We start from the raw sequence: 72,089 nt of genomic DNA on the forward strand, positions 1-72,089 counted from the left end.
TAAAGAGGTTCAAGCTCTCCCAACGTGTCTGATAAGGAAGCCCAGATCAGCTGATGAAAGACGACAACTAACTAAGGGCTCCTCTCCTTGGCACTGAGCAGAATTTGAGGGGCTGCCTGTCATCTTTGCAGCCCAGGCCTACTTTGGGCAGTTCAATTCAGTTGCAAGAGGCTGCTTGCTGGACACCAGAGGACACAACAGAACTGGCTCTGCTCAACACCCCACAAAGGTCACGACCACAAAGCATTTGAGGAAAACCCAGATGTCAGTGGTCAAAGAAGACCAGGGAGTCACTTGCTAAGGCAGCGCCCCTGCTTTTATCCAACATAATCTATGTTTATTATAGAAAATAAACAGGCTGACACTTTGAAAAGCAAAAGCACCCATATCTTCACTGTCCATAAATAACCATTTTTGCAAGCTTATATATGCCCTTGTAGAATTCATTCCCACAGAAATATATAAGCAAACTTGCATTTTATAAAAATAGGATTATATTATATGTATAGACTGTGCTACACTTCTTTTTCGGATTTAGTAATACACAACAGTCTATACTTTTTAAAACATCAAATCCCCTACTTGGCACATTTAAGATGCTTCCAACATTTCTCTGTTAAAATGTGAGACACGCAGATTTGCATAATATTTAATTCGCTAAAGGATATGTATTTTTTAAATTATACTATGATAAACATCTTTTAACATGTATGTTTTCAATGAATATCCTTTTGCTGATTTTTTTTTCTTTAAAGTATTCCAAGAGGGAGAATCACGGATACTGAATCTATGCACGTTTTTAAAGCTACTGAGACTTCTCCCTAAAGTGTAGCACATTTTTCTTCAAGGGGAGCCCTCTGCTTAGTCAGGTGGCATGCAGGATGCCCAGGATTGGATGTTAAGTGGCATACAAATCCCAACTGCCAAGAAGCCAGTGGGAAACAAATTGGAACACTTTCTAAAGCATTAAGGTGATTACGGCTTAGTACCCAGAAATCTTTCAGCAATTTCATATAAAATATTCCTCCATGTCAGACCCATAATCACCTTTTCAAAACTGTGCCGTGGAGAGTCGTCGATATGTGTTCAGCGTGCAGGGCATAAATCTCTCAGATCCGCACTGCAACCTGCAGAGCCTCCCCTCCCACAGGAGTAGAGCTGCTCCAGGGCTGGCCGGGGCAGCTGAAAAGCATATGTTCTGGTCCTCCTTTCTCACCTCCTCTCCCACACCCTCCCCCAGCTTCCTTCTACCTCTGGGCTTGCACATTGCTCCTGTGCTTTCAGGAAAATATTTCTAAGATGCTTAACTGTGCAAATCTGTCTTTCAAAACAGTACCAACACCCAGACCTGAGTACACAAAAGTCTACATTCATTGGCCATCAAACAAGCATGACAGGATGACCAAAGAGGTGGGGATTTGATGAGAGCCAACAGAGAGCCCAGAGCCTTTCTGGCCTGAGTTATTTGTCCAGAGGAGGGGAATGCAGATGCTATGCCCTTCCATTGAAGAGCTGCACACACAAACGGGGACCCAGGAACACATGGATCAGGCACGTGTCATTTCCTACGAAGGTGGTGTGAAAGTTGACAACAGAATCTTTGTCACAGTTCTAGGGTGTTCACCATCAGGCTTGTCATGCTTTACTTCACTAAGAAAAAAATAATCCCTCTCAGCTCAGTTTCCCAAGCCCTGTGCTAAGGAGTCCAGCTTGTCCCAAAGCTGCCGAGAGTCCCATTCATGTTTCCCACTGTTCTCTGTGTGCAGGTAGGCTTGGCTGCCCTTCCTTTGACACCCAGGCTTACCCAACCCTGGCTTGTGTGCATGTAGTATTTACTAACATTCTGACACATCGAATAGCTCTGCTGACCAGGGCGGAGTGGGAGAGGGATAAACTGGGAGACTGGGATTGACATATACACACAACTATATATAACATAGATAACTACTTACAGCACAGGGTGGAGGTTTAGTCACTAAGTCATGTCTGACTCTTTGCAACCCCACAGACTGTAGCCCACCAGGCTCCCCTTACATGCAATCCTCCAGGCAAGAATACTGAAGTGGGTTGCCACTTCCTTTTCCAGGAGAAAACACACCCCTGGTGAATGAGTATCTTTCTCCAACCAGGCTCTCAGGAAGAGGTGAATGCTTTTATCTCAGCTCAGCAGCCCCAGAGTGATGACAAGTTTATCAGCCATATCCCCACACCCAGAATAGTCTCAGTCTCTAAGTACCATCTCCTGTGAGTCTCTAACTCACTGATGGGTCGACAGCAGTGATAACATCAACAATAACAGCATCTGTGATGCGTGGAGTAATACATACCACTGTACACTTCTTTGTAACTAAAACTGTACCCAGTTTTATTTAATCCTAATATCTTTGTAATCTGGGTATTATTATTCATCCCTTTATATGTAATGATCCTTGGGCTAAGAAAGGTTACATTGACTGCTCAAGTCAAACAGCCAGTAAATGGCAAAGTGGGGTTGGAATCCATATCTGTCTGACTTTGAAGCAGTGCTCTTAATCTCTGTGCTAGGTACACACCTATCCATTCACTCAGAACCATACATACACCAAGGGCGTGTACTAAGAAGACAAACACATTCACAAGTTATTCCCATTGGCATTTTACCCAGTTCATATATCCAAAAGGCTCACTGGGCCACATCATTTGAATGATGCCCCCAAACCCACACCACCACCCAATATGGTCTCAAACAAAACCATCCTCTTTCATCCAAACATTTATTCAGTTCTGACCATGGAACCACCATTATCCACATAAACAGGTGTGAAACTGCAGTCACATTTATCTAACCCTTCTTCCTTATCTCCACGCAGTCAAGTAAGTCTTGTCTTTTCTCCTTCAAAATGATTCTTCAAGTCAGATGATCGCTACATCCTTAGTCCAACTGCTTTGGAGCTGTGCTCCCTGCCTCCAGCCTCTAGCCCCTCTACTCTATTCCAAATACCAATTTCAGACTAGACTTCCTTCAGCAGTGCTTCTGCCATTTCATACTTCCCTCTACACCTACAATCTCAAGGCTAAATTCCTCTGTCTGAATACAAAGGCCCCCATGACTGGGCCCATCCTGCTTTCTGATATTCCTTAAGGACACCCTTTGTTCTGCATAATGAGATCACCTCACCTCCACCAGTCTTCTCACCAACAAGACGACCAGTCAATCTGTACCAGTCAAACCCAAACCACTGTCTAAGCCCCATTCTCTTGATTCAGTTCAGTTCAGCTACTCAGTTGTGTCCAACTCTTTGCAACTCCACGGACTGCAGCATGCCAGGCTTCCCTGTACGTCACCAACTTTCAGAGCTTCCTCTAACTCATGTCCATCGAGTCAGTGAGGCCATCCAACTATCTCATCCTCTGTTGTCCCCTTATCCTCCCCACTTCAATCTTTCCCAGCATCAGGGTCTTTTCCAAAGAGTCAGTTCTTCACATCAGGTGGCCAAACTATTGGAGCTTCAGCTTCAGCATCAGTCTTTCCAATGAATATTCAGGACTGATTTCCTTTAGGATGGACTGGCTGGATCTCCTTGCAGTCCAAGGGACTCTCAAAAGTCTTCTCCAACACCACAGTTCAAAAGCATCAATTTTTTGGTGCTCAGCTTCTTTATAGTCCAACTCTCGCATCCATACATGACTACTGGAAAAACCATAGCTTTGACCAGACGGACCTTCATTGGCAAAGTAATGTCTCTGCTTTTTAATATACTGTTTAGGTTGGTCATAGCTTTCCTTCCAAGGAGCAAGCGTCTTTTAATTTCCTGGCTGCAGTGATTTTGGAGCCCCAAAAATAAAGTCTGTCACTGTTTCTATTGTTTCCGCATCTATTTGCAAGGAAGTGATGGGACCGGATGCCATGATCTTTGTTTCCTGAATGTTCAGCTTTAAGCCAACTTTTCACTCTCCTCTTTCACTTTCATCAAGAGGCTCTTTAGTTCTTCACTTTCTGCCATAAGGGTGGTGTCATCTGCATATCTGAGGTGATTGATATTTCTCCTGGCAATCTTGATTGCAGCTTGTACTTCATCCAGCCCAGCATTTTGGATGATGTACTTTGCATATAAGTTAAATAAGCAGGCTGACAATATACAGCCTTGACAAACTCCTTTCCCAGTTTGAAACCAGTCCATTGTTCCATGTCCAGTTCTAACTGTTGCTTCCTGACCTGCATACAGATTTCTTAGGAGGCAGGTAAGGTGGTCTGGTATTCCCATCTCTTTCAGAATTTTCCACAGTTTATTGTGATCCACACAGTCAAAGGCCTTGGCATAGTCAATAAAGCAGTAGTAGATGTTTTTTTGGAACTTCCTTGCTTTTTCGATGATCCAATGGATGTTGACAATTTGATCTCTGATTCCTCTGCCTTTTCCATAACCAGCTTGAACATCTGGAAGTTAACAGTTCACGTACTGCTAAAGCCTGGCTCAGAGAATTTCAAGCATTAGTTTGCTAGAATATGAGATAAGTGCAATTGTGTACTAGTTTGAACATTCTTTGGCACTGCCTTTCTTTGGCCAAATATTTCTTAAAATATTTACTCTTTTACAATTTATTAGTATATCCACTTCTGCTTCCAATAAAGGATTTGAAGGTAAGGAGTCAAAGAAATTTATTTCTCTAGAGATTGTAAACCTCAACCTCCTCTTTGCTGGATTTCTTTCCTTCTCCAAATTCACTGCAAAACTTCAAAGCTAGTGTTGGTATCCATTTCTTCATCCTGCTTAACAGTTTTGAAGTCTATATACATTCTGACTAAATGACTGCTTCTTCTGCACTTCAGTTCAGTTCAGTTCAGTTGCTTAGTCATGTCCAACTCTTTGTGGCCCCATGAACCACAGCACACCAGGCCTCCCTGTCCATCACTAACTCCGAGAGTCCACCCAAACCCATGTCCATTGAGTCAGTGATGCCATCCAACCATCTAATCCTCTGTCGTCCCCTTCTCCTCCTGCCCTCAATCTTTCCCAGCATCAGGGGCTTTTCAAATGAGTCTGCTCTTCGCGTCAGGTGGCCAAAGTATTGGAGTTTCAGCTTCAGCATGAGTCCTTCCAATGAACACCCAGGACTGATCTCCTTTAGGATGGACTGGTTGGATCTCCTTGCAGTCCAAGGGACTCTCAAGAGTCTTATCCAACACCACAGTTCAAAAGCATCAATTCTTCTGCACTACTCAATATCTATAGAACAGTTTCCATTTCTTAAAGTCTCTGGGTTACTGTCATACTTCTCTAGGCCAAACTGTTAGAACCACTGTGCTACAAGTTGTAGGGGACATAACAGTAGCATAAGACAATGTCCACTGACTGCATGGAGCTCACCTCATCCTAGAGGAGCCAGATCTACACTCCTATGGAGTCAGAAGTTAGAATTCACAACCAAACTCTGTGACCTGACAGGTGATCTTAGAGCCCTTCCTTCATCTTGACATTGACTTTCTGCTTTGCATTTTCAGTAGAACAGCTTAGAGGAAAGATGAATATATTTCCAAGGCAATAAAAACCTTCATCAGGGATAAGCTGTGGGTACATCATACCTGTAAGTATCAATGATATGGTTGAACCTGAGCTGTCTGTGACCTTAAGTAGAGAAATGTGGAACATTTCCATTCCTGAGGGTCTCTATAAAGAGCTTACTCCAAGTCATCCAAAACTTGTGTTGTTTCTAGAAGAACTCAGAGGAAAATATTTTAATTAATGACCTGGTCTAGAAATCAACTGTGGTCTAATTAGCTTGGAATTCTGAGTTTGGAGCAGTTTGGGGTGGTCTTGATCAAGTCTGGAGCAGTCCCCATTTAGGTCAACCTGTTAGAATCTCTGTGTTTAGACTGTAACTTTGGAGGTTGGTGGGGTGGCAGGGGTTGAGGGTGAGGGAAGGTTCTTTCATGAGTTAAAGTAAAGAGCAGATCTAGGCCCTGAAACACCATGTTCAGCAAAAACTGCAGTTCAGTATATGAAGATGTAGTTCACCACTACAGGCGAAGCTGGGAAACAGAGTGGAAGGAAGCCAAGAATAAGAAGACCCAGGGACCTAGTCCCTTCATTTTGAACAACTACTAAATCAACATCTGAAAAGGTGTTAAACAGTTTATGAAACAGTATCACATGAATTATTTAATTCTCACAAGCGTCTTTTGAACTGGGATCTCTGTCTCCTATTTATAGATTGAAAAACGACAACTCAGAAGTAGAGGTAAAATGGTTTTTCCAAGATCCCACAGTTCTTAAGTGGCAGAACCAGGACCCAAACAATACTCATGGATCCAAATTCCACATCCTTTTCCTCTTCCTACTATTGCTATCTCTACTCATTGGGTGGTAGCAAAGAAGTCCAGTCAAAAATTAAAGGTGAAAAAGCAGCAGCAATTTTATGCTAAACCACCATAAGGGCCATTACAGTGTCAGCAGGCTGCAGAAATAGCCCACCTGCTCCTGACTCATGCAGTCCTCTAGGTCTGTGCCATCCCTTGCCCCAAAGCAATAAGCCCACTATTTCAAATTCACATAGGAGTGGTACATCCAGACAGTGGAGTATTATCCAGCACTAAAAAGAATGAGCTATCAAGCCATGAAAAAATGTGGAAGAGTTTTAAATGCATGTTACTAAATGAAAGAAGCCAATCTGAAAAGGCTGCATACTCTATGATTCCTTCCACGTAGCAGGAAAAGCAAAGCTAAGGAGACAGTTCCAAATAGGAAAAGGAGTAAGTCAAGGCTGTAAATTGTCACCCTGCTTATTTAACTTATATGCAAAGTACATCATGAGAAATGCTGGGCTCGAGGAAGCACAAGCTGGAATCAATATTGCTGGGAGAAATATCAATAACCTCAGATATGCAGATGATACCACCCTTATGACAGAAAGTGAAGAAGAACTAAAGAGCCTCTTGATGAAAGTGAAAGAGGAGAGTGAAAAAGTTGGCTTAAAGCTCAACAATCAGAAAACAAAGATCATGGCAGCCAGTCCCATCACTTCAAGGCAAATAAATAGAGAAACAGTGGAAACAGTGGCAGACTTTATTTTTTGGGCTCCAAAATCACTGCAGATGGTGACTGCAGCCATGAAATTAAAAGACGCTTACTCCTTGGAAGGAAAGTTATGACCAACCCAGACAGCATATTAAAAAGCAGAGACATTACTTTGCCAACAAAGGTCCATCAAGGCAAGGATGACTACTACATCCAGTAGTCATGTATGGATGTGAGAGTTGGACTGTAAAAAAAGCTGAGCGCCGAAGAATTGATGCTTTTGAACTGTGGTGTTGGAGAAGACTCTTGAGAGTCCCTTGGACTGCAAGGAGATCCAACCAGTTCATCCTAAAGGAAATCAGTCCTGAATGTTCATTGGAAGGACTGATGTTGAAGCTGAAACTCCAATACTTTAGCCACCTGATGCAAAGAAGTGACTCATTGGAAAAGACCCTGATTCTGGGAAAGATTGAAGGGGAAAGGAGAAGGGGACGACAGAGGATGAGATGGTTGGATGGCATCACGGACTCAATGGACATGAGTTTGTGTAAACTCTGGGAGTTGGTGATGGGCAGGGAGGCCTGGCGTGCTGCAGTCCATGGGGTTGCAAAGAGTCGGACTGAGCAACTGAACTGAACTGAAGGAGACAGTAAAAAAGAAAAAAAAAATCAATGGTTACCAGGGTTTGAGGTGAGGGAAAGGATAAAGAGGCAGAACAAAGGATTTTAAGGGCAGTAGACTATTCTGTATGATACAATGGTAGATGCATTTTATTACACATTTGTTAAAACCCAAGGAATATACAGCACCAAGTAGTGCAGCCTAATGTAATCTATTCACTTTGAGCGATGATGCATCAATGAAGATCGACCAGATGTGAGAAATGGACCATTTTGATGGGAGATATTGATAGTGGGAGAGAGTAAACTGTGTGGGATCAGAGGTTTTATGGGAAATCTCTTTTCCTTCTCTTCAATTTTGCTGTGAACCCAACACTCCTCTAAAAAAAAGTCTGTTTTTCTTTGAAAAAGTTCACATATCCAAGTCATTTCAAACATACTTAAAAATTCTCCAGCAACTTACTTGCTTAAGTTAGTTAAAAATAAATAAAATTTCAAATTTAAACGAAAATCCTATGGAAATCACCTCAGAACCCCATCCTCATTTTTTTTTTTTTTTTTTGGTAATTAGAGACTTCTTACAGTCCAATCTTCCAGAAGCAATACACCATTCTGAGAATCCATTACCTAGATTTGGAAAGCCTTTCCCCAGTCCAGGGGATGTACATGAATATCCTAGTGAAAGTGAGTTGTTGACAACTGGAACACTACCAAAATATGGAACCATTCAGAAATGGAAATAAGGAACCATCCATGCTCCCTCTTCACAGCATCATCCTTATTAGCAAGGGGAGTCTGTGGAGGCGTCTGATAGAAGTGGAAGCACATTGCCAGGTTGCATGAGTCATCCTAGTCCAGCTGGCATCTACTTCTCCCACCAGAATAGGGCTTCTTCTGCCCCATTCACTCCTGAAAAACACCTCCTAATGATTGTGGATGGTGCCCATGAGAGGAGGAGAAGTCACCTTCCTGACCCGACAAGCAATCTGTTCACACCTGGCAGCGTGAGCTTTGATTATCCTCAACTCAGGTTGTATAACTACAGATGTCTCTAATTTTCACAAAGCAAAGGAGCTCTTGTCTGGAATAAATGAGATAGATAAATTAGACGGGGAAGGGAAAGAGCCAAAGGTGCCCCCCTCCTCCACTTTTCATCTGTGGTGTTCTGGGCTCTCTAATCTATTGTACAAATGTCTGCACACAGCATGCCAACACTTGCTTGTAAACTCACGAGAGAAATATCACCTGGAGACAATGAATAATGTCTGCTTCATGCCGTTCTCCCCTAATATACTTTTTGTTTTGAAGGCATCATATGGATTAAGTTAGTAACACCCATCCTCACGTTTTCAAGCCGCTATCTCCCCCTAAATCATCTCTCTTTGGAACTTGACAGGTTATCACACCTTGTCTCATTTCATGCTGCAGCTTCCCATGAGCAGATTAGTCTTGCTTCACAAATCACAGGCTCCTTTCCTGAGTGAAACACCTTCAAAATTACAGCAGCCTTCCCCAAGGGGTATCAAAATTCTTTTTTCCAAGGTTTGTGGTGTTCCACTTGGGGGCTTCGTTGCTCTGAAGCACCGTGCCTTGGATCATCTCCTTGGTTGAGCGTATGATCATAAAACAGCAAGAGAAGAATTCGCCAAGCCCATGATAACTTCATCTCTGCATTTAACAGGGTGTCCTCCGGGCAGGGCTCCAGGTGGCCTCAGCCTTGTGAACCTTCAGAAGGGCAGGCAATGCCTGGAGCTGCTCTCCCAGGCCCAAGGTGTAGAGGGAGACAGGAGACAGACCATAAGCAGCATCCCAGTGGTTCCATGGTTGATGAAATACAAACACAACTGCTTGCAATTTGCAACTCATTCCAAACCATGGTAGACCAAACACAACCAGATGTGGCAGATCTATACAGACAGACACCATAGAAGCATCAAAGAACGTGCTTCCGCCAAGTACTCCTATGATATTCTTCATACTTGTAGTGGCTATCTACTGCTTCTACCCACTCAATATGCATTCCTTTTCTTGTGCTACTGGTACCTTAGTTTCTCCTGGGGAATCTTAGTTCATAAAATTTGGTGGGGCCTACCCCTTGGTCCTAGCACTCAAGGTGAACATTTTACCAGATCTAATCAATGAGAAGACTCTATTACCCTGGCCACAGTGAATGATTCAGTGACAGCTGCGTGACCCACCTTTAAGAACTTCTTCAAGAACTATTATGAAAGAAATGATCCCTTTCCACAGGAGTTGCTAAGCTGGTAAGATGTAACTGCATCTGAGAGTGACTATCTTGCAACCACAGGATGAGGGTTGGGGAGATTCTATGTGAAAATGTTGCCCTTGAAAAAGGAAGTGAGAGAAATACATGAAAACACTGTTTGACACCTGGATCCAACCATACCTGAAGTCACTGCCGCAGTCTAATCACAAGAACAAACAAATTCTCTTTCTCTCACAAGATAGTTTCAGCTGGTTTCTCACTTGAAAACAAGAGTTCTGATAAATATACTACCCCATCTCTTGAAGAAAACAAAATATATCAGCCATCCCAAATGATTCATGCATTGATTTATGGTAAAAGATAAAGTGGACATGAATGTGAGCAAATCCAGAAGATGGTGGAGCACAGAGAAGCCTGACAAGCTACAGTCATGCGGTCACAAAGAGTCAGACATGACTGATCAACTGAACAACAACTAAAGATAGAATGAACAACTGACCTACCTCAAGCTCTGTGTTTGGTATTAGGGACACAGTGACAAACAGGATACAACCCTTGCCTAAAAGGTGTTACAGTCCTTGCCTAAAAGGTGTTACATTCTAGTATCCAGTTTAGCAACAAAATCCACAATTTCAATAGCCCAAGGGAGACTAAAGATTCTTGACTTAGTTTTTATTAAGATAAAAAATAGCATGGATTAGCACAAGTATCTAGCAACTTCATATAATCCAGGTGAGTATGCCTTAGTACCTAGAACGTAACTTACTTCTATTCTTTTTTGAGAAGAGATAAATGCTTATCTAAACAATTCTGGAAAAAGAAATATGGTGGCCACAGGTTGTTTATGTTTGCAGAGAGGCCATTCCTTCTGATAATGAATTTGGGAAACCACCTCCACCACTGCTTGCAGTATGGGTGAGTCTGTCAACATCATAAGACTGTTCTTACCACAGGTCAAGTCACGGCCACAAAACATAAGTTTGTCCAATCAGTGAGACTACTCGTTTCTCAGTTCCCTTTTTAAGTACTCCCTTCCCCTGTATACCTGCCCCAGGCTCCTTCTCTGTTTCATCTGCCTTCACTCCTAAGTTGATCTCAACCAACCTCATGGCTTTAAACACCATTGACATACTGCTATCTCCTTTATTAACATCTCCATCACAGATCTCTCCCTTGCACCCCAATCACCTACTTTCAAGTCCAACTGCCTACTCTTCATGCTCCCACCTGGTCTCGCCCTTAACATGCCCCAATCACATTCCTGAGTCCTGCAGGCCAGCTCTTACTTAGTCTTTTTCATCTTAAGAACGGCTCAGGTAAAAAAAAGCCTAGGTGCTGTCATTGATTCTCCCCTTGCTTTTCACACTCCATATCGAATCTGACAGCTCTTCCTTCACAAGAGATCCAGAAACTGATCACTTCTTATCATCACTTCCACTAAGATCACTCTTGCCCAAGCCCAAATCATGTCCCCCCTGAATGACTGCAGAAGCTTTCTTATTAGGGACCATGATTCGGCTTTCAGTATATTCGGTATATTATAAACAGAGCAACCAGCATGATCCTAAGTCAACACAATTCCCTTTGCCAGGAAAGCTCATCTCCCAACATTCACTCAAAATTCCAATCTCCTTTAGGTCTTGACTCAAACATCACCCTCTAAGGTCAGGAATTTTCTGGCCACTCTATGTGACATGCTATTACCCTCCTGCTGCAAGTCCCAATAGCCATTCCCTTCTCCAGGGGATCCTCTTCACCCAGGGATTGAACCTGGGTCTCCTGCATTGCAGGCAGATTCTTTAAGTCTGAGCTACCAGGGAATCCCCTTATCCCTCTATATCCTCCTTCATTTATACTCCATAAACTTATTGCTACCTAACATACTAAATATTTTAGTAATTTTGTTTATTATCATCTCCCTTAACTTGAATGCAAGCTCCATGAGGGTAGGGCTTCTGTCTGTTTTGTTCATTGCTGTAACCATAAAACCCAGAAGAGTGCCTGGCACTCATTACATAATGAATGAATGAACAAACGAACAAACAATGAGCACAGTGTTGTCTTTAGAGGAGATCCAGTGATGGAAAACAGTGCAGGCTCATTCTGGGACAAGTGCCCAAAAGAAAGCACACTTTATTGCCTGCCACCTAGATCTTCTGAGCTGTCCTTCTATCATCACTACCATCAATCACTACAGACCAGTTCTTCTTTGATTCTATGAGCTGCTCCTATCCAACCAGTAAATTTCCCATTTTATATAAGTGAGGGTCAGTTTCTGCTGCTTGCAACTAAAGATTCCTAGTTGACTCAAGAAGCCAAATATCTAGGCTTTCACTATAACACCATTTATTGTGGTAAATATACAGCGATGTGGTGACCTGGTTCTGGGTGTCCCTCTATTCCACGATAAGTGGTAAGGCTTTACCTGAAAATGACACAAGAAGAGCTACTTATAACTTCAGTTCAGTTCAGTTCAGTCACTCAGTTGTGTCCGACTCTTTGCGACCCCATGAATCGCAGCACACCAGGCCTCCCTGTCCATCACCAACTCCTGAGTTCACTCAGATTCACGTCCATCGAGTCAGTGATGCCATCCAGCCATCTCATCCTCTGTCATCCCCTTTTCCTCCTGCCCTCAATCCCTCCCAGCATCAGAGTCTTTTCCAAAGAGTCAACTCTTCACATGACGTGGCCAAAGTCCTGGAGTTTCAGCTTCAGCATCAGTCCTTCCAAAGAACACACAGGACTGATCTCCCTATAACTTAGATTTACACAAATTATTCACTTCTGAGTCTTTTCTAAAATGACTAATCTGCTTATTTTAAGCCAGCAAGACTTCATTCCTTTATTAAGTATATCTTAGTGCTGTTATTCATGGGGTCGCAAAGACTCGGACACGACTGAGTGACTGAACTGAACTGAACTGAATAAAGCAAAAATATATGCATAAACATTCTAGAGAGGTTTTATAAGGTAATGGTGAACAGCAGATTCAAGAAGACAGCAGAGCACCTTCGCTTCCACGTTAGCGATCAGAACCCTGACAGCAGTAAATCTGAGATGATAAAACATGAAGGATATGTAAAACAGCATACAATTGAGTCCAACTTTTGTCGAAAGAGAGCTAAGAAAAGGAAATATACTGAAACAGTAGCAACGGTCCTAAGTAGAAGAATGGTGGTTATTTGTATTTTTTCATTTAACCCTTCCTGAATTTTCACAAGCTTAGTAGTTAATAAACATGATTATTATTTTTAACAAAGATATTTGTTAAATATAAAATATTTTTAACTATTTAACAAATAAATAGTATTTCTTTGGAATTTAAAAAAAATAAAAATATTTAAGAGGTAAGGGAATCTGAAAACCAGTGTACCTTTTAGCGACACCTTCCAGCTACTAACATAAAGTTACAGGAAATGAAATAAGATACTCACCTTCGGAAACTCCTTTCCTTCTACAAATCACCAGAACATTGGAGCCTATTATACAGCGTGAAGCAAGTCAGAAAGAGAATAATAAATATTATATATTAATGCATATATATGGAATCTAGAAAGATGGTACTGATGAGCCTATTTTTGCAGGGCAGCAATACAGATGCAGACATAGAGAACAGACTTATTGACAAGGGTAGGGGAGAGGAGCGAGAGGGTGAGATGAATGGAGAAAGTAGCATGGAAACATATACATTAACATATGTAAAGAGATAGCCAATGGAAATTTCCTCTATGACTCAGGGAAGTCAAACTGGGACACTGTAGAAACCAAGAAGGGTGGGAAAGGGTGGGAGGTGGGAGGCAGATTCAAGAGGGAGGGGACATATGTACATCTATGGTTAATTCATGTTGATATATGACAGAAATCAAACCAATATTGTAAAGCAATCATCAATCAATTAAAAACAAATATTTTAAAAAAGGAAGGAAAGGAAATAAGGGAACAGAACAAACTATGAATCAGTACTTCTCAAACGACACTTAGAAAACCATATGTAACAGAATCACCAGAGGATTTGTTAAAAATAGTTTCCCAACAGCCATTTCAAACCTGTTGCACCAGAACCTCTGAGGGTCATACCCAGAAATCTGCACTGAACAATCTGCCCAGTAAGTCTGACGCCTGCTCAAGTCTAAGAATCACTGGAAAGATGAAGGAAGCTACCTGAAGCTCCTTGGGGATTCACCCAGCCTCTGCTTGAATGACTTCAACTGAATAATAAAACTTAAGTCAGTAGAGAAAAAGAATTCCATCAGTCAGAATCATCACCAGGTTTCTACTTTGTTTTCTGTAGTGTAGACACAATCTATATCATATGCCAGTAGCATAACATCTGCAGGCCCAACCACTCCATAAATCCATCAGCCAGTTGCTGGATCACATAGTGGAATCTTCATTATGAAAGCATATTGACAAGTTCTGCTAATTGAGAGCTAAACTGTTTTTCCCATTAAAAAAGCTATCATCAGTGAAAGCCCAATCTAACCCAATTGGCCTCAAACGTATTTGTTAGTCCTCTTCTCAGTATTTTAAAAGAACAGCACTGTAATATTTAATCAGTTCCATAATTTGCCTGGTCTTTCCCCATATTTTCACTAGAGATTTTCCAGCCAGAATAAATAAACTCTTCAGACTGTTCTACACCTTGCTCCCTGGATATGCCACAACCATTCCCACCTCTGTGCCTCTCCCTGAATGTCCCTCCCCTTTCCACTCTGCTTTTCTGGTTCCCCTCTTTATAAACACCCTGTCATTTAGGACTTGGCTACCTAGAGTACAAACCCAATAACCATGGCTTAACCCAAGAAGCAATGGCTTTTCTTACCATTCAGGGCCAGTACAGGTGCTCAAGATGTGATCGAGGGCCCAGCCCCCTTCCCTCCTCTGTCCACCCTGCTAAGCATGTAGCTTGTATCCTCTAGGCTTTAAGATGGTTAATCCCACCCATGAACATCACATGTGTTTTACAGACAAAAAGACAGAGGCGAGGACTAAAGGCCAAGGTCTTTTAAGCTTAACTAAAAGACTGGCTCTTTTTTTCTTCAAAAAAAAGAACAAAACCAAAAACGGATCCCTGGGAACTCCACCTTGTTCATGTAATAGCCAGAAATATGCAACTTTATCATTTAAGCTGTAAGGGACTAATTTTTTTAGCTAGAGTTGACTAAAACAAAAGACTGAAAAGACAACTAGCAGTTTCTGCCACAAATATCTGTAATGAAGCTTTTGAAATACCTGATTTCTCCCACTGTAAAATTTCTTCATCATTTACTATCTGCGTTCTTCCCTTTGGACATACAACCATAATCATGAATCTAACAGTGATTTATTTACATATACAGTAGATGTAAATTTCAACCTAGAATCTTGATGCATAACATGGTAACTCCCTTTTCTTGAAGTCAGATTGACTTTGACTTTTTGGCTTTATCCCTATGGACATCAGCCATTACGTGAAATGAAGGACACTGCTAGGCCAAAGACAAGACATTTGCATGTTATCATAAATCATCCAGCCCATCACTGTTCTCACCAGCACCCTTTTGTCTGAGCCCAGTCCATTCCATTGAAGTTGGACGCTCTGAATACAAGTTACATGTGGGCTACAGGGATTCTTGGAGATAGGAGTTCTAGGACACACAGCCAGCCTCACTAAGGGTGCCATGCAGATATTTCCCTCTGACATTTCCATTGCCACAGACCTAGAGATGAGCCCCACTGTTTATTCACTCACCTCTGATTTTTTGGGTGAGACAGGGATCTCAGAAATCCCTGTCCCCTACTGTTTTCTTCAATGTCATAATATATAAAATCTTCCCCATCCACTCCAATAAGCCTGGACTAAGAAAAGTCAGGAACAGATGTGTCTTGAAGTCAGTCTATGCTTCAAAACCTATAGAGGGGATCCATGAAGGCCTAACTACCTTTGTAGATCAGGGAAGGGAGAAATACAATATGGGATGAAAATATGTCTCCTACTATGCACATGACCTGTGTCCTCATCTAGGGAGAGGCTCCCAGGCCCCTCAGAAGACACTTTGGTTTTCCATACCTAATTTTTCATGAGCATTGCATGCACAATAAATGACTTTCCTATGATAGTGAAAAAGTCACCCAAAACAAAGTTTTGCTCAGTCACTTGAGAAATAGAGTACCCACAGTGTCTAAAGATAGTATAATTAGCTACTGACTTGATGTGACTGGGTTCTTGAAGCATATTTTCTCGGACTTAGCTGTAAGTAATAGGCAATGTCCGAGGTCAGGGGCAGCAGCCGGGAGGAGATACCCCACGCCCCAAGCCCGAGGCCAGGGGCGGCGGGCCCGAGGAACTACCCCATGGCCCTAGGCCTGAGGCCAAGGACGGCGGGCGGGAGGAGATACCCCACGCCGGAGGCCAGGGGCGGTGGCCGGGAGGACCAACCTCATGTCCAAGGAGCCGTGGCTGCGTGGGCGCAGGAGGGCCTAGAGGAGCTATCCCATGTTGAAGGTCAGGAAGGGCGGCAGTGAGGAGATACCCCTCATCCAAGGTAAGGAGCAATGGCTGCGCTTTGCTGGAGCAGCCGTGAAGAGATACCCCACGCCCAAGGTAAAAGAAATGCAAGTAAGACAGTAGGTGTTGCAAGAGGGCATCAGAGGGCAAACACACTGAAACCATACTCAGAAAACTAGTCAATCTAATCACACTAGGACCACAGCCTTGTCGAACTCAATGAAACTAAGCCATGCCCTTGGGGCAACCCAAGACGGGCGGGTCATGGTGGAGAGATCTGACAGAATGTGGTCCACTGGAGAAGGGAATGGCAAACCACTTCAGTATTCTTGCCTTGAGAACCCCATGAACAGTATGAAAAGGCAAAATGATAGGATACTGAAAGAGAAACTCCCCAGGTCAGTAGGTGCCCAGTATGCTACTAGAGATCAGTGGAGAAATAACTCCAGAAAGAATGAAGGGATGGAGCCAAGGCAAAAAGGATACCCAGCTGTGGATGTGACTGGTGATAGAAGCAAGGTCCGATGCTGTAAAGAGCAATATTGCATAGGAACCTGGAATGTCAGGTCCATGAATCAAGGCAAATTGGTAGTGGTCAAACAAGAGATGGCAAGAGTGAATGTCGACATTCTAGGAATCAGCAAACTAAAATGGACTGGAATGGGTGAATTTAACTCAGATGACCATTGTATCTACTACTGTGGGCAGGAATCCCTCAGAAGAAATGGAGTGGCCATCATGGTCAACAAGAGAGTCCGAAATGCAGTACTTGGATGCAATCTCAAAAACGACAGAATGATCTCTGTTCGTTTCCAAGGCAAACCATTCAATATCACAGTAATCCTAGTCTATGCCCCAACCAGTAACGCTGAAGAAGCTGAAGTTGAATGGTTCTATGAAGACCTACAAGACCTTTTAGAACTAACATCCCAAGAAAAGATGTCCTTTTCATTATAGGGGACTGGAATGCAAAAGTAGGAAGTCAAGAAACACCTGGAGTAACAGGCAAATTTGGCCTTGGAATACGCAATGAAGCAGGGCAAAGACTAATAGAGTTTTGCCAAGAAAATGCACTGGTCATAACAAACACCCTCTTCCAACAACACAAGAGAAGACTCTACACATGGACATCACCAGATGGTCAACACTGAAATCAGATTGATTATATTCTTTGCAGCCAAAGATGGAGAAGCTCTATACAGGCAGCAAAAACAAGACCAGGAGCTGACTGTGGCTCAGACAATGAACTCCTTATTGCCAAATTCAGACTTAAATTGAAGAAAGTAGGGAAAACCACTAGACCATTCAGGTATGACCTAAATCAAATCCCTTATGATTATACAGTGGAAGTGAGAAATAGATTTAAGGGCCTAGATCTGATAGATAGAGTGCCTGATGAACTATGGAATGAGGTTCGTGACACTGTGCAGGAGACAGGGATCAAGACCATCCCCATGGAAAAGAAATGCAAAAAAGCAAAATGGCTGTCTGGGGAGGCCTTACAAATAGCTGTGAAAAGAAGAGAAGAGAAAAGCAAAGGAGAAAAGGAAAGATATAAACATCTGAATGCAGAGTTCCAAAGAATAGCAAGAAGAGATAAGAAAGCCTTCTTCAGCGATCAATCCAAAGAAATAGAGGAAAACAACACAATGGGAAAGACTAAGGATCTCTTCAAGAAAATCAGAGATACCAAAGGAACATTTCATGCAAAGATCGGCTCGATAAAGGACAGAAATGGTATGGACCTAACAGAAGCAGAAGATATTCAGAAGAGATGGCAAGAATACACAGAAGAACTGTACAAAAAAGATCTTCCCGACCCAGATAATCACGATGGTGTGATCACTGACCTAGAGCTAGACATCTTGGAATGTGAAGTCAAGTGGGCCTTAGAAAGCATCACTACGAACAAAGCTAGTGGAGGTGATGGAATTCCAGTTGAGCTATTCCAAATCCTGAAAGATGATGCTGTGAAAGTGCTGCACTCAATATGCCAGCAAATCTGGAAAACTCAGCAGTGGCCACAGGACTGGAAAAGGTCAGTTTTCATTCCAATCCCAAAGAAAGGCAATGCCAAAGAATGCTCAAACTACCGCACAATTGCACTCATCTCACACGCTAGTAAAGTAATGCTCAAAATTCTCCAAGTCAGGCTTCAGCAATATGTGAACCATGAACTTCCTGATGTTCAAGCTGGTTTTAGAAAAGGCAGAGGAACCAGAGATCAAATTGCCAACATCTGCTGGATCATGGAAAAAGCAAGAGAGTTCCAGAAAAGCATCTATTTCTGGTTTATTGACTATGCCAAAGCCTTTGGCTGTGTGGATCACAATAAACTGTGGAAAATTCTGAAAGAGATGGGAATACCAGACCACCTGACCTGCCTCTTGAGAAATTTGTATGCTGTTCAGGAAGCAACAGTTAGAACTGGACATGGAACAACAGACTGGTTCCAAATAGGAAAAGGAGTACGTCAAGGCTGTATATTGTCACCCTGCTTATTTAACTTCTATGCAGAGTACATCATGAGAAACGCTGGACTGCAAGAAACACAAGCTGGAATCAAGATTGCTGGGAGAAATATCAATCACCTCAGATATGCAGATGATACCAGCCTTATGGCAGAAAGTGAAGAGGAACTAAAAAGCCTCTTGATGAAAGTGGAAGTGGAGAGTGAAAAAGTTGGCTTAAAGCTCAACATTCAGAAAACGAAGATCATGGCATCTGGTCCCATCACTTCATGGGAAATAGATGGGGAAACCGTGGAAACAGTGGCAGACTTTATTTTTGGGGCTCCAAAATCACTGCAGATGGTGACTGAAGCCATGAAATTAAAAGATGCTTACTCCTTGGAAGGAAAGTTATGACCAACCTAGACAGCATATTCAAAAGCAGAGACATTACTTTGCCAACAAAGGTTCATCTAGTCAAGGCTATGGTTTTTCCTGTGGTCATGTATGGATGTGAGAGTTGGACTGTGAAGAAGGCTGAGTGCCGAAGAATTGATGCTTTTGAACTGTGGTGTTGGAGAAGACTCTTGAGAGTCCCTTGGACTGCAAGGAGATCCAACCAGTCCATTCTGAAGGAGATCAGCCCTGGGATTTCTTTGGAAGGAATGATGCTAAAGCTGAAACTCCAGTACTTTGGCCACCTCATGTGAAGAGTTGACTCATTGGAAAAGACTCTGATGCTGGGAGGGATTGGGGGCAAGAGGAGAAGGGGACGACAGAGGATGAGATGGCTGGATGGCATCACTGACTCAATGGACGTGAGTCTGAGTGAACTCCGGGAGTTGGTGATGGACAGGGAGGCCTGGGGTGCTGCAATTCATGGGGTCGCAAAGAGTCAGACACAACTGAGCGACTGATCTGATCTGATCTAAATAGGCAGTGTCAATAGGCGTTGAAAGTCAAACCTAGTGAGAAATTATTAAAAGACCTCTGGATGTAGAAAGGCCATTAAAACCACAACTGAGAGATAAAGACAAATTGAGGCTAAGCCAACCGTAGAGTACAGAGAAAAGCACATGGATCTCAGAGGTCTAGGAGACCTCGCTTTCAATATTACCCTGTGAATGAGTTGCTAAACCTATCTAATCCTCTCTCTCCTTACCTGTGAAGTAGGGATAAAGCCTTCCTGAGCCTTCTAACCTGTATATCCTAACCTAAATTAAAAAAAAAAAAAAAATGGTGAAGTGTCATAAAGATGAAGATGAGAAAGCATGCAAAAAACACATGGCTTATTGTCCAGGAGTTGGTAGAATCTTCAGGAAATAATGGTTTCTCCATCTTCTTTTTTTCCTCCAGCAACTCTAACCTCGGGCTCCTAAGCAGTGCAAGACACTGTCAAAACGATTGCCTTTCAGTTAATATCCCAGCTGATTAATATTTGAAGCATCAAACCCCACATACCACTGAGATGAACCTAAGAATCATCAATGATTTATTTCCTCCTACCTTTGGGCACTTTCCCTGTATATTCCAGAACCTTCATAAAACCTCCTTTTCTGAAATTAAGCTTGGCATCCTCTTTCTTCATCAAAACCCTCTCCATGGAATCCCCTGTTTCTGCTGGTCCCAGCTGAGGCACTAGTTTTGCCAGCTTTCCCTTCTCCAGATCTCTCCTAATTATCTGCTCTGTTCATTTCCTTCTGGTAACTCCTGAGTCTCAGTTCCCTTCACCTCACACCCAGAGTTGCCAAAGCTTCTCAAATGCTTTGCTTGTAATGATGCCTGAATTCGCCAGCAATCTTTTCACCATCTTTCAAGTATTTGAGACTCACCAGAATGAAGCAAAGTGTCTCTTCTGCATTAACCAAGTGCAGACACAGAAGGTATCCTCAAGAAATACTGGCTGTGTTGCACACATGTTCCTAAGCTATGCACTTCCATGGGGGAGCTGCACTTATATTAACTGGTGATTTCCCTTTGTACGACATTTGTTCCCGAAATTTTTTACTAGGTTACAATCTTACCTTCCAAAGATGCATTCTTTTAAAAGTAAGTGTACCTTCTCACTGCTATATTTTAAATGGATAATCAACAAGGACCTACTGTATAGCACATGGAACCGTGTCCAATGTCACGTGGCAGCCTGGACGGGGAGGGCAGTTTGGGGGAGAATGGATACATGTATATATATGGCTGAAACTGTTAACCTGAAACTATCACAACATTGTTTGTTAATCAGCTATACCCCAATATAAAATAAAAAGTTTTAAAAATATAAGCATTTTATATTTTATTTAACAATTCACATGAACTTTAAAAAAAAATCTCTTGGCATCTTCTTGGCAAAAGTCTGATTTAAAGGAGTCATATCTTATTTTACCCTTTGAAAATGCAATTGCAATTATATTTTCTCCCTCACAAGCATATTATTTCTCTTTGTTGGTAAGGTTTATCAATCCTATATAGGAATCAATGTGGTCAACATATTTTTTTTTCTTTAAGCATCTTAACAGGCCAATCCAACAGCCTCTATCTAAAGGTTGGGTGTTTTTAAATGCTACCAGTGGATCTTATGTTGAAGGTTCCCTTTTCCATGATCTGAAATGTGAAAATGTAATTATTATTTAAAAACTCGGTTTTCCCCAAAATATAGGCAAAGCTTCACTGTTCATCTCCCTTTCCCTCTCACTGTTGTCTGACCAACCCTGTTACCTATTTTATGTAATGTTTCAGAAAAAAACAAGATGTTTTGGGATGTTTGCTCTGTAAACAGCACTTGGTGAATAAATTTTAAAAGAGCTTAATGTCTATCCATAAACACCTCCTCTGTGATTGCAACAAGAGTCATGGTTGTAAACAGTTTATAGTCAATTACTCGATCAACAGTTGCTAAAATAAAAGGTATTCTGGGTTCTCTTGGTGCTTCTGCGTTCCACACTCCTCCCTTCCCCAGCAGAAAAAGGCCTTTAACCAACTGCAGAAGGACTTGTTCACAAGTGTTTCTAATTCAGCTAAACATCTTGATAGGAAATATCATAAATTATACATATAGGCCTGTCAGTACAATTTTCAACAGGAGTAATATGAGTTCAGTCTGAAATAAAATGAAAACTTCAGACCAATTTTTGAACTTGCTACTTTAAGTTTTAATCCAAAACCTGACTGAAGAGAAAGAGAAGGCAAAAATTCTAGACCTCTTGGATAAAAACCTACCACTGAGAAAGATACTTACAGTATCTTGAGTTTATTTTTTTATACTCTTCCGTGATCTGGAGGGAAAATATGCAAAAGCATAAAAATATTAAGGTAGAGAACCAGACCTCACAAGACCTTTGGTGCACTTAATGCCACTGCACTACCCAAGTTCATGCTCAGACTCCACAGGGAGTCTTGCGGATTTCCCCATCCTAAACAATTAGGAAAGGGCCTCCTAGGGGCAACTGTATGTGACCCTACTTGACACTAAAACTGAAGAAAAGAGCAAAGGAGAAGCTAGATTAGGGTTGACGATCCTGAATATTAATCACTTTTAATATGCACTTTTAAAAGTTTATTTGCACAGACTAACACAACATTGTCAGCATACAGGAACATCTCCCTTTGTTGTGGGATTGTCTAGAAAGAAAAAGCATATTAAGAGCTGCTTCTAAAGAGCAAGTTCAACTTACTAGAAAATCAGTGCAATATAGAAAAATATGAAATCCACATTTTTTTCTTTTCTTAGTGCAAGCACATGTGTACATGTGTATTCTGCCTCTTTTGCTTATGTATACGGTGAAAAAATTTCTTTCAATGCCCCATTCCTAGAGAATAATCCTATACTATTTGAAATAATTTTTGTTTTTAAGATATAAAGTGAAGAGAAAGGTTTAGGCTGACAGATTATGACCATAAAAGCAAATTTTCTTCTCAATTTTCACTCACAAAGAAACCTACCTTAGAAACCATTTCAGTTCAGTTCAGTCACTCAGTCGTGTCCAACTCCTTGTGACCCCATGAATCGCAACATGCCAGGCCTCCTTGTCCATCATCAACTCCCAGAGTTCACCCAAACTCATGTGCGTCAAGTCAGTGATGCCATCCAGCCATCTCATCCTCTGTTGTCCCCTTCTCTTCCTGCCCCCAATCCCTCCCAGCATCAGGGTCTTTTCCAATGAGTCAACTCTTCACATGAGGTGGCCAAAGTATTGGAGTTTCAGCTTCAGCATCAGTCCTTCCAATGAACACCCAGGACTGGTCTCCTTTAGGTTGGACTGGTTGGATCTCCTTACAGTCCAAAGGACTCGAAAGAGTCTTCTCCAGCACCACAGATCAAAAGCATCAATTCTTCAGCACTCAGCTTTCTTCACAGTCCAACTCTCACGTTCATACATGACCACTGGAAAAACCATAGCCTTGACTAGATGGACCTTTGTTGGCAAAGTAATATCTCTGCTTTTGAATATGCTATCTAGGTTGGTCATAACTTTCCTTCCAAGGAGTAAGCGTCTTTTAATTTCATGGCTGCAATCATCATCTGCAGTGATTTTGGAGCCCAAAAGAACAAAGTCTGCCACTGTTTTCACTGTTTCCCCATCTATTTCCCATGAAGTGATGGGACCAGATGCCATGATCTTCATTTTCTGAATGTTGAGCATTAAGCCAACTTTCTCACTCTCCTCTTTCACTTACATCAACAGGCTTTTTAGTTCCTCCTCACTTTCTGTCGTAAGGGTGGTGCCATCTGCGTATCTGAGGTTATTGATATTTCTCCCAGCAATCTTGATTCCAGCTTGTGCTTCTTCCAGCCCAGAGTTTCTCATGATGTACTCTGCATATAAGTTAAATAAGCAGGGTGACAATATACAGCCTTGACGTACTCCTTTTCCTATTTGAAATCAGTCTGTTGTTCCATGTACAGTTCTAACTGTTGCTCTTTGGAGGCTATTAAAAATCTAAATTTATATAACAAAAAAAAAAAATCCATCCAGGAAGATTCAGTATAATTGACACCAATATTTTCTTCCTTTCTTAGCAAAAGCATTTTATACTAGCTTCAGAAACACAATCCCACAAGTTTAGTGTATAGATATGGATAACAGTATAACAAACTTAATTCCTTGCCCAGGTAACCAAGGAAAATTAAGAGTGCACTGGCATGTAAATTTCAGTTGCAGGAACTGAAATGTACTTTAAAATGTCTATTACATCCTGTACAATTTCATTTCTGTGACATTCTTAAAAATGTAAAACTGCAGGAATAGAAAACACATCAGCCAGAGTCAAGAGACCAGGGAAGGGGACTGACCACTGAGGGGCATGATGGGACCTTTTCAGGTTATGCAACAGTTCTGTATCTTGATTGTGGTGGTGGCGAAATAATCATTTGTGTCAAAACTCAAGAACTATAAAGCTATATAATATATGAAAATTATACTTCCATGAAGCTGACTTTTAAATCTACTGAGGCTTCCTGGTGGCTCAATCGGTAAAGAAACCACCTGCAATGCAGGAGACCTGGGTTCAGTCCCTAGGTGAAGATCCCCTGAAGAAGAAAATGGCAACCCACTCCAGTATTCTTGCTTGGGAAATCCAACGGACAGAGGAGCCTGGCAGGCTACAGTCTGTGGGGTCACAAGTCAGACATGATTTAGTGACTAAACTACCACTGAGAAAACAATTTGTTGAATAGTTTGAACACAAAAATAAAATTATAAAATTTAAGTTACCCAAATTTTTCAAACAGATTTAAAATAGTGTTTGCATGTAAAGGGTATGACCCACTGAGATATCAGCATAAGGAACAAAGACTAGGCTACTGCTGATATATGCTAATAACAATGCCTTCTTCAAGAAGAACTTCTGCTGACATTGGTAATGAATCTATTTTCCCTTTGTGTACTTAACTGGAGATCATTTCAGTTTAAGGTACACTGCAATCAAGTCTCAGAGAAGGCAATGGCAACCCTCTCCAGGACTCTTGCCTGGAAAATCCCAAGGACAGAGGAGCCTGGTAGGCTGCAGTCCATGGGGTCGCTAAGAGTGGGACACGACTGAGAGACTTCACTTTCACTTTTCACTTTCATGTATTGGGGAAGGAAATGGCAACCCACTCCAGTGTTCTTGCCTGGAGAATCCCAGGGACGGGGGAGCCTGGTAGGCTGCCACCTATGGGGTCGCACAAAGTCGGATACGACTGAAGTGACTTAGCAGCAGCAGCAGCAGCAGCAGCAGCAACCAAGTCTAGCTTTTCCTCACTTGCATGAATTAGTGATGTTTTAGTCTAAGCCAGAGGCTGACCAACTTTTTCTGTAAAGGGGTTAGATGGTAAATGTTGCAAGCGACCACCAAAGCAGCTGCAGAAAACAATAAATGAATGAGTAGCTATGTTCTAAGACTTTACAGACACTGACATTTGAAATTCACACAATTTTCATGTCACCCCCAAAAATTATTCTTTCTTTGATTCTTTGCAACCATTTAAAACTATAAAACTTTCTTAATTCTGAGCTATACAAAAACAGACAGTACGTATATTAATAGTATACCAATCCCTGATCTAGGCTATTAGTTGGACTAATATAATGGCTTCTTCCTCACGTGAGTTTCTGTATACTACAAAGAAACTTGGGATGGACAGCCTTAACAGAAGACTGTCCATCCCAAGAGCCACTGTTTTAAAGTCCCAGAACTGTGCCTCTAAATATCCGAGAAGATAAAAGGTGAGGAAATAGATGGACCATGAAAAAAGAAATTCTGCCTGCTGTAAAAGGAAGCAGAAGAAAAACAATGTATCCACAGCTTTCCAACCAAGGTTTTTCAGGTATTCAGAACAAAGTGCCTAGGAAGTCAGGTCCAAGCACCTTAATTTACGCCCCACAATGTATAAGGGGTTAATGTCACCTGTTTGTGTAATAAATTGCTAGTATTAATATTTTTTCAAACAGTGGTTAGACCAACCATAACTTACGAACTTCTGTATTTTTAGATATACAGAATGACTTGACTTTTTTTTTTTTTCTGTTCTCTTCTTAGTGAGGACAGAAATGGAGCGCATTTATCTGAAACAGATTTGTATGATGGAAACATTTCCAGCTGCACAAGTGCTGTAACATCTACACCCAAATTAGCTCATGAGTCAACATATCTCGTTTGGTTATTACATTTATTGCATCAATTATCTACAAATGAAATACAGCTGCATTCTCAGTATCCCCACGTTCGAGCATCTGCTTAATGAGCTTGCAAGGTACGAAAGATCAGGAGCCCTTGCTGACAACAAATAAAGAGGAAATCCAATCCTCTTGCTCTGGACAGACACTGCCCAGCTGAAATTCCTTTCATTTATGGTCAGTAGTAGTCATATTTTAAGAGACTTTAATCAGGTATTTATCCCAAACATGAGCAGCAGTACATTCAATTTATTTACTAAATAAAAATTGGGTAAATCTGGCATCTGAATTGCAGTCACCACTTTGCCCTACAGCCCAAGGTCGCTTGGGTCACCCTGACGGGGAAGGTGGGGGGAACAAGGCAAGGGACAAGAGAGGCTTTTCCAGCAGGGCCATGCCCACTCTGACATTTTGACAGAGTTTCTCTAATGCTTTTCACATTTCTTTCTACGGAACAGGATGATGGAACCATATGCTCCCAGTTTCCCTGAAAGTTTTCTGGAATTTTTTTTTTTTTTTAAAGAGATAGGTCTGGAGGCCTGGATCTAGGTAGACTCAGAGCTGGGAATTATCTCCATATATCTACCAGTTAAAAGATTCTCCAAAGATCTCCCCAATTGCCAGTATATATTTTATAGGCACTGGGTAGACACCTGTTTTTAATCACACCTTGAGATCAGAGGAGCCCACGAGGAGTGGCCTGCAAGCTCAGGCCTGGCCCAGAGCAGAAGGAACAGTTGCCTTCCCAGGGCTGTCTTTTCTGTGTGTTTTCTAAATGATTTCTGAGCCACGTGTGGGAGAAAGGCCTGCCTGAGCTCTCGCTTATATCATGCATGTGGAACTCAAGTCTCGCCATAGGAATGCTATAGAGGAGGACATTTGTTTAAGCTGCTGGTCAGCTGGGGTCTTCCTCATTGCAAATGGATTTGGGCTCGTAAACTACAGAAGATTAGTTTTAAGCCCTCACGGTAGACCTTGCTGAGCAGATGCCAGGTGACATGAAAGGCAGAGGAGGGGCACAGCCCCTTTGTGGCCCCACACCCCCCTCCAGATGTCTGGACTCAGAAGGCAGGGTGTCGAGATGGATGTCCAGGGCAGCCAGATCATGAAGACCTGGCCAGGGCAGGTTCTAGCTAATAGCAGCCACGTGTAACACACCTTCTCCACCATGAAAAAAAAAAATTCACTGGAAAACAAGACCGTTTCAACTCGAGGTGTAGATGGGAGTGTCATTAAGGCACAAGGCTGCCTCCTCTGGAGGATCTGACCTCTAACACACAGGCTGGAAAAACTTCCCAGCCACCAAGTCCCTTAGGACCAGAACACAGGATTTAGGATATTGATTCCCTGGCTTAGTGACACTTGGGTTCAAATCTCACCTTGACCACTTTCTAGGTGTGTGAGAGGACGAGACAACTTCACGATCTGTAAACCAGCGCATGATTGGTAATTACCTACTGCAGACATTCCATGAACGTGAAGCCCTAGGGTGCAGCTGAAGCTATCACATTCCCTTTGGCCATCTGGGTCGCAGCAAAAGCTGGACTTCGGGTCCTCACATGATATGCCCCCTTGTGTGGTTACCCTCGCCTTCTTTCCACTGTCCAAGCTTTCCTGATACCAAACCCTGGACTTGACTCTCCCTGCTCCCCACAGCTAACTGTGGTTTCTCAGCCTCAGTTAGGTTAGGAAGATTCAGATAAACCAATTCTGTTCATATCTGAGAATAAATGAATAGGATGCTCATAGTAGACCAGGAAACACCTTAACCCCAGAACAGTCAGAACAAAACATAATCAAGGACTCAGTTTGAGAGTGATCAAGACAGGGAGACTTGCTAATGCTAAGAACTTGTGAACCAGACCATCTCCATCACACTCAGGCCTTCACCTTCTAATCCTTTCGGGATCTAAAGAGAGGCTGTCCAGTCAACCAATGGCAGTATCAGGCGAGGCAGTGATGGCTGTGGCTCCTGTCCTGAGATCCCAAATCCCACTGTTATCACAGCAATGACTGTCTTTCACCCTCTCTTTGCACTGCTCTTCCAGGTATTGATACTTCAGAAAACACTTTAGGCTTTGGGATGCTTCAGGCAATTTTCTTTTGCCCATCCCAACTACCTTTCCCTCATTTCTCTTCTCAATCCCACCAAAGATGAGGACCAGAGTTTGGGATGTGCCATCAACTAAATACGTGTCCAACTCCTCCAGATTCATATGCTAAAATCTAGCCCCCAGTGTGATGTGTTTAGAGGTGGGCCTTTGGGAGGTGACAACATGTCATAAAGATGGAGCCCTCGTGAATGGGATTAGTGCCCTTAAAAAAGAAGTCCCAGAGAGCTCACAGCCGTCTAATGCAGAAAGTGCAGCCTCACCAGACACTGCATCTGCAAGCACCTTGACTTCAGACTTCCTCTCCAGGACTCAGAAATACTTCTCCGTTCTTTATAAGCTACCTAGTCTATGGTATTTCTGTATCAGCAGCCTGAAAGCACAAAGACAGGCTGCAAATGGCAAGGCCACTAGCATTAGTATCTGTCACCTCTGCCCAAGAGATAATAATGCTAGTGGCCTTGCCATTTGCAGCCTGTCTTTGTGCTTTCAGGCATCTGTCACCTCTGCCCTAGGGGCTTCCCTACTAGCTCAGCTGATAAAGTATCCACTTGCAATGCAGGAGATCTGGGTTCGATCCCTAGGTTGGGAAGATCCCCTGGAGAAGGAAATGGCAACTCACACCAGTATTCTTGCAGGGAACACCAGTATTCCCACCAGGGAAATCCTGTGGACAGAGGAGCCTGGCAGGCTACAATCCATTGGGTCACAAAAGACAGATGTGACTTAGCAACTAAACCACCACTACCACCTCTGCCCAAGCTTCGCCCATATTCTTCTTTGCACAATTTCATTTTATTTTTGCAAAAGAATAAACTCTATGCCTGGAGGCTTAGTTAACTGGGCTGTAGCTCAGAGAGAAGTATGTAATTTGATTTTCATTGACACTCACGTTAAAGTGTTGGTTAATCATAGTAAAACACCCAGAGTTTACATTCCTATTCACAAAGGGTTTCAGAATGAATCCCCCAGTGTTTTCCTTCCCATTGTCATTGTTTTATAGCATGTAATTCCACTCAACTTAAAAAAAAAAAAGTTATTTTGACTCCTTTTGATGTGTCATCGTGGGGTTGTTTTCCTTCTCGCTCCCACACCAAAGTGTACAGAGTCTCTCCCTCCACCCTAATTGCATGCTCACACCCACATACACACACACACACACACACACACACACACATTCAATGTAGACCTGCCCTTCAAACACCAAAAACAACAAGATCAAAAAGTCGTAAGTGGAGCAGATGTCAAGTGGTCCCCCTGGACTCCTACTTAACCCCTTCCAGAGATCTGGCTGGAAACTGACAAGGAATTGATTTGGTGAGGAAGGCAGAAGGCTTGGTAAACATGACCTCACTCTTCTTATAAATCTCTGAAGTTAAGGACAGTGCAATGATTCCATATAACTGCCATCTGCTCCTGGAGAATGGGACGCACAACTGCTTTTCACAAAGTAACTTTAACTGTGAAAAGACTTGGCTAATTGGAGTTACTTATGATCCAACTGTAATGAAATTTGATGTTGCAAACTGGAAGTGTTTTTGCTTGTTTTGTTTCCTTAGATCTTTTCTTCCTACTCTAGAACTATCAAAAACCAGGTGTGGGAAATGTCTGAGCAGACGTCATGGGGCCCTTTTATCTACCTGACAGAGATACATGGGGAATTTTAAGACCTAGTGATTATAAATGGGCAGGAAATTAGCATGAAGGAACTTTCCCATATCTTACCCCCCAAACAGAGTTGTTGTTGTTGTTTAGTTACTAAATCGTGTCCGACTCTTTTGTGACCCCATGGACTAGAGCTTGCCAGGCTCCTCTGTCCATGGGATTTCCCAGCCGAGGATACTGAAGTGGGTTGTCATTTCCTTCTCTAGGTGTGCATCCCTAATTTATTATATTAGACTTGGGCCATATTGTGTTGGCCTGCAACTCTTTCCTACAATGAAAAAAAAAAAAAAAACCTGCAAACCATTTTGAAAGGCCTCAAAAGGCATCTTCTCAAATTGCAGCTCTTTCCAAAACAAAGGGAATATTACCCAAGTTGTATACACACAATAAGATGAAAACGGAAATTTTCCGAGGATGTTTGGTTGGAACAAGCTTACAAAATATTGACAGTAACCAGAATGATCAAGTTAGTTTCCTGTAATCAGATAATTTTTGACTTCAGTTGAGTGGCCACTTGGTGAAGGAGCAACTATGTTTGCAAATCAAACATAGATTGCAACCTAACATTGGACAACTTTCCAACTCCCAGAACTATAGTTCTAGGGTTTACTAAATAACCCTCCAAGGTGCAAGCAACATCCTCGCCTTAAAAAAAAAAAAAGAGAAATTCGCTTTCCGTGTGGCTTTAGATTCATGCTCTTTTTAATCAAAAGCATTTGATGGGCATTAATTACATGTTTGTCAGAAATTCTAGGATGTTTCAAACACTGTTCTTTGAAAGGGAATATCACGTTCAAGGGCACTGCCAGTCAACAGAGGGTTTTATTGCACTTTTACTTCACCTTTTCCCCAGTGTCAAGTGATTCAGGTTGCATGTGAGCTGACAAGCAGGAGCAATGGAGAGTCTACGGGGGATGATGGACAGTGGGGTTTGTAACTTTCAAAGATGCGGGCTGCCATATTTCAGGGGCAGGCCCCAGTGACGTGTCTGCTTTCATTTAATTGTCCGTGAATGCTTTGGTCCCAGGGATCAGTTATGGGTTTTGACATCTCCCAAGGTTCTCCAGAAAGCCATATCCAAGCAAAAATGTGTCAAACGACAACTTAATCATAAGCAGAAGATGGGGCACTGCCTGATGGGCCACTATAGGCACCCCATTCCCGAAACCCAGCCTGCTCCCACTATTGTTTTCAGGAGGCAGAAAGCAATCCTTTAGGAGAGGGCCTAACAAGAAGAAACCACAAAGATCCAAGTTCCAAAGGTAATAGAACAACAAGAACCACCTACACATTAGGAGTGTAAAAGAGAAGACCAAATTTGATTCCATTATTTTTTTTTTCTTGTACTTTAACCTTTGCATTCAATTGCTTTTTGCTACCAGGTAGTCGCTAAGAGTCGGACTCGACTGAGCGACTTCACTTTCACTTTTCACTTTGATGCATTGGAGAAGGAAATGGCAACCCACTCCAGTGTTCTTGCATGGAGAATCCCAGGGACAGGGGAGCCTGGTGGGCTGCCGTCTCTGGGGTCGCACAGAGTCGGGCACGACTGAAGCGACTTAGCAGCAGCAGCAGCACTCACTAAAAGAATGCTGCCTACAGCTTCAAGTATAGATAATGGCTCTTCTCCAGGAGCCCCACCTCCCATGCCTGAGCTTACACTGAAATACCTTTGTTTAGCTCAGAGGAAACATCCTGACCAGGCCCACCTGTGAATGGCTGTAGGAAAAAGGAAATTAACACATGCCCTCCAGAGTCTGGCCAAAGCCAGGCAAGATCTGGAACAACTTAACCATTTTTACTCTACCTCCTTCCCTCCCCCTCTTTGCTACCTAGAAGAAACTAGTATCCAAACCTACGCTAGATGGCTCTTTGGAACATAGGTCCACCACCTCCTCGGTGTGCTGGCTTTCCAAATAAAGTCACTGTTACTTCCCCCAACAATTCATCTTTTGATTTATTGGCCTGTCATGTGACAAGAAGACTTCCCAGATGGCTCAGTGGGTAAAGTATTGGCCCACAATGCAAGAGACACAGGAGATGCAGGTTCGATCCTCAGACTGAGAAGATTCTCTGGAGAAGGAAGTAGCAACCCACTCCAATATTCTTGCCTGGAAAATCCCATGGACAGAGAAGCCTGGTGGGCTACAGTCCAAAGGGTTGCAAACAGTCGGACACAACTGTGCGACTAAGCACACACACATATGGCAAGCAGTATGAGCTTGGACTCAGTAACAGGTGGACTGAAGAGGAACTACAGTCTTGGGTTTCGTCCTAACCAGCCCACGTCAAGTCTGGCCAGTCTCTGCTTTTCCCTTGGACTGACTTGTATAACACAGTTGGCACGGCCGCTGATGATGGTGACGGACCCTGCCTCTTCCATCCTCGGTGCCTTGGCCCACGCTCATTCTTCCTCCTGGAATATCCCCTACTGTTCCCCATAGCCTCCTGCTGAAGTCTAAGTCCCAGTTCAAACCACATCTCTCCCAAGAGCTTTCTTAACATCACGCAGGTGTTATCGGGGGTCTCTTTCTCCTCAGAGAAGTTAACCTCGTGGTAACCATGAATTCCTGTCACTTATTTCTTCCGGTTTCACTATAGGCAAAATAGCTCCATTCTGCCTCATTAGAGCCAGAACATACAATTCAGTCTAGGGAAATGTATTTATATTCATCATTTAATAATCTTTTTAGGCATTACTGAAGATTTAGCAATTCTTAGGAATTGCTAGGAATTGCTTAGGAATTCTTAGCAATTATACTGAGAAGCATACAGGCTTGCATTGCCTCCTGGCTCCATGTCAGGTTCTCCCTCCCTCCTTCCTTCTCTTCCTCTGTCCCTCTTACAATCAAAAAAAAAAAATAATAATCTTGCTTTGTCCTGATTGCTGCTGCTACTGCTGCTAAGTCACTTCAGTCGTGTCCGACTCTGTGCGACCCCAGAGACAGCAGCCCACAAGGCTCCCCTGTCCCTGGGATTCTCCAGGCAAGAACACTGGAGTGGGTTGCCATTTCCTTCTCCAATGCATCAAAGTGAAAAGTGAAAGTGAAGTCACTCAGTCGTGTGACTTCTTAGCGACCCCATGGACTGCAGCCTACCAGGCTCATCCGTCCATGGGATTTTCCAGGCAAGAGTACTGGAGTGGGGTGCCATCGCCTTCTCCATTGTCCTGACTAGGGCAATTCATTCAGGACACATGGGATCTCAGCTTCCACTAATGATGAGTTGTCAAGAAGTTTCTTTTTCTTAATTAATTTATTTTAATTAGAGGCTAATTACTCTACAATATTGTAGTGGTTTTGCCATTTCTTTTGAAAAAGTAACAGGGTTTCCCAGGTGGCTCAGTGGTAAAGAATCTGCCGGCCAATGCAGAAGACATGGGTTCAATCCCTGGTCTGAGAATATCCCGCATGCTATGAAGCAACTAAACCCATTCGCCCTAACTATTAAGCCTGTGCTCTAGAGCCCAGGAGCCAATTGAACCCATATATTGCAACTACGGAAGCTTGCACACCCTAGAGCCTGTGCTCGGTATACAAGAGAAGCCACTGCCATGAGAAGCCGATCCACTGCAACAAAGAACAGCCCCCACTTGCCACAACTAGAGAAAAGCCCACATAGCAACAAAGACTCAGCACAGTCAACAAATAAATAATTTTTAAGAAGTAACAGCACTCATCCTGAAAAAAAATTCCTCTCAAAACCATTATCATCAGTTGTGTTGCCTTCGGAATTACTATCCCTCCTAAACCCCCAAGTTGTATGCTTGCATGCCATTGATTCTACATACATAGTCTATTTTATCTGAGTTTTTTATGCAAGTGTCTTATTCTTTCATTATTTTGAAAGCACAAACCATGCATATTCACTTCTGTATTCCCTTAAAGTACCTAGCACATTGCTGTGCCCATGTAAGACTCCCAGTTTCTAGAATGATATCAGAATAAGAGTAATATCATTCTTACTGGTGTATCATTCAGTTGATACTGGTGTATCAATGGTGTATCATGCTTCCAAGTAATGTCCAACTAGTTGAGTTTTCTTAAAGTGACATTCCTAGAAGGTAAGCTCAAATACCACCACTCCCATGTAGTTAGAATCCAAGTAGACAGAAGAGCCCATATGTGTTCATCAAATCTGTTTTTAAACACATTAATATTTTAAAAAAATAATTTATCTTTAGATTCAGTACAAAGATAACTAATATTCTTTATGGTTTCCTGTTTATTCATCCTCTTAAATTCTTCCAATCTATCAAAGTCAACTTAGAGTTCCATTCCCTCTACAGAACCTTTTACAGTCACTCCAATATACTGGTTCTCAGTAGCCAGACAAGACAAAGATCAGGAGGGCATCTCGAGATCTATGAAGGGAGGAAGACAACACCAAAAGGGAGAAAACAATAACAACCATCAGTCCAACTTAAAGTTTCCAGTAAATCTGTTTTTTCTCCCCAACTGGGCTGTTTATTTTTTTCTATCAGTTTTCCCATGGACTGCTCCCTAAATTTGAGGTCTTGCAAATGCTTACTCTGGCTGTGAATATCCATACTTGCTTCCTGAATAGTCATCTTCTGCTCCCAATCTCTGTTCTCTGGTCCACACACTAGGCCAAAATGGGGACTTTCTCAGTCCAATATTAACCATTCGCTTAGAACCAGAAAATTTAGCTTAAATGTCACCACCATATATTATGGGAAAACTTAAAAGCTTAAGCCCTGTCTTATCAACTAGATTATAAATTCTTTGAAGATAGCTCTTTCTTCATGCCCCACTCCACTTTTTAGACGTGTAATGATAACAATGATAGCATTAATAGCACGTAAAACATAAGAAAACTGAGGTCCAATAGAAAACAATGCTAATAGGACATTTAAATCTACTTGATAAACATTTGCAATGAAATTAAAAATAAATAATATTCTCAAAGACAATACATGTAACCCTCTAGGTTATTTCTTCTCAATAATTTTACAAAATTATCAGAGTGCTAAAAGCAGAGGTATTCATCTCACTTCAACTTTTCTGAAACAGGAAACTTTACAGAAATGCCCTAAGCCCCCAAATATAAGAAAAACATGTCTCTAGCCATATAGGAATCTTTATAAATCTTGATTTATAAGACACACACACACATATATATAGTTTAAGATTCCATTACTATAGTAAGAGCTTTTTCTTGCCATCAAAAATGGAGAAGGAAAGTTTATGAGGACCCATATCCTCTTTTCCTTGTTACTAACAGTCTTCTGATTGCTGACCCAAAAGAGCTAGTTCCCAGACCTGTAGTTCACCTCCCATAAACATTGCACAAGCTCAAGTCACAACATTATGGTGCCAGAAAGAAACACTGAAAAAGTATGCAACATTTATCAGGTTGATTTTCTGGCAAAGATAGTCGAAATATCTGTTTGACAAGAAAGCTATAGCTTTCAGCAATGAAAATGCAATCTGGTTTGTGAAGCCAGATAATTCCTCCCCTGGATAGGAAGGAACTGCTTCCCTACCTATAATACTCATATCCTTGGCAAATCGTGGTTCAAATAGTATTCTTTCAGGTCCAGCATGAAGCTTGGGAAATTCAAGGGGTAGAGGACACCTCTATTGCTAGTCAGTTCAATGGAATCGACAGTAGAAACCGTCACAGCTCCGCACTGACACTGGCTTTGCACTTGCTGTTGATTATACAGTACTCATTACTGCTGCCAGAGGGGCTATTGCTCCCATATGATTTCACTTACAATGAAGATTTCTTGCAGGTACTTCTAGAAATAGTGCCAAGAAATCCTGGAGAATATCAAGTTATTGCAACAGAAAGATCAACAAAAAGTTCAAGAATCAAAGGTGAGTAGTGACTCCAGAGGACTCTCAATCCTGGTTCACCACACTGCCCCAGTGCACTACCTTCCTGAACATTAGATGCACGTGCTTGGCACTGAAGTAACTGCTGGAGACACTGAGTCATATTTGGAGGAATGAGCTTAGGCTTGACCTAGGATATAACAGGAATTTTCTTCATACTCAAGAGGAAGGAGGGAAATGAGTAAAATCTGAAGCAAATTTTATCAAGAAAAAAATAACCTCGATTTTTGTCCTCTAAGCTCTAAGTCAAAGTTCACCACATCAACTTACTAGTTGGTAAATTTAAATTCCAATTTGAGATACAGCTTAAACAATGTACAGTGGGCCAGCAAACTCAGTCTTATGGATAAGTAAGTTGTACTGTTGTCTCTTCTCCTCTAAATGAACCTATATTCACAATAAGGGAACCAAATTTTCCCTAGAAAATCAAGTCAGTACTTCGATGGTCTCAGTGTGTGGAACCACCAATGTGATCACCTCTTAGTCAATTAGATTTGATATAAAGTTCCCCAAAGGACTCAATGACTGTGTCACCATTTGCCTTTTGCTACACCCTACATTTCCTTAATACAAAAGGATGACAACATCTACTTCTTCAGGGTGGCAATGTGCAAGCTAGTAATGGCAATGCTTTTGTGTGTGCTCAGTTATGCCTGATTCTTTGCAACCCATGGACTGTAGCCTGCCAGGCTCCTCTGTACATAGGATTATCCCAGGCAAGCGTACTATAATGGGTTGCCATTGCCTTCTCCAGGGGATCTTCCCAACCCAGGGATTGAACCCACATCAGCTGTGTCTCCTTGAACTGGCATGTTGGATTCTTTACCACTGAGCCACCTGGGAAACCAATAATAGCAAAGGTATGTATAAAGCATTTCTCATCTATGATAATGAATGTTTCAAAGTAAAGAAAATTATATAAATTGTAGAGTTGGTATCAGTAGGTTAAATTTTCACCAGACTCGAGAAAGAGAGTCAGGATGCATGCTACTTCAAATTCAGATTTATTTCAGAGAACTTCTCTAGTTGCTGTGTTGTGAATAGAGTGACCAGCTCTTTCCTGTTTTCCTAGGACAGCCTCTGTTTTAGCACTGAAAGTCCCACATGCTGGAATTCCAGTTAGAGTGACCAATTTGATCCAGTTTGAGATTGTGTCAGTTTTAAGACTTAAAAGTCCCACCTTCCAGAAATCCCATCAGTCCTAGGAAAATCGGGATGGTTGTTCACCCTACTCATGACACAAAAAGTAAGAATGCTATAGGCATATATTTCATCCATCTTAAAAATCTGCTTTTCTGGTAGACTTATATGTATGCATAAACAATAATAATACTAGGCAAATATAGAACATACGAACACACTACTAATCATTTATTTGTGTAATCTTCATAATAAGCTTATAAATAAGATAAGCAATATATTTTTCTCATTTTGCAGATGAGAAAACTGAGGGAGCAGACAAGAAACCTTCTCGATTTATTATATAAAAAACATAAGCTAGACCAAAGAATAACGTGACTCAAAGATAAGATACTTCTGTTTTCTCTCAGCAGTACAGAGATTGGCAGATCACTAGGATTAGTGAGGAGCTCTGTTCCATGTGATCATTCAGGGACCCAGGTTCCTCCTACATTGTCACTCTGTCTCCTTCTCTACACTGCGGTCCTCACCGGCCTCGTGAGAAGTGGCTTCTCAGGGCCACATCACTGTTTCAACCCATCAAAATGTGTACAGGCAAGTCTTGTGGGAGGACTGGCTGTTTCTTTAAGGAGGCGACACTGATATTTCACATACCACTTCCACTCACATTCCTCTGGGAGAACATAGTTATTTGCCGACACCTCAATTCAAAAGGATTGTGAAATAGAGTCCCAACCTGAAAAGTGATGTATCCCATTCTTCTATTTTCAAAAGAAGGTAGGGGAAATGCATACTTGGGTATTACTAGTTGTCTCCAAGGATTAAACAGCTGGTGTTTGGAGCTATTAGGATCAGAACTCAATTCTGTCAGTTTCTAAAAACTACACTTTTCCCCTCATGCCTTGCTACCCCTAGAACAACTTTTTGCTATTGTTTTGCCAGGAAACATGTCAGCCAATGAGAGTGCTTCTCAGAGCTTATCTTAGGGAAAACAAGCCATTCTAAACACCCAGAGACCACCTTTCCTTCCAACTTCTCCTGAATAAAGCTTAAACAAACTATACCCTTTCACTCAAACTCTCACAGAGCTCTGCCTCTTGAGTGTGAAGTGAAACCCCAGGTCTGTCTACTTCAGAGACTGATGTTTATACAGAGATGTGAGCAGCAGAGAGCACAGAGGTTCTGCTAGAAAAACAGAAAAATACAATGAAGAGTTTCTCTAAGCAAGGCACCCAGAAAAGAGAAGGAGGCATGTGGTGGGTGTATGCATGATGAAAGTCTACTAGAAAAGGGAATAGCTTAGGACTTAGTTCTCACTGGTAACATTACCCATAAAGAATATTCCTGATTCAGAAGTGACTTGGGTTACTTTTTAGCCTTTTCGATTGCTTCTGAAGGTAACATGAGCCTTACGATGGAATTTCACTTTGAGTTTATCCTAGCTTCTGTTGCCACTGGACAAACCTAATTTACACAAGACAAAGCTATCTGTTGTCACTGTTACTCTCATCCCGTTTGGTTTTCTCATTATTCATAGCCACTTCCAGGTCCTTCCCTGTATTATGGCTCATTACTGAGCCCCTTAGAACTCCAGCCTCTGTAACACCAGCTTTGTAGCTTGCTGTGAGGAGGTGAGGACTCAGTAAGGATGGGTCTGCAAAAGATTCACCCCTTAAAAAAGGACAACATAAATCAGAGGTTTGTTGCCAGAAAAGATATCAGGGAAGAATGTTAACTGCATTTTTTCCACTTGATACAGCTTTATAGAGCCCTATGGAATAAATGCACATTCTTATACTGATGCATACACACACTCGTGCACAGACAACACATGCCAGGCAGATGAGGGCTGCACCACAGAATGGTGAAGTTGGAGCAACAGCATCAGATGAAACCTAACCAACCAAATGGAGCAGAGGCACCCACCCAGCCCAGCCCAACTCAGGACTGTTAATTGAAAGATATTACTTCTGTTTGTCTTTGATAATGAGAAAATTAGAGGTCTATGAACCATTTATTTATATGATTAGTGGTAAAAAAAACTTTTCCAATTGGTATACATTTCAGTAATAAGTGGGATTCTGTATATCAGTGTCCATGCCTGTCAGCATCTGTTTACACATTCTGTAGACATCACATAAACACACACACACACACACACACACACACACACACACTTCCTTGCCATTCAAAGCCACGTTCAGATTCATTACATTCAAACCCAAGACTGATGAGATGTAGCTTTCAACTGGGCTCTCTATTAAGTAAAGCATGATGTGGGCAGAGCAATTTAAAAGTTGTAGACTTCTGAAATCACAGAAAAAGAAAAAAATGTCCTCACATCCTCTAAACACATCTCTAGGGTACCTATGTCTAATATTCTGAGGTTAGGGCAATTTGATTTGCTCCAGTAGAGGCATTTAATAATATAAAAATATTATCCGCACAATAGAAATAAAAGCAAAAATAAACAAATGGGACCTAATCAAACAGATGACCTTTTTCACAGCAAAGGAAACCATAAACAAAATGAAAAGACAACCTACAAAATGGGAGAAAATTTTTAAAATGATGCAACTGACAAGGGACTGGTTTCCAAACTACACAAATGGCTCATACAATTTAATAACAAAAAAGACTATAATTTGAAGAGATACATGCATCCCTATGTTCATAGCAGCACTATTTAGAATACTCAAGACGTGAAAACAACCTAAATGCCCACTGACAGATGAATGGATAAAGAAGTGCTACATATATACAAGGGAAAACCACTCAGCCATAAAAGAGAATGAAATATGTCATTTGCAATTACAGGGGTGGACCTAGAGATTACTGTATTAAGTCAGAATGAAAAAGACAAATACCATATGTGTCGCTTATATGTGGAATCTGAAATACGACACAAATGAACTTGTGCAATCCCTATCAAATCACCAATGGCATTTTTCACAGAACCAGAACCAAAAAAAAAAAAACTTTAAAACTGTATGGAGACACAAAAGACCCTGAATACCCAAAGCAATCTTGAGAAAGAAAAATAGTACTGGAGAAATCAGGGTTACTGACTTCAGACTACACTATAAACTTATAGTAACCAAAACAAAAAAGTACTGGCACAGAAACAGAAATACAGAGCAATGGAACAGGACAGAAAACCAAGAAACAAACCCACACACCTATGGTAAATTAATCTATGACAAAGGAGACAAGAATATACAGTGGTGAAAAGGCAGTCTCTCAATAAGTTGTTCTGGGGAAAGTGGGCAGCTACATGTAAAAGAATGAAATTAGAACACATTCTAACACCATACACAAAAATAAACTCAAAATGGATTAAAGGCCTAAATGTAATGCCATAAAACTCGTAGAGGAAAACATACGCAGAACACTCTGACACAAATTGCAGCAATATCTTTTTTGATCGACTTTCTAGAGAAATGAAAATAACAACAACAAAAATGGGACCTAATTTAAACTTAAAAGCTTTGGTACAGCAAAGGAAACCATAAACAAAATGAAAAGACAACTCACAGAATGACAGAAAACATTTGCAAATGAAGCAACTGTCAAGTATTAATTTCTAAAATATACAACTAATGCAGCTAAATACTAAAAAAATAAAACAACCCAATCAAAAGACGGTGGACCTAAATAGATATTTCTCCAACGAAGACATACAGATGGACAAGAAGCACATGAAAAGGTGCGTAAAATCACTAATTATTAGAGAAATGCAAATCAAAACCACAATGAGGTACTACCTCATACCAGTCAGAATGACCTTCAGAAAATCTAAAAACAATAAATGCTGTGAGGGTGTGGAGAAAGGGAACCCCCCTGTACTGCTGGTGGGAATGGAAACTGGTATAGCCATTATGGAGAACAGTATGAAGCTTCCTTTTCAAACTAAAAATAGAGTTGCCATATGATCCAGCAATCCCATTCCTGGGTATATATCCAGACAAAAATCATAATTCAAAAAGAAACATGCACCTTAATTCAAAAAACCTCTTAAAGATGGCAGAGTAGAAGGACACACACTCATCTTCTCCTATGAGAATTCCCAAATTGCTACTTGCTCCTGAACAATCATCCACACAAGAATGCTGGATCCCACTAAAAAAAGACGCCCCACGTCCAAGGACAAAGGAGGAGTCCCAACAACACAGTAGGAAGAGCAAAATAACTTTTAGAATCAAACCTGATACCCACCGCAGACACTTGGAGGGTTCAAACAAAACTTTATGCACACCAGGACCCAGAGGTCCCACAGAGACTGCGCCAGACCTGCCTTTGAGTGTTTAAGGGTCTCTTGCAGAGCCACAGGTCAGCAGTGGCCTGCCGCAGGGGTAGGGGCTCTGGCTGCAGCAGACCTGGGAGGCACAGCATGTGGCATAAAGCCTCCTTTATGAGGAGGTCGCCATTAGCCCCACCATAGAGCTGCCAAGAAGATGACTCACAAACTGGAGAACAATTAAATCAAAAAAGTTCTTGCACTGTTGGAAAATTTCTAGGGCCCACAATAGATCCCCCAACCTGGGGGTCCAACAAAGGGAAAGAGAAGCCCCAGGGAAGGCCAGTGGGATTTGATTACAAAACTCCCACAGGACTGGGGAAACAGACTCTTGGAGAACACAAAACCTTGTGAACACCAGGACCCAGGAGAAAGGAGCAGTGACCCCATGAGAGACTGAGCCAGACTTGTCTGTGAGTGTCCAGTGGAGGCATGGGTCGACAGTGGCCTGCCATGGGGTTAGGGACACTGGATACAACAGTCCTGTAAGCCACAGGGTGTGGTGGCATAAGTCCTTTTGAAAGAGGTCACCATTACAGGCCAAACTACAGTCAGGGAACACAGCACCACCCATCAACAGAAAATTGGATTAAAGATTTACCGAACATGGCCCCACCCATCAGAGCAAGATCCAGATTCCCCCACAGCCAGTCCCTCCCACCAGAAGCCTCTTGTCCTTATCTATCAGAGAACAGACATAATGAAAACGACAATCACAGAAAACTAATCAAACTGATCACATGGATCACAGCTTGTCTAACTCAGTGAAACTATGAGCCATGCCTTGTAGGACTACCCAAGATAGATGGGCCATGGTGGAGAGTTCTGACAAAATGTGGTCCACTGGAGAAGGGAATGGCAAACCATTTCAATATTCTTGCCTTGAAAACCCCATGAACAGTATGAAAAGGCAAAGATAGGACACTGAAAGATGAACTCCCCAGGTGGGTAGGTGCCCAATATGCTACTGGAGAAGAATGGAGAAATAACTCCAAAAAGAATGAAGAGGTTGAGCCGAAGCAAAAACAATGCCCAGTCGTGGATGTGAGTGGTGATGGAAGTAAAGTCCAATGCTGTAAAGAATAATATTACATAGGAACCTGGAATGTTAGGTCCATGAATCAAGGCAAGTTGGAAGTGGTCAAACAGGAGATGGCAAGAGTGAACATCGACATTTTAGGAATCAGTGAACTAAAATGGACCGGAATGGGTCAATTAATTCAAATGACCTATAGGCAAGAATCCCTTAGAAGAAATGGAGTAGCCCTCATAGTCAGCAAGAGAGTCAAAATGCAGTACATGGGTGGAATCTCAAAAACAACAGAATGATCTCTGTTCATTTCCAAGGCAAAGCATTCAATACCACAGTAATCCAAGTCTATGGCACAACCACTAATGCTGAAGAAGCTGAACAGTTCTATGAAGACTACAAGACTCTCTAGAACTAACACCAAAAAAAAAGATGTGCTTTTCATCATAGGGGACTGGAAAGCAAAAGAAGGAAGTAAAGATATAAGAGTAAAGGCAAGTTTGGCCTTGGAGTACAAAATGAAGCAGAGCAAAAGCTAACAGAGTTTTGCCAAGAGAATGCATTGGTCATAGTAAACACCCTCTTCCAACAACACAAGAGATGACTCTACATCTACATATATACATGATGTCTATACATGGACATCACCAGACAGTCAATACTGAAATCAGATTGATTATATTCTTTGCAGCCTAAGATGGAGAAGCTCTATACAGTCAGCAAAAACAAGACCCTGAGCTAAGAACTGTGGCTCAGACCACGAACTCCTTATTGCAAAATTCAGATTTAATTGAAGAAGGTATGAAAAACCTCTATACCATTCAGGTATGACCTAAATGAAATCCCTTATGATTATACAGTGGAAGTGACAAATAGATTCAAGGGATTAGATCTGATAGACAGAGTGCCTGAAGAACTATGGACAGAGGAGACATTGCACAGGAGACCATGATCAAAAACATCCCCAAGAAAAAGAAATGGAAAATGGAAAAATGGTTGTCTAAGGACCCTTCCAAATAGGTGAGAAGAGAAGCAAAAGGCAAAGGAGAAAAGAAAAGATATATACTCATATAAATGCAGACTTCCAAAGAATAGCAAGGAGAGATTAAGAAAGCCTTCCTCAGCGATCAATGCAAAGAAACAGAGGAAAACAACAGAATCGTAAAGACTAGACATCACTTCAAGAAAATTAGAGATACCAAGGAAACATTTCATGCAACGATGGGCATAATAAAGGACAGAAACAGTATGGACCTAACAGAACCAGAAAATATTAAAAAGAGGTGGCAAGAAAACACAAACAAAGTATACAAAAAGATCTTAATGACCCAGATAACCACGATGGTGTGATCACTCACCTAGAGCCAGAAATCCTGGAGTGTGAAGTCAGATGGGCCTTAGGAAGCATCACTACAAATAAAGCTAGTGGAGGTGATGGAATTCCAGTTGAGCTATTTCAAATCCTAAAAGATGATGCTTTGAAAGTGCTGCACTCAATATGCCAGCAAATTTGGAAAACTCGGCAGTGGCAAAGGACTAGAAAACATCAGTTTTCATTCCAATCCCAAAGAAAGGCAATGCCAAAGAATGTTCAAACTACCACACAATGGCACTCATCTCACACGCTAGCAAAGTAATGCTCAAAATTCTCCAAGAAAGGCTTCAATAGTACATGAACCGAGAATTTCCAGATTTTCAAGCTGGATTTAGAAAAGGCAGAGGAATCAGAGATCAAATTGCCAACATCTGTTGGATCATCAAAAAAGCAAGACAATTCCAGAAAAACATCTATTTCTGCTTTATTGACTACACCAAAGCCTTTGACCGTGTAGATCACAATGAACTGTGGAAAATTGCCTTACCTGCCTCCTGAGAAATCTGTATGCTGGTCAAGAAGCAACGATTAGAACCAGACATGGAATAACAGACTGGTTCCAAATTGGGAAAGGAGTATGTCAAGGCTGTATATGGTCACCCTGCTTATTTAACTTCTATGCAGAGTACGTCCTGCAAAATGCCAGGCTGGATGAAGCACAAGTTAAAATCAAGGTTGCTGGGAGAAATCAATAACCTCAGATACACAGATGAAACCACCCTTATGGTAGAAAGTGAAGAGGAACTAAAGAACCTCTTGAGGAAAATGAAAGAAGAGAGTGGAAAAGTTGGCTTAAAACTCAACATTCAGAAAACTAAGATCATGGCATCCGGTCCCATCACTTCATGGCAAATAGATGGGAAAACAATGGAAACAGTGACAGACTTTATTTTCTTGGGCTCCAAAATCACTGCAGATGGTGACTGAAGCAATGAAATTAAAAGGCACTTTCTCCTTGGAAGAAAAGCTATGACCAACCTAGACAGCATATTAAAAAGCAGAGACATTACTTTGCCCACAAGTAAAGGTCCATCTAGTCAAACCTATGGTTTTTCCTAGTAGTCATGTAAGAATGTGAGAGTTGGACTATAAAGAAAGCTGAGAGCTGAAGAATTGATACTTTTGAGCTGTGGTTTTAGAGAAAACTCTTGAGAGTCCCTGGACTGCAAGGAGATCAAACCAGTCTATTCTAAAGGAAATCAGTCCTGAATATTCATTGGAAGGACTGATGCTAAAGCTGAAGCTCCAATACTTTGGTCACCTGATGTGAAGAACTGACTCAGTGGAAAAGACCCTGATGCAGAGAAAGATTGAAGGCAGGAGGAGAAGGGGACAACGGAGGATGAGATAGTTGGATGACATCACTGACTTGATGGATATGAGTTTGAGCAAACTTTGGGATCTGGTGATGGACAGGGAAGCCTAGCATGCTGCAGTCCATGGGGTGCAAAGAGTCAGATATGACTGAGCAACTGAACTGAACTGAATGTTCATACCGGCATTATTTACAATAACCAAGACATGGAAGCAACCTAAATGTCCGTCAACAGAGGACTAGATAAAGAAGATGTGATATATACATACAATGGAACATTATTCAGCCATAAAAAAGAATGAAATAATGTCATTTGCAGCAACATGGATGGACCTAGAGATTGTCATACTAAGTGAAGTAAGTCAGACAGAGAAAGATAAATATCCACATATTGCTTATATGTGGAATCTAAGAAAATGGCACAAATGAACTTATTTACAAAACAACAATAGAGTCACAAATGTAGAAAACAAACTTGTGGTTACCAGGGGGTAAGAGGAGGGATAAACTGGAAGATTAAGATTGACATAAATACACTACTATATATAAAACAGATTACCAATCATGACCTATTGTTTAGTCGAGAGGATTCAATCAATGCTCTAATGATCTATATGAGAAAAGAATATTTAAAAAGTGGATACTGCATATGTGTAATAAGTTTAATTTGCTGTACATTTGAAACCAGTACATTTTAAATCGACTAAATTCCAGAAAAAAAAATAAAAACAAAAAATATACAAAGAACTCATACTATCAACATCTTGATAATAATAACTTGATAATAAAAATAGGCAGAGGACCTGAATAGATATTTTCTCAAAGAGGATACACAGATGGCCAACACATGACAAGATGCTCACCATCACTAATCAGGAAAATCAAATCAAAACCAAAATGAGATACCACCTCACACCTGTGAGAATGGCTATCACCAAAAAGACAACAAATAACAAGTGTTGGCAAGGATGTGGAGAAAAGGTAACTCTAGTACACTGTCAGATTATAAATTGATACAGCTATTATGGAAAACAGTATGGAGATTCCTCAAGATTTCAAAATAGAACTGTCACAAAATCCAATGATTTCACATCTGAGCATTTACCCAAAGAAAACTAAAACCCTAATTGGAAAAGGTATTTGCACAGCAATATTCACTGCAGCATTATTTACAACAGCTAAGATATGGAAGCAAACCAAGTGTACACTGACAGACAAATGGATCAAGAAGATACAACACACACACACACACACACACGTGTGTGTGCATGCATACTGGTATGTATGCAAATGTCAAATCATTATGTAGTACATCAGAAACTAACATAATATTGTATATCAACTATATTTCAATAAATACAATAAAAATTTTTAAAAATAATAAATAACACACAATAGATGTCTTTAAAAAGGAGTGCTATGCAATGGTTCGCTTTAAAAAGGAGTGTACGCAAAGAGATTCATCCTCTTCTTTTGCCTTAACGCCTGCAACACAGATTATTGGACACATCATCAGACAGGGTATCTTATACCTAAGGGAAATATGAGCTCACAGGTACTGCTGCAGAACAAATTTGTAATGTACAAACTGAGCAACTCTTTGGATGACAGAAGAATAATGAGATAGAAAATCTAAAAGAGCATCTTTGATCTGTGAAACAAGGGAAAACTGTCTATAACTGGATAGTGGGGCTTTTAGAAAGAAGGACAAAAGTAAAGAGGAGAAAATGTTTGAAGAAACATTGAGGATAAATTTCCTAGAGATAAAGCTAGATAAAAGATCTGAAATTTAAAAGACCCACAGAATTTGAAACAGAATGTATAAGATAAAGTACACCACCTCTATCAAGAGGTATAATTTAAGATTAGCAAACACAAAGCAAACATTTTAAAAGCATATGGATTGAAGAAGAGATCACCTATTTAAAAAAAGAAGAATCATATCGTAATTATACCCATTAACCTTAATACAAGGTACAGGAAATCAGCAGAGCAGTTATTTTTAAAGTACTGAAGAAAGATCCATTCAAAACAAGATTTTTTTCAAACAACCAAATTGCTATTCAAATATGAGCACATAATTAAATATCCTTGGGCACACAGGCTTCCAAAGCTTTGCTGCACACACGCACACACACACAAAATAAGAATGTATACTTCTGAAACACATTCAGAAGTATAAAAATATGGGAAGTAAATATGGGATAGCAAATTTCTTGGTAAGACATATTGCTATGCAAGCAATTTTTAAGGACAACGAAGAAGAGAATGTACAACTCTAATAAACTAGAAATAAAATTCTGGAAAATATCAACATGATGGAACTGGTGGAGATAAGAAATATAAGAATGAATATAAATATTCTCTTGTTAAGAGAAGTATGTAAATATTGACATATTTAAAGAATCAGTGGAAATAAACATGAGTCTTGTGATGAAGGTAGCTACCTGAAGTAAAAAATATAGAATAACTTTTCAAAAAACAAAACTTTTAGTAGATTTTCTGCTTCACTTTTCATACTTAAGACTTTGATGCACCTAAAATCTTTGTATATGGGACCAGAGCTGCATCAGGTGCTTTTTAATATGGAAAGAAAAGCATCAGTTAATGAAAAGATTATCTTATCCCTAAAGCTCTTCAGTGCCACCTTTGTTTTAAATCAAATGACCCCATGAGCATCTCTTGGATGTTCTAGTCTGTTCAGGGATATATGTCTATCCTGGCACCAAAAACATGATGCTTTAATTCTATAGCTGTGTAACAAATCTTGATATCTCCTAACTTTATTCTTAAAGAAAGTCTTAGCTATTCTTGGGCTTCTGAATTTCCATATACTTTTTCAAATTAGTTTGTCAACTTCCATACACACACACAGAGAAACTTGGCAACTGGAAGAATTACATCTTTACACTGTTGAGTCTCTCAGTCCAGGAATATGACACGGCTATTTATTTAGGGCTTCTTTTAATTTCTCTTAATAGTTTTCATTTTCTGAGAGCTCATAAATTTTTGTTAGATGAACTTCTATATAGTTGATTTCTTGAAAACTGAATAATTTTTATTTTCTAATAAATTATTGCTAATATACCCAGTATATAATTTTGTATATTGACCATTTATTTGGTAAGCCTGTTAAACTAATATATTCTTCTAAATAATTTATCTATATAGTATCTTGGATTTTCTACAATGCATTAAGAGTTTCATTTCTTCTATATGCATTATTTTCTCTTTTATTTTTCATTGTTATTAAAGTGGCTGCCTAGGCTCTTTAATGCAAATGTTGAATAGAAAATGGTGATAGTGGATAAATTTGTTTCTTATTTCAAAAAGGAGACAGAGTTTTCAGTATTTCACCACTGAGGGTAATGTTTGTTAGAGATTATTGGTGAGTACTCTTATCAAATTGAGGAAGTTTTGTTCTATTAACAGTTTTCTACAATTTTATTATCATAAGAGAATATTAATTTGTAATGGACTTTCTTCATCTATGGAGATATTCTTATAACTTTCCTCATTTGTTCTTTCATACAATATATTATATTGTTTGATATTTGAATTTTGAACCAACCCTACATTTTGGGCACCAAAAAAAAAAAAAAACATGCAAACCAAACAACTTGGTCCTGATCACTAAGTTGTGTCCAACTCTTGAGACTGCATGCACTGGAGCCTGCCAGACTCCTCTGTCCATAGGATTTTCCAGGCAAGAATACTGGAGCAGGGTTGCCATTTCCTTCTCCAGGGTATTTTCCCAGCCGAGGGATCGAACCCAGGTCTCCTGCACTGCAGGCAGATTCTTTACCAACTGAGCTACCAGGGAAGATCCTGATATATATCAGTATCTTTTTTATACATCGCTGGATTTAGCTTTCTAATATTTTTCATTCTATATTCATGAGTGAGGTTGGCCTGTAATTTAACTTTCCCATAATGGCTATATCAGATCATGTTATCAAGATTAACCATGAGCTGGGTCCAGAAGAGTGAGATTGCTTCATGCCTCACAAAGGAGCCATCAGCCACCAAGCCAAGGCTGCCTGAGGCTGCGTGATGATCTGAGCAAGCTGCACCTGGCCATGTGATGAAGTGACCATTCATCTAGCTGGTGGCAATGAGTACCTGGCCAGATAGGAGCTGTGGTCTAGGACTGTGGAGAGGGGAGCTGACCAGGGCACAGATAGCTGAACAGGCATTGTGACATTTTCTCTCTCCTCATCTGTATACAAAGCACTCATATTCTTCAGAATAACAGCGTTTGCCTGCATATTCTGGGTTTCTTTTCTAGTAGAATATAACAGAGTTGCAATTCTTCATGTGCCATCCCTGAACTGAGTTAAAAAACTTCCAGCAGAGATGATAAAAATGACAAAATCCATAACTTTTCAAGGTTATCCACCAAATTGTCACTGAATTTACTGCTGTATCCACTGCAAAGCTCATTTAGCATCATGCTGTATTGACTATCCTTTCATGTTAGTCAACATCAATCCCACATCTTTAATTCTGGGTGCAATGTGGGCTGTCGCCCAGAAGAAGACCAGCCCCCTCCCTGGTGAACATGTTCTGGTGGGTTTCTATTGTGAATATTATAAAATCACTCTTGGTTGGAAATATGAACTTGCCTTTGCAAGCAGCAGCAATATAAGAGATGAAAGCGTATTACTGAGCTTGTGTTCAAAGACAATGGTTGAGAGTGAAAACTTCCCATTCTGAGTCCATTTTTGTGAAAGAGACTGTAAACAAGATGGAAACAAAGAAGTATGATGGATGACAACATTTCTTGAACTTCAACTTCACAGACTAGCAGCAAATCTCATGACATTCTCTATGGTTTCTTTGGTTATTCTTGGATAAGATAGCACCTTCTTGTATTAATATATATCCCCTCATTTATGAAACTATGTCTAAAGTTCCTAATGAACTTTAAAATAAAAAAACACGTTTCAGAGAAAGAATGAACTGATGCTTCATCCATCAACTATCTTCCTTTAAGCTGTTTTTTAATGAAGAATTTGGTTATGCATGAAAATGCCTTTGGGGGCTTCCCCAGTGGCTCAGAGGTAAAGAATCCTCCTGAAATGCGGGAGATAAATGCCTTTAGTAATGTTCAGCAGATAAAAGATAATTTCTAAAGAACACTGGAACAAAGTCTCTTTTGTATAAAAATGTTTCACCTCTACCCCTTGTTAAAGGCAATGAAGTGTTGTAATTCATACAACAAAAGCTGCAAATGCTGTAAATTAAATGGGTATTCATCTTGGAGATTAATTGTTAAAGTTACAGTGCTCACTTAAGTACCTTTCAGGATCTATCACTAAATTTATGCATCAGCGTTTTTAGTTTTGCTCAAAAACCGAGAAACTCACAGTTTTATACAGGCTGTTAATGGAGATATGTGTCAAGTGTTAATATCTTGTCTCTTTAAGCAATGAGGTACACTATCTAAAAAGCAAGTGAACTCATAAATGACTGCCTACATAGACAGAGAGATGCATTCATTATTAAAGAAATATTTGTCTCTTGTTCAGTTACTGAAATTGGAAATTGTACCTTTAATGGTGAAGTCATTCAGTCATGTCTGATCCTTTGCGACCCAATGGACTGTAGCCTACCAGGCTCCTCCATCCATGGGATTTTCCAGGCAAGAATACTGGAGTGGGTTGCCATTTCCTTCTCCAGGGGATCTTCCCAACCCAGGGATCAAACCCAGGTTTCCCACATTGCAGGCAGACGCTTTACCATCTGAGCCCCCTTTAATGGTAGCAGTAACTTAAACTCAATAGATTATTTTATGACTGGTTCAATGAAGAGTTCAGAGTCTACAATTTACTTTTAATAATTAGTTTTGCAAATCAAAGGTGCTAGAACCAAAAGGAAAATTAAATACCCTACACTTTATTAAATTCTTTTTCAAAAGGTTAAAACTACAAGATAGGTTTTGAACTTCTAAGTGAATTGATATTTGATTTTTGGATTCATTTTTTAAACTGAATTGGGAAGTTTTCCCTTTTCCTACTTACTAGAAGAGAATCTGTAAACTTGGGACTGTTTCTTCAAGTAATTACTAATAGTCAAACTCAGAGAAGCCATCTGAGCCTGGAGTTTTGAGTGTAGATTATCAATTACTGATGTTTTAAAAATTCTTGTAACATTCTTCAGATTTTCTTAAGTTGTGTTATTCTAGTAGATTTTCCATTTCATCTAAATTTGGTACTTTTGCATTTCTAGTAACTTGTCTATTTCATCTAAATTTTCTTATGTATTGTCATATGTTATTCATAATATTTTTATGTCATTTAATGTCTGCAGGATACACGGTGAGATCTCATTTTTATCACTCCCTTTTTGTTGCTCAATTTTGCCAAAGTGTTTATTATTAATTATTCAATGAGCTTGGGGCTTCAATAATCTCTATTGTACATCAGGAAATGTTTTCATTAATATCCACTCTAATTTTATTATTTTTCTTCTGAGTTTAATTTGCTGTTCTTTTTTCCCCTAACTTATTATGCTTAACTATTTATTTTAATAGATGCTTAGTTCACTTACCTTTAGTTTTTTCTCTCATATGCATCTAAGGCCATAGACTTTCCTTTAAACAGAGTTTTAGCTGTGTCCTACAAAATATCATATCAAAATGTCCTATTTTCATTTCATTTAGTTGAAAATATTTTCTAATTTATATTGTGATTTCTCCTTTGTCCCACAGATTTTTAGAAGTGTACTACTTAGTTGTCATTTACTTAGGACTTTCCTATTTTTATTTATGGATTTCTTTTCACTGGTCTAAATAACAACAATCCCTATAATTTTAATCTTTAAAATTTGTTGAGATTCATTTATTTTATGACACAGCATATGTTCGACTTTGAATTTTTCAAGTGCATTTAGAAAAAACATGGATTTTGCAGCCACTGGGTACAGTGAAGGGAGGCCTATTCTGTCATTTTTCATTGTATTGCTCAAATGTTTTACATCTGTATTGAACTTTTTAATTGTTCTATGTTACTAAGAAAAAAGTATATTAAAAATTTCCCGCTGTGATGGTGAATTTCACTATTTCTCCTTGATTGTGTCATTTTTTGCTTTTAATATTTTGAAGTTAAATTATTAGATATATATAAATTTAGAATTACTAAATCCTGGTGAATAAATTTTATCGTTATCAATATTCTTCTATATCTGTAGTATACTTTTTTCTTTAAAATAAACTTTCTACTTGTACTTCATTAGTTCATCTGTTCTGTGTTCTGGGTTTATACTTTCTTGCCTTCTATTAGGCCAAGTGGTTTGTTTTATTCAGTTTTTTCTCTCCATTATGTTAGTTTATATACATACATTCTTTTGTCATTGGTTTAATGATTACCTTAGCGATTACAGCTTTGACATTTAAAATCTTTTATCACTTTTCAACGCAAATCCTTTAGAATACCTCAACTCTATTTACTACCCACTTGACAGAGAGATGGGAATACAAGACCGCCTGACCTGTCGCTTGAGCAATCTGTATGCAGGTCAGGAAGCAACAGTTAGAACTAGACGTGGAACAACAGGCTGGTTCCAAATAGGAAAAGGACTACGTCAGGCTGTATGTTGTCACCCTGCTTATTTAACTTATATGCAGAGTACATCATGAGAAGCACTGGGCTGGAAAAAGCACAAGCTGGAATCAAGACTGCCGGGAGAAATATCAATAACCTCAGATATGCAGATGACACCACCCTTATGGCAGAAAGTGAAGATCTAAAGAGCCTCTTGAGGAAAGTGAAAGAAGAGTGAAAAAGTTGGCTTAAAACTCAACATTCAGAAAACGAAGATCATGGCATCCAGTCCTATCACTTCATGGCAAATAGATGGAGAAACAGTGAAAACAGTGTCAGACTTTATTTTGGGGTGCTTCAAAATCACTGCAGATGGTGACTGCAGCTATGAAATTAAAAGACGCTTACTCCTTGGAAGAAAAGATATGACCAACCTCAGTTCAGTTCAGTTGCTCAGTCGTGTCCGACTCTTTGCAACCCCATGAATCACAGCACGCCAGGCCTCCCTGTCCATCACCAACTCCCAGAGTTCAATCAGACTCATGTCCATCGAGTCTGTGATGCCATCCAGCCATCTCATCCTCAGTCGTCCCCTTCTCCTCCTGCCTGAGGCCTTTGTGAACAGAGCCAGCCCCATGCCAGGGGCTTTATTGACTTTCTGCATAAACCAAGGAATATCAGCCTCTTTCTCTCTCCTTTACTTTCGTATTGGTCAACTCCGGACCACCAGGTTCCAGTCCATTAAAGGACCTCAACAGATAAATACCATATTCTAACACATATACCTAATCTGATGAGGTAGATTAATCCACCTCATCAGAACTGACTCAAATGTGTTCCTTTTTATGGCTGAGTAATATTCCACAACTTCTTCATCCATTCATCTGTCGATGGACATCTAGGTTGCTTTCATATTCTAGCTATTGTAAATAGTGCTGCAATGAACAACGGGATACCTTTGTCTCTTTCAATTTTGGTTTCCTCAGGGCATATGCCTAGGAGTGCAATTACTGGGTCATATGGTGGTTTTATTCCTAGTTTTTTAAGGAATCTCCATACCTTCTTCCATAGTGGCTGTATCAGTTTACATCCCAACCAATAGTGCAAGAACGTTCCCTTTTCTCCACACCCTCTCCAGCATTTATTGTTTGTAGACTTTTTGATGAGGGCCATTCTGACCCGTGTGAGATGATATGTCATTGTAGTTTTGATTTGCATTTCTCTCATAATGAGCGATGTTGAGCATCTTTTTCATGTGTTTGTTAGCCATCTGTATGTCTTCTTTGGAGAAATGTCTGTTTAGGTCTTTTTCCCACTTTTTGATTGGGTTTTTTGCTTTTCTGGTATTGAGTTGTATGAGCTGCTTGTATATTTTTGCAATTTATCCTTTGTCAGTTGTTTCATTTGCTATTATTTTCTTCCATTCTGAGGGTTGTCTTTTCACCTTGTTTATAGTTTCCTTTGCTGTGCAAAAGCTTTTAAGTTTAATCAGGTCCCACTTGTTTACTTTTGTTTTTATTTCCATTACTCTAGGAGGTGGGTCATACAGGATCTTGCTTTGATTTATGTCACCGAGTGTTCTGCCCATGTTTTCCTCTAAGAGCTTTATAGTTTCTGGTCTTACATTTAGGTCTTTAATCCATTTCGAGTTTATCTTTGTGTATGGTGTTAGGAAATGTTCTAATTTCATTCTTTTACATGTAGCTGTCCAGTTTTCCCAGCACCATTTATTGAAGGGGCTCTCTTTGCCCCATTGTATATTCTTGCCTCCTTTGTCAAAAATAAGGTACCCATAGGTGCATGGGTTTATTTCTGGGCTTTCTATCTTGTTGCATTGGTCTATATTTCTGTTTTTGTGCCAGTACCATACTGTCTTGATGACTGTAGCTTTGTAGTATAACCTGAAGTCAGGAAGCTTGATTCCTCCAGCTCCATTCTTCTTTCTCAAGACGGCTTTGGCTATTCGGGATCTTTTGTGTTTCCACATGAATTGTGAAATTTTTTGGTCTAGTTCTGTGAAAAATGCCATTGATAATTTGATAGGGATTGCATTAAATCTGTAGACTGCACTTGGTAATATAGTCATTTTCACAATATTGTTTCTTCCAACACAGGAACGTCGAATATCTCTCCATCTGTTTATGTCCTCTTTGATTTCTTTCATTCAGTTCAGTTCAGTTGCTCAGTCGTGTCCGACTCTTTGCAACCCCATGAATCACAGCACGCCAGGCCTCCCTGTCCATCACCAACTCCCAGAGTTCAATCAGACTCACGTCCATCGAGTCAGTGATGCCATCCAGCCATCTCATCCTCTGTAGTCCCCTTCTCCTCCTGCCCCCAATCCCTCCCAGCATCAGAGTCTTTTCCAATGAGTCAACTCTTCGCATGAGGTGGCCAAAGTACTAGAGTTTCAGCTTCATCATCATTCCCGCCAAAGAAATCCCAGGGCTGATCTCCTTCAGAATGGACTGGTTGGATGTCCTTGTAGTCCAAGGGACTCTCAAAAGTCTTCTCCAACACCACAGTTCAAAAGCATCAATTCTTCGGCGCTCAGCTTTCTTCACAATCCAACTCTCACATCCATACATGACTACTGGAAAAACCACAGCCTTGACTAGACGAACCTTTGTTGGCAAGGTAATGTCTCTGCTTTTGAATATGCTATCTAGGTTGGTCATAACTTTCCTTCCAAGGAGTAAGCGTCTTTTAATTTCATGGCTTCAGTCACCATCTGCAGTGATTTTGGAGCCCAGAAAAATAAAGTCTGCCACTGTTTCCACTGTTTCCCCATCTATTTCCCATGAAGTGATGGGACCGGATGCCATGATCTTTGTTTTCTGAATGTTGAGCTTTAAGCCAACTTTTTCACTCTCCACTTTCACTTTCATCAAGAGGCTTTTTAGTTCCTCTTCACTTTCTGCCATAAGGGTGATGTCATCTGCATATCTGATGTTATTGATATTTCTCCCAGCAATCTTGATTCCAGCTTGTGTTTCTTCCAGTCCAGCGTTTCTCATGATGTACTCTGCATATAAGTTAAATAAGCAGGGTGACAATATACAGCCTTGACGTACTCCTTTTCCTATTTGGAACCAGTCTGTTGTTCCATGTCCAGTTCTTATAATTTTCTGTGTACAGTTCTTTTGTCTCCTTAGGTAAGTTTATTCCTAGACATTTAACTCTTTTTGTTGCAATGGTGAATGGGATTGATTCCTTAATTGCTCTTTCTGATTTTTAATTGTTAGTATATAGAGTTAATGATTTCTGTGTATTGATTTTGTATCCTGCAACTGCTACATTCACTGATTAGCTCCAGTAATTTTATGATACTATCTTTAGGGTTTTCTATGTACTGTATCATGTCATCTGCAAACAGTGAGAGTGTTACTTCTTCTCTTCCAATCTGGATTCCTTTTATTTCTTTCTCTTCTCTAGTTGCTGTAGCTAGGACCTCCAGACGGAGAAGGCAATGGCACCCCACTCCAGTACTCTTGCCTGGAAAATCCCATGGACGGATGAGCCTGGTAGGCTGCAGTCCATGGGGTCGCTAAGAGTCGGACACGACTGAGCAACTTCACTTTCACTTTTCACTTTCATGCATTGGAGAAGGAAATGGCAACCCACTCCAGTGTTCTTGCCTGGAAAATCCCAGGGACGGGGGAGCCTGGTGGGCTGCCGTCTATGGGGTCACACAGAGTCAGACACGACTGAAGTGACTTAGCAACAGCAGGACCTCTAGAACTATGTTGAATAACAGTGGTGAAAATGGATACCCTTGTCTTGTTCCTTATCTTATGGGGAATGCTTTCAGTTTCTCACCATTGAGAACATGTGTGCTGTAGGCTTATCATATATGGCCATTACTATGTTGAGGCACTTCAAAAGTAGATTAAAATTTTTAAGAGTTTTAATCATAAATAGGTGCTGAATTTTGTCAAAGGCTTTTTCTGCATATATTGAGATTATCATATGGTTTTTATCTTTCAATTTGTTAATATGGTGTATCACATTGATTCATTTGTGTATACTGAAGAATCTTTGCATTCCTGGAATAAACCCAACTTGATTATGGTATATGAGCTTTTTGATGTGTTGCTGAATTCTGTTCGCTAAAATTTTGTTGAGGATTTTTGCATCTATGTTCATCACTGGTATGGCCTGTAGCTTTCTTTTTTGTGTGTTGTCTTTGTCTGGTTTTGGTATCAGGGTGATGGTGGTCTCACAGAATGAGTTTGAAAGTGTTCCTCCCTCTGCAATTTTTTTAAAGAGTTTTAGAAGGATAGGCATTAGCTCTTCTGTAAATGTTGGATAGAATTCTGTGAAGCCATCTGGTCCTAGGCTTTTTTTTTGGGGGGGGGATAGATTTTTGATCACAGCTTCAAAGCAATTTCAGTGCTTGTAATTGGATTGTTCATAAATTCTATTTCTTCCTGGTTCAGTCTTGGAAGATTGAACTTTTGTAAGAATCTGTCCATTTCTTCCAGGTTATGCATTTTATTGCCATATAGTTGTTCACAACGGTCTCTCATAATCCTTTGTATTTATGCAGTGTCTGTTGGAACCTCTTTTTCATTTCTAATTTTGTTGATTTGACTCTTCTCATTTTTTTCTTGATGAGTCTGGCTAAAGACTTGTCAATTTTGTTTATCTTCTCAAAGAACAAAGCTTTCAATTTTATTAATCTTTACTATTGTTTCTTTCATTTCTTTTTCATGTATTTATGCTGGAATCTTTATGATTTCTTTCCTTCTACTAACTTTGGGTTTTTTGTTCTTCTTTTTCCAGTTGTTTTAGGTGTAAAGTTAGGTTGTCTATTCGATGTTTTTCTTGAGGTAGGATTGTATTGCCATAAACTTCCCTCTTAGAACTGCTTTTGCTGCATCCCATAGGATTTGAGTTGTCGTGTTTTCATTGTCATGCATTTCTAGAAATTTTTTTTATTTCCCTTTTGATTTCTTCAATAACCTGTTGGTTATTTAGAAACGTGTTGTTTAGTCTCCATGTGTTTGTGTTTCTTATACATTTTTTTTCTTGTAATTGTTATCCAGTCTCATAGCATCGTGGTCTGAGAAGATGCTTGATATGATTTCAATTTTCTTAAGTTCACTGAGGCTTGATTTGTGATCTATCCTGGAGAATGTTCCAAGTGTGCTTGAGAAGGAGGCGTATTCTTCTGCATTTGGATGGAATGTCCCGAAGATATCAGTGAGATCCGTCTCATCAAATGTATCATTTAAGACTCATGTTTCCTTATTAATTTTCTGTTTTGATAATCTGTCCATTGGTGTGAATGGGTGATAAGGTCTCCTACTTTTACTGTGTTACTGTCAATTTCTCCTTTTATGTCTGTTAGTGTTTGTCTTATGTATTGAGGTGTTCCTATGTTGGGTTCATAGATATTTACAATTATGTCTTCCTCTTGGATTGATCCCTTGATCACTATGTAGTGTCCTTCCTTATTTCTTGTAATCTCCTTTATTTTAAGGTCTATTTTGTCTGATATGAGGATTGCTACTCCAGCTTTCTTTTGCTTTCCATTTGCATGGAATATATTTTTCCATCCTCTCACTTTCAGTCTATATGTGTCTTTAGGTCTGACGTGGGTTTCTTGTAGACAGCATACATATGGGCCTTGTTTTTGTACCCATTCAGCCAGTCTGTGTCTTTTGGTTGGAGCATTTAATCCATTTATATTGAAAGTAATTATTGATATAGATGTTCCTATTGCCATTGTTTGGGGTTTATTTTGTAGATATTTTTTCTTCTCTTGTATTTATTGACTATGTAAGTCTGTTTAACATTTGTTGTAAGGCTGTTTGGCGGTACTGAATTCTCTTAACTTTTGCTTGTCTGAAAAGCTTTTTATTTCTCCATCAGTTTTGAATGAGATCCTTGCTGGGTACAGTAATCTTGGTTGTAGATTTTTCCTTCAGTACTTTAAATATATTCTGCCATTCCCTTCTGGCCTGCAGAGTTTCTGTTGAAAGATCAACTGTTAAGTATGTATGTATGGGGTTTCCCTTGTGTGTTACTTGTTGCTTCTCCCTTGCTGCTTCTAATATTCTCTTTGTGTTTAGTCTTTGTTAGTTTCATTAGTAAGTGTCTTGGTGTGTTTATCTTTGGGTTTATCCTGTATGGGATTCTTTGTGCCTCTTGGATTTGATAGACTATTTCCTTTTCCATGCTGGGAAAATCTTCAACTATAATCTCTTCAAAAATTTTCTCATACCCTTTCTTTTTCTCTTCTTCTTCTGGGACCCCTATAATTTGAATGTTGGAGCATTTGATATGGTCCCAGAGGTCTCTGAGACTATCCTCAGTTCTTTTCATTCTTTTTACTTTATTCTACTCTTCAGAAGTTATTTCCACCATTTTATCTTCCAGCTCACTGATTCATTCTTCTGCTTCAGATATTCTGCTATTGATTCCTTCTAGAGTATTTTTAATTTCAGTAATTGTGTTGTTTGTCTGTGTTTATTCCTTAATTCTTCTAGGTCTTTGTTAACTGATTCTTGCATCTTCTCCATTTTGTATTCAAGGTTTTGATCATCTTTACTATCATTATTCTGAATTCTTTTTCAGGTAATTTTCCTATTTCCTCTTCATTTATTTGGACTTCTGTGTTTCTAGCTTGTTCCTTCATTTGTGCAGTATTTCTCTGCCTTTTCATTTTTTTTAAGTTATTGTGTTTGAGGTCTCCTTTTCCCAGGCTTCAAGGAAAGTAGAATTCTTTCCTTGAAGAAGGTTGAATTCTTTCTTCCTTTTGGTTTCTGCCCTCCTAAGGTTGGTCCAGTGGTTTTTGTGAGCTTTGTATAAGGTGAGATTTGTGCTGAGTTTTTGTTTGTTTGTTTGTTTTTCCTCTGATGGGGAAGGCTGAGTGAGGTGGTACTCCTGTCTGCTGATGATTGGGTTTGTAGTTTTGTTTTGTTTGTTGTTTAGATGAGGCGTCCTGCACAGGGTGCTACTGGTGGTTGTGTGATGCTGGGTCTTGTAGTCAAGTGATTTCCTTTGTGTGAGTTCTCACTATTTGATACTCCCTAGGGTCAGTTCTCTGGTACTCTCTGGTCTTGGAGTCAGTGCTCCCATTCCAAAGGCTCAGGGTTTAATCTCTGGTCAGGAACAAAGATTCCACAAGTGGTTTGTTATGGTATTAAGGAAGAGTAAAGCAAATATCCAAAAATGAGAAACCAAAGATGAACCCCAGAAAGATGGCAGTTACAAAATCAGGCAAATAATAATTAAAATAATGGAATATACACATATACATATACACCCATGAGCAAAGTCAAAACAGTCCAACAAAAATAGAATACAGTAGTTGATCTGGCAAACAAAGAAAATAAAAAATTATATTTACCAGTTAAGAACAAAACTAACTTAAGCTCAAATTGGAAAACAAAACTAAAGCAAAGTGCCAAGTGGGGAATAAAGCAATGAAAACAAAACTAACAAATATGTTGAGAGGAAAGGAAAGAAAGAAAAGAAAGAATAGATATGCAAAGTTAAATAGAGGTAGATGAAGAAGATTTATACACATTAAAGATTAACTGCAAGGGGAAAAGAACAGTAGGAAAGGCAAATGAAGGAATAAATGTAGAAAAAATATAATAGGTTTTAAAAAATTAAAATTATAAAAAAGAGAAAATAGAAAAAGCAGAAGAAAGAAAAAAGGGGAAAAAAAGGAAAACTCCACAGAACTGCAAAAGCCCAATATAGAGGTAGAGGTTTATGACAACAATAAAAAATGTGACTGATTACAAAAAAAAAAAAAAAAAGATCAAAGCTTAATTTGATTTCTTAGTGCCAATAAAATTGACAACTACAACAGAGAGGGAAAAAAGAAGAAGAAAAAATCCCAAAGAATCTACAGAACAAGTCAAAAAATAAGAATAATAAATGTTTTTCTTGAGTCTCTGCCTTTAGAGTCCTTTTCCACACTGGGAATCATGGTCCACCTTACCTCCCAAGGATGCCCTCCAACACTGTACTGATTGATCTCTGGACCCGCTGTAGGGGCTGCTCAGATTCTAATCTGGTCCTACTTCTGTGTGTTCTTGCCTCCAACGTCCACAGCTATCAGAGCTAGTGCATTTTCTTTTGTGGGAGCTCTTAATGGCCTTTTATATATTTCATAGACACAGAGTCTGCTTAGTTGTGTGGATTTAATCTGCAGCTTGTACAGCTGGTAGGAAGGTTTTGGGTCCTCTTCCTCAGCAACACTGCCCCTGGGTTTCAATTGTGGTTTTATTTCCACCTCTACATGTGGGTTGTCCGCTAGGGTTTAGCTCCTGATGCTGCCCTCAAGGGCCTGGGTTTGCCCCTGTGAGGGCCAGGTGTGGAGGTGGTGCAGCTGCTTGGGTTGCAGGGGTTCTGGCAGCACCAGGTATTCAGGGGGATTGGCGGCTAGGGCAGCAGGAAATACAGTGTTCTAGAAGGGTATGGCAACCAGTATTGGCCAATACACTGCAGTATTCTTGCCTGGAGAACCCCCTCTCTGACAGAGAAGCCTGGCAGGCCATAGTCTACAGGGTTGCAAAGAGTCAGACAGGACCGAAGCAACCCTGCATGCATAAACACACAAGACTTTTTTTTTTTTTTTTTTGCCTGTGGCAGCTCTGCCCCAGTGAGAGTTGAGCTTGAAGGTGGTGCAGCTGCTTGGCTTGGGACCCTGGTGGCGCCAAGTGTTCAGGGACACAAACTGGCTCTGCTGCAGGAGTTATGGCCCTATCAGAGTCTTTTCTCAAGCCTCTTATAGCTGGCAATCAGAAGGCCTCTTTGGCCAGTCTTTCTCCATAGCTCTGCCCATTCAAGCATTTAAGAGGGATCCCTTGCCTGGGGTCCTTCTCTGCTGTTCGGCACATCAGGCACAGAGAGGGGGCCCCCCTGACAGGAGTCCTACTCTGTATACCGGCACATCAGGCATTTAAAGGGGCACCCTGGGTGGGGTCCTACTCTGTAGTTCAGTCTGTCAGGCGTTTGATGGGCCAGCCTCTCTATTGTTCAGCTGCTGATGCTGGCATATGGAAAGAGAGAGCGGATATGGTGATGGCTCCACCCCCTATGTGTGACTCAGCAGTATTGCCTTGCTTCCATGGCTGCCTGGCTTTCCTCCACAGGCATTTCCCACCACAATCTCCTCCCTCACCTCCCCTCAATCCATCTCTCCACAGTCAACAGCATCCCTAAACTCCAGCTGCAGCCACTGCCCCTTCCAGGAGACCCGAGTTCCTGCCCAGCATATGTATGGCTGCAGCAAGGACTGTCTGATTCTCGTTCCATTTAGGCTGCCACAGATCAGCTGTTTCACTCTCAGCCTTAAATGTTTCTCCTCTGACTCAGACAGTTGCCGCCCTGTGGGGGTTGGACCCCTGCTTCAGTTCCCCCACCCACCGAGGGTAGGTCCAGTCCTACTAACACTCCAGTTTCTCCCCCTAGTTCCTTCGTCCTACCAAGTTTTGCGTGGGTCTATATATTCTTTTCCATTGGTCAGGTCCTCCTGTCAGCTCTCAGCTGGTGTTCTGCATGCACTTCTGTGTCTGAAAGTGTATTCCTGATATATCCATGGAGAGAGATGTGCTCTATATCCACATACTCCTCCACTATCTTATTCTCCTAGTTTTCTGAAAGACATTTTTAATGGACATAAACTTATAAGTGGGTAATTATTTTCCTCCAGCACTTTAAAGATATTGGTTTGATGCAAAAGTAATTGCAGTTTTTGCATAGTTGAGATTTGCCATGATATTGGAATATATTCTAGATGAATGTGCTTATGTTATACATCATTTTAATGCATTCTTGCTTTATATTTTTTCCTAATGACTTATTACTTGCTGTTTATTTTATATTTATTTTAGACTATAGAAATGATGTCAGACAAAATGCAAATTCAAGAAATTGTCTTATTTGAGTTCAAAATGGGTTATAAAGCAGCAGAGATAACTCTCAACATCAACAACTCATTTGGCCCAGAAACTGCTAACAAATGTACAGTGCAGTGGTGGTTCAAGAAGTTTTGCAAATGAGACTAGAGCCCTGAAGATTAAGAACAGCCACTGGAAGTTGGCAATGACAACTGCAATCACTGAAACTGATCCTCTTACAACTACACAAGAAGTTGCTGAAGAACTCAATATCAACCATTCTATGGTTGTTCAGCATTTGAAGCAAACTGGAAAAGTAAAAAAGCTCAATAAGTGGGTATCCCATGAGCTGAGTGAAAATCAAAAAATTCATCATTTTGAACTGTCATCTTATCTTCTACACAATACAACAACAATGAACCATTTTCTCAATGGGATTGTGATATGCCGTGAAAAGTAGACGGTGACACCCAGCAATGACCAGCTCAGTGGTGAAAGCCAGGTTCAGTTCAGTTCAGTTCATTCACTCAGTCATGTCTGACTCTTTGCAACCCCATGGGCTGAAGCACACTGGGCTTCCCTGTTCATCACCAGCTCCCAGAGTCAGTTTAAACTCATTTCCATCAAGTCGGTGATGCCATTCAACCATCTAATCCTCTGTCATCCCCTTTTCCTCCTGCCTTCAATCTTTCCCAGCATCACAGTTTTTTTCAACAAGTCAGTTCTTCACATCAGGTGACCAAAGTTTTAGAGCTTCAGCATCAGTCCTTCCAATGAATATTCAGGACTGATTTCCTTTAGGACTGACTGGTTGGATCTTGTTGCAGTCCAAGGGACTCTCAAAAGTCTCCAACACCACAGTTCAAAAGTATCAATTCTTCGGTGCTCAGCTTTCTTTATGGTCCAACTCTCACATCCATACATGACTACTAGAAAAACCATAATTTTGACTAGACGGACCTTTGTGGACAAAGTAATGTCTCTGCTTTTTAGTACGCTGTCTAGGTTGTTCATAGCTTTTCTTCTAAGGAGCAAGCCAAACTTGGACCAGAAAAAGGTCATGGTCACTGTTTGGTGGTCTGCTGCCAGTCTGATCCACCAAAACTTTCTGAATCCCAGTGAAACCATTACATCTGAGAAATATGCTCAGCAAATCAAGGAGATGCACTGAAAACTGCAATGCCTGCAGCTGGCATTGGTCAGCAGAAAGGGCCCAATTCTCCGTGACAATGCCTGACCACATGTCACACAACCAATGCTTCAAAAGCTGAACGAATTGGGCTATGATATTTTGCCTCATCCACCATGTTCTCCTGACCTCTTACCAACCAACCACCACTTCTTCAAGCATCTTGACAATTATTTGCAGGGAAAATACTTCCACAATCAGCAGAAGGCAGAAAATGCTTTCCAAGAGTTCATTGAATCCCAAAACATGGATTTTTATGCCAAAGGAATAAGCAAACTTATTTCTCATTGGCAAAAAAGTGTTGATTGTAATGGTTCCTATTTTGATTAATAAAGATGTATTTGAGCCTAGTTACAATGATTTAACCAGTCAATCCTAAGAGGAATCAACCCTGAATATTCACTGAAAGGACTGATGCTGAAGTTCCAATACTTTGGCCACCTAATGCAAAGGGCCAACTCATTGGAAAAGACACTGATGCTGGGAAAGACTGAAGGCAGGAGAAGGGGGTTACAGAGCATAAGACGGTTGGATGGCATAACCAACTCAATGAACATGAGTTTGAGCAAGCTCCGGGAGATGAAGGACAGGGAAGCCTAGCATACTGCAGTCCATGGGGTTGCAAAGAGTTGGACGTGACTAAGCGATTGAACACCAATAATAATTTAAAATTCACAGTCCAAAACCGTGATTACATTTGCACCAACCTAATACCATTCCATTCTCCTCTGATTTTTCCATTTCTGTTGAGAAATTAACTGTCAGAATCATGGCTGCTTCTTTAATGGTTGTTGTTTTTCAGTTGCCCTGCTGCTGCTAAGTTGCTTCAGTCATGTCCGACTCTGTGCGACCCCAGAGACAGCAGCCCACTAGGCTGCCCCGTCCCTGGGATTCTCCAGGCAAGAACACTGGAGTGGGTTGCCATTTCCTTCTCCAATGCATGAAAGTGAAAAGTGAAAGTGAAGTTGCTCAGGTTGTCTACTTGAAAGTTATACAGTCGTGTCCGACTCCTAGCAACCCCATGGACTGCAGTCTACCAGGCTCCTCCGTCCATGGGATTTTCCAGGCAAGAGTACTGGAGTGGGGTGCCATTGCCTTCTCCATTTCAGTTGCCCAGTCATGTCCAATTCTTTGCAACTCTATGGACTGGAGCACACCAGACCTCCCTGTCCCTCACCATCTCCCGAAATTTGTCCAAGTTCATGTCCATTGTATTGGTGATGCCATTCAACCATCTCATCCTCTGATGCCCTTTAATGGTAGCACATCTTTTTTTTTCCCTTTGCCTGCCTTTCAAATTATTTTGTCTTTAGTTTCCAGCAGTTTCTCTCTATTGTGCCAAGATATAGTTTTATTTTTCCTGTTTAGTGTTTATGTTAATTCTTAAATCTGTGATTTTATATTTTTTACCATATTTGCAAAGTTAACAGCCATTATCTCTTCAAATATTGCTCCTGCTGCATCTAGTCTCTCATTCTTTTAGAATTCAAGTTTCAAATATGTTAAAGCTTTTCATGATGATCTATGTGATTTTTAGTCTTTTACCTATTTTTCATCTTTTCATCTTCAACTGAAGATATTTTTTCTAAAAGACCTTCCTGATGTATCATCTAGTTTACCAAAGTTTTTTCTCAGCTTGCTTTAAACACCTATTAAACTTGATCCATTGTATTCTTAACTTCAATTAATATCATTTTTATCCCTAGACAAGATATCCCTATTTAGTTCTTTTTCATATTTTCTGGTTTTCTGCTAAATTTTAAATCCTATCTCTTAACTTCTTAAGTTTGGTTATTTACATATCTATGTTCAATAACCCCATTGTCTGGTGCCCTAAGAGACTGTTTCTGTTTTCTTTTTGTCTCCTTTGATTTATAGTCTAATTTTGTCTACTTTGAGGACTTTCCTGGTGGCTCAAATGGTAGAGAATATGCCTGTAGTACAGGAGATCTGGGTTCAATCCCTGAGTTGGGAAGATCCCCTGGAGAAGGAAATGGCAACCCACTCTAGTATTCTTGCCTGGAGAATTCCACAGACAGAGGAGCCTGGTGGGCTACAGTCCATGGAGTCACAGAGTCAGACACAACTACTTTTATACCTGGTTGTTTTTTCTGGAATTTTAATTAAAAACTGTAGAGATGATTTGAACTTTTGAATATGTCAGCTTCCTAGAGAGAATTTAACTTTCTACTGGCAGGCAAGGAAATGGGGGCATTAATTATCCAGATCACCATAATCCAATTAGGGTTTGAGATTACTCAAAATCTAAACTTCAGTTTCTGCAAGGGTTGGTCTATTTCTTGAATACCCTTACTCATATAGTGGTACTGGGCTTTCTGTGGTTTTGACCCAAAGATTCCAGTTTACTTGCTCCCCTTCTCTTTGAAGAGCATTAAAATCCAATTTTGGCACTACAAACCCATGAGCCTGTGGAAAATTCTATTCAGCTCTTTATCAGTAAGTGAAATAAGAAATACCTCCAGGATAAAACCACTCCCAAATGTTCAACTCTTCTCTATGCTTTATTTCCCAGACCCAGGCCCTAGAATTTCTTAGTACCTTTCTTATAGAATTGCAAGACCTTTAAAAAAGGACTTTTAAAAATTTATACAGCTTTTCTTTGTCCTAAGTGGGAAATTAGAACTAAAGCAGATTGTACCAGAAGACTTTGGTACAGACAGACTTTGGTAAAGACTATCATTACCAGAAGTCTCTTCATGGAATTTTTTAAAGCTCAAATTGCTCAATATTCTCTTAGATCCCATTTATTTTTTAAAAGATTTATTTTAAATCTTTTTCTTCACCTTATACTCACAAATAAACTCACTCTCATCTATTCCCTCAACAATCCACCAAAAAATCTAAGGCAGAAGTCATCAACTACCTCTATTTTCTAAGTCAACATGATCCTTTTTAGCCATCTTCTCCTTCAAATTATCAGCAACATTCATCACTACTGATATTTCCTTTTCCCTTTTAATAGTTTTAGAATTTTGAATCAAGTGTCTAAATTTATTATTCAAAAATAAATAAACCTTATAAGGAAATAATCCAGCTTCCTGTTTAGAAAATAATTCTTTCAGCTCAAAATTTTAAGCAATGTGAAGTGTAAATACCTCAGGAAAGGTATAGCAGATCCATATGCACTTTTGCTTATACTACTTCAACTTACTTGCTAAAGAGAAAAAGAGTAACAGTTTAAGTTCATTTCTGTCTACAACTTGTTTCATTGAAGAGTTGTCCTAGAAAAAGAGTACAATGAGGATGTGAATCAGTTGTTACCTCCTTAGTTTCTACTGTTTCTCTTTGTGTTAGCTTATTACTCAAAGTGTAACCCTCAAGTCTAAAAACACCACATTTGTGCCCTATAAGATAGGCCTAAAATATAAGCAAACTAATTTATTTTGTCAAGTCACAGAGCTGGTCTAAAACAGGCAGAGGAAATATATCTATGCTAGACTCTTCTGAAAGAGTATTTGTTTCATAAACAGATACATACATATCTGTTAATATTCTTTATAGTACCAATGGTGATTTAAGGAATTTTTATTCACTTTAAGGTCATACTTCACAATATATATAGTACAATTCTACCGTAATAATAGTCATTATTATTTATACATTCAAGTCAAAAATTATATACTGAATGCTATTTGTTAGAAATTATTTTGGCACTAGAAACCCAGAAAGCAAAGCTTGAGTATAAAATATAAGTTATAAACCAATGTTATCAACGCTATGATGACAGTCTGCAGAGCTCTTTAGGAGACAGATATACCCACACTGCTGACAGCTTTTTGTTTCCCATTTTTCTGAAACAGCTGACTGCCGTCAAAGACCAAGAAATCAGGCATAGTTGCCTTATAAATTTGGAGACACCCGGTGTTGCATTTCAACATTGTAAGAGCCATTGAAATAGGAGACTCAGAGTAGTACCTGGGGTCCAGAACCCTCAAACCACATTCTAAGGAGCCACATAAAATACTTTCCTTGAGCTCTCAGGCCATGCGAGTCTACAGTAACCAATTTCCTGTTAGAATCCTCTGAGCAAGAAACAGGCCTAGCAGGAGGTCTGACCCACTACAGACGTCTCTTATAAGATAAACTGCCTTCTTTTCCTCTATCTGGTAACCCCAAATGGCTATCATTAAGATCCTTTTTACTGCACCCTCTACCTATCCATTATCAGAAGGGAACACTGGATGCTCCTGGAGACAGAGACGAAAGGTATTTAGGCAGGGACTTCTGCCTAAATTCTGCCTTCACGCCTTTATTGAGTGAGTCCCTGAGACTGGGCAGATTTAAATAGACCCAAGTTAACTGGCTCAGATTTTCTCTGTCAGTGTATACTCTAACATTTGTACCCTACAAGGAGGTACAGAGAAGAAGTAACTCAATCTGTGGAAGGAGAAGGGGGCATGAGGAACTGTGAGAGAAGAGCTTCTCCTGGATGGAGGTTAAGGTTAAATACGAGTTCACAAGGCAGATGAAAGTTGGGAAGAGAACACTTCAGACAAAAGAGCATCACAGCAAAGACATGGAGGAGCAATATAAATGAGGAAGGTGCGTGCTATGTCACTCAGTCATGTCCGACTCTGTGTGACCCGTGGACTGCAGCCCCCAGGCTCCTCACTGCAGCCCCCCAGGCTCCTCTGTCCATGGGATTCTCCAGGCAAGAATACTGAGTGGGCTGCCATGCCCTCCTCCAGGGGATCTTCCCGACCCAGAGATCAAACCCACATCTATTACATCTCCTGCATTGGAACTAGCGCCATCTGGGAAGATTTGAATGAAGACTACAAACAAGTTTTTATTTTTGACATTTTTATTTATTTATCTCTCTCCCCAACCTTCATCTGTTAGTTTATGAGCAGGCTAAGTCTTTTCTGCATAATTTTTGTTAACAGCAGGACCCATCACTGATTTCAAGCACTTCCATGTTCTTCCTGGTCCTTCTTGGGGAAGAACAAGTGATTTTTTACTCTGCCTATTAAAAACTTGTCGTAAGCCAACAGATTGGTAGTGAAACATTCGTGCATCCAGCACCCATAAGGCTGCTCCCTTCACCACCACAATTTGCTATCTCAATAATCTGTTCTAACACATGGCCTGCAACTATTATTGACTGAGGTCTCTCCTCAGTCAAATATCTTTCAAGGGGATAAGAATATTCTAGTGGGTTGCTGTCAATGCTCTCAAAAAAAAAAAAAAAAAAAAAAAAACAGCTTTTACTCTCAGGTTTATGGCCTCACTGGGAAGGCATGACAAAAACCTCAGCAAGGGTTGAACAATTCAAGACAGCATAAACACAAATGCATACTTTTCTTGCTTTGCTGTTAAACAGTTACCTTCATGTTGTCCTGTCCAAACTGGCTTGCACTGGGCCACAGATGATGCTCATGATAATACTTTTTGTTTCAAGAAATAGGAAGTCTTCTTTCACTAAGAAGACTATAGTTTAACATCTCAATAATGAGAACCTCAAGTTCTACTATATCGACAATTCTACCACCTTGCACAGCTGGAAAAGGACAGTGACAGTTATCTACAACCATGGACATCTTCAGATTTCAAATGTATCAGGAAAATAAAGGATCTCTGTCACTTCCTATGACGTGGGCATGAAAAGGTAATTGCAACAGCCCAAGACCAGGAGAAAAAAATATTTTAGAGGAAAAATGTCTAGGTTATAAGAGCAGATCTAGTTTCAGAAAGTTCAGTTTGATAAGCAGAATATAGTAATCTCTCAATCTGATAGCTAAGCAGGATCAGCCTAGAGAAGGAACTCTTGTCCTCACTCTGCAAAGACCTCGGTAAGCAGGCTGGTAAGCAGGAAGGTTCTACAAGCAGATTAAGGACCAAGGCACCGAAGTCTGGCTAAGTGCCAAAACTCCAGGTTTGGGGTAGGGTAAAAGCAGGTCCCAAATTATTCATGCAAAAATACTCATGAAGCCAATTCTGCACAGGGTTATGTACCAGGACCTGAAGTATGGCAGTGAAAAAGACAATCACTGGTCCCTGCTCTTCAAAAAATTTATACTCATCGAGGGGAACAAGAGTTAAGTAAAGAGACAAAATAAGTATCATTTAGCGTTACAAAAAACATCAAATAAGGCACTGAGGTAGAGAATATGGTGGGAAAGAATCTTAATTTAGAAATCATGGTCAGGGCATGTTCTCTGGGGCAGTTTCCTTTAAGGTGCGATGCAGAAGATAAGAAAGAGCTAGCCACTTAAGAGGACAGCATTCAAAACAGAGGTGCGGCATGTGCAGAGGCATGGAGGTAGGAAAGTAGGTGGTGATAAAATAAGATCAGAATGGATGGGGCAGGCCGAAAATTGGAAAAGTGGCTTGGATTGTTCAGCAGAGATAAGTTCATGAATGGTCTTATAGAACAAAGTAAGAAGCTTGGATTTTATTCCAAATTCAGTGAGTAGCCAATAAAGAGTTTTATGCAATAAAAGGGATACAGTGTCATCTCAAATAGGAGAATATTACTTTGGCTGTTAGGGAGAGAAGTGACAAAACGAGGGCAAGAAAAAAAGTGGGAAAACAAGTTAAGAGAAAGATGGTGGGAGATAAGACTCAGGGAGATAGTGGAGATGGAGATAAAGGAATGCATTTAAAATATATTTTTAGAGCTTGAATTGAGAACTTGCTGCTGGATGAAAGGTAAGGAGTTAGGATGTTGGAGAATTACAGATAACTTCAGATTTCAGGCCAGAAAAACTGGAAAACTGTTACTGCCAATTCCCATGTTGGAGAATACCCAAAACATGAGAGAAATCTGAAGGGCGAAATAGATAGGCTACGTTTGAGATATGTGTAAGACCTCTAAATAGAGATATGAAGTAGACAGATTTGTGAATCTGGATCTGAGATGAGAGGTCTGGCTAATGATATAAATGTTAGTAGTCTAAAATGATATGGACAAAATCACCATGGTGAGAGAAGAGGGAGGAAATACAGTTAAGGCTCCACCTGTACAGAATTTCATAAGGAAAAGCAAAGTTCTCAACCTGGCTTCACATTAGAATCACATAGGAATGCCTATGAGATGGTCCTGCAGCCATCAGTGCCCTCTTTTGATAATACCCAGTCATTGCTGTCTAACTGTGAATTCCTACAAATCCATGAAAGTCCCAAAAAAACTGGTCTAAAAAACTGAGGTTGGAGAAATGGCTCCTGGGTTCAGAAACATGACTGTTTGTGATAACTTGTGCAAGGAGAATTTCAGTCCTCTCCTTCAGAGGGTCTGGGGTTTGAGGAGGGTTTATTAAGATCATCTCAATTAACAAACTTGGGTAGCAACTCTGACTTAGTTGCAAGGCCTCTAGATAGTCCTGACAGCTCCTTAAACTCCCCAATCCTAGCTGGCCTTGGGATCTGGGAGTTGCAGAGCAGCCTCAAATAAGAGAAGGAAGACTATAAGGACCAGGAACTACCAGAGTCAACAGAAGAAAAGAACATATATGCAAATTGGTATTAATGGTCAATGTTTCATAAGAATGCAACTGAGGCACAGATGGAACAATTATTAATCCAAAATGGGATATGGGGATTAATTTAAGAAGTATTTCAAGCTCTGAATAGGTGGTAGGAAAGTGAGCTTGCCCTATTTAGCAAATAAATACATAGGAGGTCTAGTTGAATTTGAATTTCATATAAACAAGAAATATTTTTTCAGTATTTGGAACATGCTTAACACTAACTTTTTTTTTCACTGTTTATCTGAAATTCAAATGGAACTGGGCATCCTCTGTAAACCAACAACGTGGGCATGGTCATCCCAAATGTCTATGTGACAAACCCAGTGGTCATCCCAGAACCAGAGAACTCGCCACCAAATTATTCTGAGGTCCAGGGTGACAAATAAGCAAACCCATGGACAGAGGAGCCTGGTGGGCTGCAGTCCATGGGTCGCTAAGAGTCGGACATGACTGAGCGATTTCCCTTTCATTTTCACTTTCACGCATTGGAGAAGGAAATGGCAACCCACTCCAGTACTCTTGCCTGGAGAATCCCAGGGACGGGGGAGCCTGGTGGGCTGCCATCTATGGGGTCACACAGGGTCGGACACAACTGAAGCGACTTAGCAGCAGCAGAAAAGAAAAATGGAAAGACAGATACTCTCCTTTTCCTCACAGACCTTATAAAGTAACATTTTCATTTTCAAATGAATTTGAATTATTCCAGAGATTCATAGCATAAAGAACTCTAATGGTAAAGAACCAAGTAAATGGATCCTGAGGCACTGGTGAGCAAGTGGGAGTCACCCAGCCAGCAAGGCACACTCACAACCAGCCTTGTCTCAAAGTGGCTTTGGCACTCCTGTGGTGTATTAACTATATATTCTTATTTCTGTATTCCATCTGGGGCCTCAATGATTAGGGAGGCATTGCCCTTCCCAGGGTTAGCTAATACCTCAAGACAGCCACAGCTTACCAGGGTGCATGCCTTTCATAGGCAAAGAAACCACCCAATCCAAAGCACAAACCCCAACCACCTCCTTTAAGAATCTCACCGTCAAGCCACTATCCACCTGCCCTAATTACCCTGGGGCCAGGTATCAACTTAGAGACAGCCCCTCTGCACAACAGCCCATTAAGGTCATTCAAACGTGGCCACCCTGAATCTGCTTATACTGCACCTCATTTTTCCTAGAAAACTGCTGCTCTCAGTTTCCCCTTCTTCTTTCTGCCTTCCTTACCAGCGCTGGTGCTCCCCAGTGTAGCCCTTCCCAGTGGTATTCCCCCTCCTCTTGGG

This window comes from Bos javanicus, chromosome 8 (assembly GCF_032452875.1).
Source record: "Bos javanicus breed banteng chromosome 8, ARS-OSU_banteng_1.0, whole genome shotgun sequence".
NCBI lineage: Eukaryota > Metazoa > Chordata > Mammalia > Artiodactyla > Bovidae > Bos > Bos javanicus.